This window comes from Erigeron canadensis, chromosome 6, assembly GCF_010389155.1.
Source record: "Erigeron canadensis isolate Cc75 chromosome 6, C_canadensis_v1, whole genome shotgun sequence".
Taxonomy (NCBI): Eukaryota; Viridiplantae; Streptophyta; class Magnoliopsida; order Asterales; family Asteraceae; genus Erigeron; species Erigeron canadensis.
Window position 1 is genome coordinate 30690367 of NC_057766.1, and position 72089 is coordinate 30762455.

A 72089-nucleotide genomic window follows, 5' to 3' on the forward strand; every position below is an offset into this window, starting at 1 on the left:
TCTTTCAACTGTTGTTTGTTGTGTGGTGTGGAGAGCTTCGGTTTTTTCATATCTCTCATGGAGTTGTGTTCTTGATAGCCTGTTTCACTCGGGACCTGGGACCTTTTTCTATGATCTTAGGAGTTTAGACCCCGATTTTTGTCTAGATTTTGTTATAGTGTTGTATATCTAGGCTTTCGATAGCATTTACCTTGTACTTTTTTTTTTACCTCTAGTGTTTTACTAGCTGGTCTTGTTCGTATAATATTTATATAACTTTGCCGTTCAAAAAAAAAAGCATTACATCTACTTCTGATAATTATTTGATTATCTACCAAGTGAGCTTATATATGCCATCTTAATCAAACGTATCAATTTCCCTTAAAAGAATAGATTTTTTTTCACCTCTATTTAAAAATTTCAACTTTAAATATTCTTCATAATGAATATATTTTTTAACATCTTTGTTAACTTACTCAGCAGATGGTAATATTTTAATTAGTGTCGCAATTCAAAAGATGTCAAGTTTATATAATGCTAAAATGAGTTTTTTTAGAAATAAACAATTTTTCATTGAACACTATCGCATTTACAATCAAAGTTAAGATATAAACTAATACTAAAAATTTCTCCATATAGAGAAAAAACTTTAGGTTTTTTTTTTATTTTTTGTTTTTATAAACAATTAGTAAAATTTAAAAAAAAAATCATTTTATTAGGGGGTTGTTTGAAAATCAAGATAACCAAATTTTGTAAACGAAGACAATTAGTTACCGACTAAACATTAAGGTGTATAACTACATTAGTCACCTTTTACAATCTTATCGCATACAACGTCACCTATATAAATTTATACCTATATAAATTAATAATGTTGTGACCGAGATATTTTGTTAATTTATCAATCGAGTATTAATTTACAATAATTCTCTTAATTTTGGACTACACAAATTACAACTTTATCGAGATATTAATCTATTGAGTATTAAATTATAAAGATTTAATGTAGTTTAACGTTTATTAATCTTATCTTATAACATATTAGATTAATCACATTTATTATTATTTCCTTTTATATAATTTTGATCATTATTTTACTTTGATGCGAAGAAGTACTTCAACTATTTTGAAGACTTTAAAAACGTATTGAAATGGGTAAATTTTACATATAATGTTTAACTATATCAAATCTTTTGGCATGATTTTATCTTATTTGCCTATTCACGAGTTCTAAAACTCCTAGAATGTTACGAGTATAACAGCATTGCTAATGGTTTATAAAAGAAATAATTTCTAACTTTTGAATGTTCATTTCAAATTTATTCTCAATTCCCATCAATGACATTTGTTAATATAAAAGCTTTTGAATTTACCAATAAACTAAAACATAACTGAGATATTCTTGAAACGACACGTGATGTAATCCTTGATCGACACGTGTCCTTTTAATTTATTTATTTTATTAAATTAGTTTTTTTTAATTGTATACAGATTCAACTTTTTTATTCGACTTAAAATTAAACTCTAACTCTTGACTTATTAATACAAAATATTTTATAACCTTATTTGATTGATTGTTTTCTCATTCATAAATTGTTTTCCTTTTCTTTCACGATTCTTCAACTCTTATTAATTATATTACTTATAATAAGTTATTAACATAAAGTTTTCAAAATTTTGAGTTTACAATATGAAATTATCAAAAGACTATTTGTCGTCATCCACTATGTTTACAAGTTTCGATTTTGACGTGATTCTAAAAATTTAAGGTAAATTCAATATTTTAAGTAATCATATATTATATTTTTCATTATTGTTTATTATAATTTAGCTTCGATAACCGGTTTAATTTAACCACAATTTATTTCATACTCACAGATCATGTATAAGTCATTTTCAATTTTTCTTTAAAATACAATATATATATATATAACTATCATCGTATGGATATTAAGACCAATAGTCAATATACAACGAAGTAGAAGAAAACCTAAGCGAGAGAGTTACAAACTTACAATTACAATTTACAATAGTATGTTATAGATATCATCTTCTTTATGATGTACATTACTGTCATTACATATAAATAACCTGCAATATTAAACCAATGGTAACAGTAGGTGAACACAAAAGGTGAAAAGTCGGTGAATTGTTACGGGCGTGGAGGTGATAGGTCGGTGATGTGTCAATCGGTTAAACTGATCACCGATTGCTTTTTATTCTATTTGTTTTGTTTCTAGTGAAGATAACATATATGTGGGGACCAAATAATGTTACTTTGTTTTGTTTTTAATGAAGATACATATATACTTGGTTTAGTTTCTTTTTTGATTAAATAATAGTGGGGATCAAATAATAGATGGATGGTTAAAGGAAAAAGTAAAAAATGAAAAGAATAAAAATGTAATGCTGATGTGATAAAAAAAATGTAAAATGTAGGTGAAAGAGTGAACGATTACGAATGTTCTTGTATGCAACAAACGAAAAGAATCCAATTTCTATCTATTGAAGTCCAATCATGTCTGCTCTAACAATTCAAAAAAATCTTTCATTAAAATAATAAAAGATTCTACACATTCTCGGAGAAAGAATGTAAATATTCATATTTTTCTACACCTCTTTTGTATCTTACTCACCTTCTTCTTCATCAATAAAACACCACCTTATTTCATAACAACAATCCTTACACAGAAACACACAACATGAATGTCACACTATATTTCCTAATAATAACAATCACTCTTTCCCTCCCAATATCCATTTCCCAACCCACCGGGTCAGCCCATTTACCCGAATACAAAGCTTTACTATCATTAAAATCCTTCATAACATCCGACCCACAATCCGTTTTACAATCATGGAATATATCCACTAGTCATTGCATTTGGGCTGGTGTCACGTGCGATTCTCAACGTCACGTGACTTCATTAAATCTTGCTGATTTTAATCTCACCGGGATAATTCCACATACTATCGGAAACCTTGTAAACTTGGTTAACTTCACCGTTGCCGTTAACAATTTCGCCGGAAATATCCCGCCGGAGATTTCAAACATCTCCGGTCTACGGTATCTAAACCTTTCCAACAATATTTTTAATTCCACTTTCCCGGTGGAACTTTTTAGTTTAAAAAATCTTGAAGTTCTTGATCTTTACAATAATAACTTGACCGGAAACCTTCCCGCCGGTGTACCGGAAAATTCAAACCTCCGGCATTTTCATCTGGGTGGCAACTATTTTTCTGGGTTTATCCCACCGGAATATGGGAACTTTTCAAAACTTGAATATTTGGCGGTTTCCGGCAACGAACTCACCGGAGAAATCCCGCCGGAGATTGGAAAGTTAAGTAATTTGAAATATCTTTATCTGGGTTATTACAATGTTTACTCCGGCGGCATACCGCCGGAGATTGGGAACTTAACTAGCTTGATACGTATAGATGCTGCTAGCTGTGGACTCGCCGGAGAAATTCCGGCCGAGCTCGGTAAACTTGTAAATCTTGATACACTTTTTCTACAAATTAATGGGCTATCTGGGTATTTGAAAAATGAACTTGGGAATTTAAAATCATTAAAAAGTTTAGATCTTTCAAATAATATGTTCACTGGAGAGATACCGGAATCTTTTAAAGATTTAAAAAATATAACTTTAATTAATTTATTTCGAAATAAGTTATATGGGTCTATACCGGAGTTTATAGCTGACTTGCCTGAATTAGAAGTTTTACAGTTATGGGATAATAATTTTACTGGAAATATACCGAAAAGTTTAGGTAAAAATGGGAAGTTGCAAATAGTTGATTTGAGTACAAATAAGTTGACTGGTTCATTGCCTGGTAGTTTGTGTTATGGGAATAAGCTAGAAACTTTGATTGTGTTGGAGAATTTTTTATTTGGGGAGATACCGTTGGAGTTAGGCGAATGTGAGTCGTTGAGTCGAGTTAGAATGGGGGAGAATTATCTTAATGGTTCGATACCGGAAGGGTTGTTTAGTTTGCCTAAGCTTTCACAAGTCGAGCTTCAAGATAATTTACTTATGGGTGGGTTTCCTGTGACTAGTTATGTTTCGGTTAGTCTTGGACAGGTGAGTTTGTCGAATAATGGGTTAAGTGGTCCGTTGCCTGCTAGTATTAGTAACTTTACTGGTGTTCAGAAGCTTTTGCTGGATGGTAATAACTTTACGGGGCACATTCCGGGTGAAATAGGGAAATTGCAGCAACTGTCAAAGATTGATTTTAGCCGAAATAGTTTTTCTGGGAAGATTGCACCGGAGATTAGTAGATGTAAGTTGTTGACATATGTGGATCTTAGCCAGAACCAGCTTTCCGGAGAGATTCCTACTGAAATAACAGATATGCACATTTTAAATTATTTGAATGTATCACGTAATCGTTTAGTAGGTAGCATCCCCACATCGATTGCATCAATGCAAAGCTTGACGTCTGTTGATTTTTCATATAATGATCTTTCTGGTTTGGTTCCGGGTACAGGGCAGTTTAGTTACTTTAATTACACTTCATTTGAGGGGAACCCAAAGCTATGTGGACCATATTTAGGACCATGTAATGATGCATTTGCTAATAGCACCCATCATTCACATTCAAAAGGCTCACTTTCTTCTTCTGCAAAGCTTTTGCTTGTTATTGGGCTTCTTCTCTGCTCCATTGTGTTTGCTATTGCAGCAATCATAAAGGCTCGATCTTTAAAACGAAATAGTGAAGCTCGAGCATGGAAACTCACGGCTTTCCAAAGATTAGACTTTACATGTGATAATGTTCTTGATAGTTTAAAAGAAGATAACATTATTGGAAAAGGAGGAGCCGGAACTGTTTACAAAGGGGTTATGCCAAACAATGAGCTAGTGGCTGTCAAGAGGTTAGCAGTTATGAGTCGGGGTTCAGCCCATGATCACGGGTTCAATGCCGAGATTCAGACTCTAGGGAGAATTAGACATAGGTATATAGTCAGGTTGTTGGGGTTCTGTTCAAACCATGAAACAAATCTATTGGTTTATGAGTATATGCCAAATGGGAGCTTAGGTGAAATGCTTCATGGGAAGAAAGGTGGCCATCTCTATTGGGATACAAGATATAAGATTGCCATTGAATCTGCAAAGGGACTTTGCTATCTCCATCATGATTGCTCCCCATTGATCCTTCACCGTGATGTGAAATCAAACAATATACTTTTGGATTCTAATTTTGAAGCCCATGTGGCGGATTTTGGTCTTGCTAAGTTCTTGCAAGATTCAGGCACCTCAGAATGTATGTCAGCAATTGCTGGCTCTTACGGGTATATTGCACCAGGTAAACTTATAGTCCAAGCTTCTAAAATTTGCATAAAGTTTATGTTTTTTGACATCGGCTTATGTCTTCCGAGTATGTATCTTTTTGGTTGCACAAAATACATAAACATTAAGGTTTATGCTTTTATCGTACAGGGGTTTCTTTTAGACTTCTCAAATATTTTTCTTTATTGATCAATAAAGTATCTTTTTGGTTGCAGAACATAAATACTAAAGTTGATGCCTTTTGACATGGTTTCTTTATAGATTTATCAAGATTGTATCTTTTAGATTTCAGAATATCCTTGCATAATAAAGTTTGTACTTTTGTGTTTGCTGCATGGGTTTATTCTTATATTGATCAAGAATGTATCTTTTTTGACCGCAGAATATGCATACACTCTAAAAGTTGATGAGAAGAGTGATGTGTATAGTTTTGGTGTAGTTCTGTTGGAGCTAGTGACTGGCAGGAAACCAGTGGGAGAATTTGGAGATGGCGTAGACATAGTGCAATGGGTGAGAAAGTTGACGGGTGGTAATAAAGAACATGTTTCCAAGATTGTAGATCCTAGACTCCCATATGCTCCCACACACGAGGTAATGCACATGTTCTATGTAGCAATGCTTTGTGTTGAAGAACAAGCAGTGGAACGACCGACCATGAGAGAAGTTGTCCAAATCTTAACAGAAGTTCCTAAGACTTCTGTTTGCAGACAAGGAGGAGAATCAGTTGTTGCCACTAGTGTTGCTCCAGATTCACCTCTTTTGAGATCTCCATCACCGCCACCACCGCCTCTGCCAGGCACCATGGAATCACCCATCAGTACTTCAGACAATGTCAACAACAATGAACAAAATAAGATCCGTGATCTTCTAAGCATCTGAATAAATAATGTTGAATTAGTTAGTCTTTTCGAATCTTGGTTAGTTTTCACTTGGGTTTTGCTATATGGTATGAATGTAATTTGTATATAGTAGTATTCAGTTTTGGTATTTCAACAGTGATTCCTTCCGGTTTGGTGATCTGTGTCACCGGATTAATATAAAGAAGTAACATAGTATTGTAATTGTTACATTCCTACATTTATTAGATAGTGTAAGTTTATTATGAAATCAATTTTATATAGACCATTTGAATCATCAAGCATTCTATCGAACAATAGAAGCTAGGCTGTCACTTAGGTTGGGTTCGGGTTTGCAGGTTAAAAATACTCGATCTGACGCATGTGATATTAATATCAGGTTGGAAAACTCAACTCTAACCTGTCTTCCGAACATAACCCACCATCCTGATTAAAAATGGGTACCTTACAACCCTTTTCTTGTTATTCATGTACTTGTAATCATTTTTGCTAGTATCTTGCTATTTTTTTTTTTTTTTAATAAAACGTCGGCTGTTCCAATAAATCTTAAACGATAATCAAACTTCTATTTCCAAATATGTTATTCAACCTAGAGCCAAATATTAGCATCTCAAATCTCAATCAAACCCAAATTCCCAACTACTTGATCTGTGTCAACTTATCACCATGTATAAACGAAGTACACCATAACCTTATGAACCATGTTCCTGGCTTCTAGAAATGAAATTTGTATCAGTGCATGGGCTTTTCTCAAACATACACTTCTGTCCAATTTGAGAAAATGGTAACATATTTTATGTCAATTTACTAATGCTACTTTAGCTGACAAATAACTTTTTAAAAGTTTTATTTGTTTAACATATAACCATTACACTTTTAGACAAGATTTTCTTAATTTCATCTCATTTGATGTTCATTCTTTGGATCTGGATTCTGGAGTGGTGTTGGTTTGAAAAGAAGTGCAACTGTGCAATTATGATGGTAGTAGACAAAATTAGAGTCTAAAAAAGAAGCATGTGGGCTTCTCATGTGTTACATTTTTTTCCTAAAGGAATTTCATGTGTTAACATTAAGTAAAACTATATCCCATGCTGTACTTCAATTGAAACCATATGCAGATAAAAAACAATAAAAAATTTGCGAATAGAAGGGTCTATTATAAATTAAATTATAATTATAATTATAATATTTTATAAACTTGTCACCTAAATTAGACAAAGTAAACTACTTGGAGAGTGTAAGGAAACTGCCATGGGCCCAATAATTCAACCATTAAACCAATTCTGCTGTTTTTATACTTATTGGACTCTAAGCTAACCTTTAAATTTCCCAGATTTGTGTAGCGTTACATTTCTACTAACGGGCTAAATGGATTATATATATATATATTTTATTAAAAATAGAAATAGAGAAGAAACATTTCAAATGGGTCAAACAGGTTAAATGCCATTAACCTCATTTTAAAAAAAACAAAAAAAAAAAGAAGCATAAACCTCCTAAATTGCTTTACTAAAATAAACATATTGATCATCAATATTATCATTAAAACCTAGCTTTTGTAATCATATCTAATGGATTAAGGAAAACTAGGACATAAGAATGTGCTTGGGTCCTAGACCAACCTGATTCACAACCTGTTTTGGCTAGTTACCCAACATGCCAACCCACCCATTTTACCACCTTTTTAAACTAATGATTACAAGATTTATGTATTTTCACCAATACAATGAATAAAGCTCTATTTTTATGAACGATAGTCTGTTTGCAACAGAATCATACAGGTCTAACTACTCAAAGTACACCATGTGAATATGATAAACAAAATTTAAAGACGCCTGATAGGGATATGACATCCATGACATTGAGGCCAATCGCTTGAAACTTGAGGGCGATGTCACCAACCATCTCATAGGGTCCAGGTAGCATTGTATAAGCTCCTGACTGGTTAACCACAAGACCTTCTTTGAAAACATTTTACTCTCAATAGCAGTTAATACGTACAATCTCTATATTTCTCAAGAATGACACATTACTAGTGTATAAAACCTCCTAAACCTCCTAGCATGTACCTTTTTATGGAGTTTGGAGATGGACTCAAACATACGAGAATTCGAGAAAGCATATCATCAATTTTAAGTTACCTTCTTTGTACATACTCGTTTAAGAGCTGTCTCGAGTTGTTGATCCACACTTTGAAGCTCTCGTAGGTATAAATGCTCCAGGTATTCCACTACATAATGTCTGAACTTGTTCAAGTTTAATACAAATTGTAAAAGCTGTAACATTAAGAGAAGAAAGCACAAATTGAACACAGGCAATTGCATTACAAAACTCATAACAAAAACATCATTTAGTTGCCAAAGACATGTGTACACTGTACACCAGCAATACACAGACTTTGAGAGGTGGTGATAGTAATGGGCCACCAACATCGTTAGCTCCAATCCCCGTTAATGTTGTTATCATTAGCAATTTTTTTTGATGAATCCCACCCATCGCCGTCATACCTAGACTCCGTTAGGTCTTACCATTAAGAAACCAAATATTAGTTAAAACATATACTCAAAATAATTAAAAGTGTCATATTTTGAATTTTCAAAGTCTATATTTTCTAAATTTGACTTTAAATAATTTTGTTTGTGTTAGATAATACTTCGTGAAAATTACATGAATCAGTTGTACTTTTGAAATTGTTTTCATCGGTATAATTTTCATCAAGTTTAATATAACAACAAAAAACATACTTAAGGTCAAAATTTATAAATAAAGACGTTGAAAACTCAAAATAAGACACTTTTAATGGGAGCTGGGAGTTTTACTTGATGCATGGGTCATCAGATGCTAGCTATTTGTTTTTCAATGTATTGTACTTTGTATTTTTTTTTTTTAACATTCAAATTTTTATTTATTCAAGCAAAAACTAGCGAGATGCTAGGGATTACAAGCACGGATGAAAGAATGGACTGTACTTTGAATAATACTTCAGTATTTTAACATCATTCATTCAGACAATTTCTTTTAATACCACAATTTATTGTTTTCTTTAAGCCAAGGGTTGGAATTAGGTTTATGAAGATACATGCGTAAAAAAAAAATCCACACTTATACAGTTTTATTTATCTACCTTCATATAAGTCTAGTTAATTTCAACTCAACATATTTTAATTTATTATACCACCCCTTAATGTTAAATTCCTTAATATGTTTTCATAACTCTTAATGTGTTGCTCTACAAAAAAGAAAGTTGGTCCAACCGTCGGGTCTAAACCTAATATCATACGACATACGTGAAAGAACCAGCTCAATTAAGAACAGTGGGCTTTAATGTTAATGTAAAACTTGGTTTTTGTTACTTTACTGTAACAAGATATATAAGAATTTGATTCGGAAATACGAGAAGAAATATTCTTTTGGACTATAACGCATGTACTCTCTTCTGATAATGTTTTTTAATACTCATATGTTGGAATTGTTATGTAGCTAAAATACCGTATTTTTCATGTAAATCGGCAACTAACCCTATTTTCACACTGGAAGTTTTTGTAGTTGTTTCAAAACCTTTTTAATTGGTTAATTTGGGTTTAACCCAAAACTCAACCCGAACCATTTAACCCGAAATCCAAAACCCAAATCTTTATTCGATTCGGTTTATGGGTCACATTTTATATGGCTCAAACCCGAATAACCCGACCCATATAACCCGAAACCCAAATAACCCGACCCATCAACACCCCTACTTTCCATCCAATGGCGGCAGCAGCGGCTGATGATATGATAGAACAAATTCTGAATCGATCGGATGTGAAAGATTTAATCAGATGGAAGGGCGTCTGTAAGTCATGCATGGCATTCTTTAATCTCCACTCCTTACTTTGCCGACTCTCATTTAAAACAACATGCTTACAACAACGATCGTGAACTTAACAAAAGGATCACTGGGGAAGGCATCAATTGCTGGTTTCTTAGTGAAAATAGGTTGTTTGTGGTTGGTTCTGCCAATGGTCTTGTATGCGTCTCTCCCAAAGGTTTTCAACTTTTAGTTGTCAATCCTTGCACTAGACAGGTCATGAAAATACTTGAACCCCCACCAGAGCCTCTTCCCAAGAGCGACAAAAGGTGGGATTTGGTTTGGGGATTCGGTTATGATTCATCCAACGACGACTACAAGATTGTAGTAGGCCTTGTTGTGAATATGGGACTTCTTATACGGTCCAGAACACGTTTTTATGTTTATTCGTTAAAAACATGTGTTTGGAAATTCATTGAAGAATATGACTATGCATCTGCTAGTGCAAATACTGTTTGCGGCATCTTATATGATGGGGCACTTCACTGGGATATGACCAATTCTCAAACTGAAGAGGGAGCCATTTTTTCTTTTAATTTATCTCGTGAGGAATTTACAAAGACTCAAATGCTCCATTCTGTATATCAACATATTACTTATAGCTACACCCTGGGGCTCATGGAAGGATCTCTATGCCTTTATGTTGGCTCATGGACGTCCACCGAGATATGGGTATTGAAAAGCGACAATAATAATAATAGTGGAAAACAATCTTATTGGGAATTGTTGCCGGAGAGTTATGTGATGAGTTCTCATGGAAGAATCTGATGATGATGGTGGTGATGATTACGCTATTGATGATCCACCGCGTGTTGTTTTGTGCAACACTTCTAGATATATTGTTGCCCCTACATATGTGCGGAGTCTTGTATCTCCCTATGTTTACATGGATTCTAGTTCTAAATCTGTAGATGTTTCAGTGGAAGAGAAAGCAGGTGGCATGGCAAATTAAGAAGATTAATGCGCTAATAAGGTGGTTTCTAGTTGCTGAAGCATGCAGGAAAAAGATATGGCTTTGGTGTATGACCTTTTTGCTTCTTCTTTAGAACTACAAATCTATCTTCAAATAGTTTCTAGTATCTTGTGTTTGTTGGATTTCAGTTAATCGGGTTTGATGGTTCTTTTAATCATGCTCTGAACTCTTGTTTATTATGTTTGTGATTGTAGTAGAACATTTTTATCTAATCATATGGCTTTTTCATTGTTTCGAGAATTTTTGGTTCAATTTCAGTAAAAGGTTGAGTTCTTGATGTATATCAAACTAGGGTACTTTTGAAAGTTCAACTCCCGGGCAATTGTTCCTTATCTTCTTCCAGTTTAATTACCCCCATAAATATATAGCAGTACGAATCATAATAAGGAAGGAAAATAGCAAGGGTTGGGTATTAGTGTTGGCCACGGTCTGTCTCTTTGGTTTTCACATCTAGACTTTTAAAAACGGGCCGCTTTATGAGAGAGTGTAGTAAGTTTTCTAGGGTCCAAGCTTTAGGGGGTGTTTGGGATGGCATTCCTAATCTACCCAGCTGATCCGCTGAATGGTTGTATATTCCCAAATTTGATCATTGAATTTGCATACTCATTGAAGAATAGCTGTCTGTTGTTGCTGTAGAGTTCAACTAGACTTTGTGTAGTCGAAATAATTATAGGAATTGATTAGATTCCAGAATTCCCGAATTAATCAAGTTTTGGAAGTTATAAGCGTCAAATAGTTCAGTCGAGTTCCAGTCCAGAGGTATTGTCCGACTAGCGTCTCCATTGACTGGACATAGATTCTGAAGGCTGGATACCATGTTGCGGTCCAATAACATACTATCATGAGCGATAAGTTATATAATCTGTTTACAAATGTTGCACAACTTGTTACTCCGATTGTATGTGCACCTGCATTGTTACAACCATGTAAATGGATATAAAATATCCAACTCGATATATAGTTAGAGGTGAAAAAGTCAACACTTTTATCTATGAAGGGTTGATTTGGGCAGTGTTACATCTCTACTAACAGGTTAAATGGATTAAGTTATTTTTTAAATTAAATATAAACATAAAAAATAGAGAAGAAACATGTCAAACGGGTCAAAGTTGTCCAAAGTGTGATCAAATGCCATAAACCTCATTTTTAATAGAAAAAAGGAGAGCATAAAACCTCCAAAATTGGTTTACTAAATTAAATACTACTGATCACCATCATTAACATTAAAAAAGCTTTTGTAATCATATCTGATGGACTAAGGAAAATTATAGGACATAAAAATGTGCTTGGGGCCTAGAACAACCTGAGTTAACCTGTTTTGACTAGTTACTCAACATGCTAACCCACCCATTTTAACACCTTTTGTAAATTAATGATTCAAGATCTCTGTCTTTTCACCAATATAACGAAGAGGACCTTTTAAGCTTTATCTTTATGAACGATAGTCTTAGTCTATCTGCAACAAAATCACTTGCTGAGCGCTCAATCTCTGTGTTAACCTGCACTGGGGAGACTTTCGTAATATAGCAGTGGACAAATGGCTCTTCTCATGTGTTACATTAATGTTTTCCCAAAGGAATTCTCCTGTGTTACATCAACTAGAAAATATATTCCATGTTGCGAAGGTAGATATTCGTCTATAGAAATTGTTACTTAAAATGAGAAGAAAGCACAAATTCAAAACAGGCAATTGCATTACAAAACTGATAAAGAAAACGTCATTGAATTGCAAACTATATTGAATGAACATAATAAACATAGATGGTTTTCAAAAGGCTTGTGAAAGACGTGTACACTATCAATACCAATGGGGTTAGCCTAAAATAGAGAGATTTCGAGGCCCGATTTAGGTAGTGACAGTACGGGCTAAAGATTGTGAGCTGATCCATTTTATTGTGTACATCTTATCAACTTGACGTTTTTGTATCCAACCCAAACCGACTCATTAGAATCCCTAGTTGGGCTCTTTCTTACCACAATCGGAACTCAAAGTCAAACAACCTATTCCCCATATGGCCTGTGACATGAGATACGTGATAATACGTCCATATGGGTGTAAAGTTGGGCCTGGACCAAGCTATTGCATATGACGAAGCATCTTAAATCCCACGGCCCTTTTCTAATAATGAGCACTTCATTTGTTGTCTATTCTAATTCCAGATTTAATATCTAATATTTTTGATTACCAAATGACTTTGATCTAAGCTAATAGTAATAAAAACATATATAGATGTTAACTTCGTGTAATGTCGTTATGTTATGACTTTTTACATGATATGATGCATGCAATAGATAAGGCAGAACAGAATTCAAAAGCCCAAAGATAGCATTTGGGCAACAAAGTTATTGTTTGTCAATTACTACTGGTATTCTTTTTTACTGCTGTACATATGGTTTCACAGCACAAAATTCTTTTATAAATGTAGATTATATTATATCATTAGGTTGTGGGTAATGCTCAAATTGTGCTATATATAAAATGGTATTTTGTTAGCTTTATGACTCAATTTCCAGCCGGACCTCAATGTCTCTTGCTGGTTAGGATTTGGAACTAAGCTTCAAAAAAATCTAAATGCCCGAAGAATGACTACACTATGTCGTGGTATGAAGAGGTACTCCTAAATTAGAGAAAGTAACATATAATCAAGATTTTGAAATAGATTAACAAGAGGTGTGATACGCATATATATTATGGTGGATTGAAGGATGGAATGGGACATGGTGAAAAAGAATGCCAAGCATTTCATCTTAACATAATTTCAAGAAGTTGTTGAATTGATACCAAGGATTGAAGGCCTATGATGAGAGATAAGCCCACCTTAGTAGGCAAGGATGCTTGCCATTCCCAAACCATCATATCCTTCAATGGCTCGAGTGCTAGGACCCTAGAAGAGCGAGTGGCAAGTCATCCTTGGCTACAAAAAACAGACTATTTTCTTCATCATTGGCTTTCCTCTCCATTTAATAAACTCACTCCTACCTCCATTTGATGCAGTTATTGGTATCCAAACAATTAATCACTATTTACAGGAAGCCGATGAACGAGAATCAAGTTCATCATGTCTATATCAATGTTTAGTCAAAATCTCTCAAGTTTCATCTTGTAAATATATTCACATCTATCTTATCACAGAATATATTCATTACCAAGTTTATTAGTTCAACCCGACCAGCCAACCCATTTGACGTGACTAACTATACCTTGTAGACCGATGGATCTTGAATTTAATAGAACTCGATCGTGACATTCTTTATTCTTCTTGAGAAATACATGTCTATTGCATTGTTCATAGTTAAGTGACTCAGACAATTTCCAGGTTGTGGCATAGAGAAAATATACATATATTCCCCCTTCTCTAGATTGAACTATATTTGATTATGATTCTAAAAAACCTTTGCATCAAAACAAGTCAATGCTTGGAGAATTTGATTCTAAGAGCAATTTGTGACGCCGAGGATCGAACAACTTATCCATTTAACCCTTTGAGATTCTCGAAATATATACTACAATTTTCGTTTTAAGGCTCATGCTAATATGTATGTAGGCCTTTGAGAATATATTCTACTTATTGTCAAACATCTGGAATAATGTTATATGATTTTAACTTTAACAATATATGCGCATTTACAATGGCTATATATAGAGTTAGCAAGAGTTGATAAAGAAAGCAAACGAGACTGAAGTGGTCTTAAGAAATGGAAGGGTGGTGTAAGGGGAAGTGAAGGGTTCTTTGTGGCAGCCAAGGATGACTTGCCCATGTCTGATATGTAGGGCTCTGTGTCGACGTATGTGCACATAGATGAAGTCCTCATATTGGTACAAGGCGAGTTGTCCGAGGCTGCAATGAAAGGTTCTTCATTCTCACCTTAGACCTAGTCACTTCTTTTGTTGTTTTTTCAATTCAATTCTCTTATGAATTCAGTTTTTGGACCGAAATGAAAACTTACTACAGTAATATTTTTGTTGGTCAAGATGATCGGGCCAATATTTGGTATTGTTTGTTTCTTTCTCTTTTTATCCAAAATGCACAATTAAATAGCTAGAGAATTGGACAAACATCTTCACACACATTAGAATATTATCAATCCTTTCCTTCAGCTATATGCCTATATATAACTAACTTTTCTGTAGTCATGCAATTGCAACATTTGGTATATGGTGGTGAAGTTGGAGCTAAAATTGCATACAACCCCAAAATGGCTCATTTTTTGCAGATATTTGGTATCGTTCCCTTAGTAGGCTTCCACGTGCATCTTAAAAAACATATCTATTTATCACGCTATATATATATACAAATTATTTGTACATTTATCATAAAATTCAGGGATGAGTTTTAATATGGAAAGGTATAACTTTTTTATACACGTTAAATGCAGCTCTTAGGACTGTAATTAGCATTTTCTTTGTATATTTAATCCTTTATTTAAGAAAATTTTAAATTTGCACCTAAATATTTAACCAACTTTGTCAGCCGACTCGGCGACTCGTTCCTCCACTATGAATCTTTACTAATGTTGACGGTCACATTTACGCTAATAATCAGTCTACAAGAACATTTTAATTTATTTCAAAATTCAAATAGCACAACACGTTGATAATTTATGTCAATGAGTCAATGACGACCTCTTCCCCTTTACATTACCTCTTTTTTTCTACTAACTTTATCTCTATAATCCTTATCTCTATCTCAATATAAAATATTTATTCATTTCATTTTTTCAACTTTAAGCAACTGAAAATCCTAAAATATCTCAATCACTTATTCATAATATCCTTAATAAAAATTTTTACCACTCATTTTTTTCTCTCTCCTCAAATCTCAACCACTTATTTTTCTCTCTCTTCTATAAATCATTTTAATCCTCAAATTCATTTAAAATCTTTTATCTCAAAAACCGTACATCGATAAATTATAAAAATTTTATGAATATTCTTAAAATTTCATGCTTTTTCATTAGAGATATCATTCGATATACTTTCAACGAATTTTTAAATCCGAGGGTAGAGCCCGGACGGCTAAGGCATTTAGCTATCACACTTTATGACCTATCACCTCTTATGGTCTATGACCTATCATACTCTATGACTTATCACCTCACCATCCCACCGCTGCAATGCGCGAGTACTTTGTCCGTTATTATATATGTCTTTTCCTATAGTGTATTTTTTTCTAATTTTTTTTTTATTGGTTGGTTTATTGTCATAGCTTACTTTTACTATTTGCCAACTAAATGTAATTTGTTTCTATTTAAAATAAAACTGAAAATTTAACTAAATAATTAAATATTGACGTGACAACTTTTTTTAATGTTTGATAATCGGAAATGCTTTCACCATTCATGCAACTAGCCAATATCATAGAAATCCGTAATCCGATCGACTATAAAATTCCTTTTAATTAATTGTCAATAGCAATTTGATAACTTCAAATAAGTGCGGGTAATCACGCATTATAAAAAGAACGAATTGTCAAAAGGGGGCGACTTAATTCATTTTTTCGCAATAGAAAAGGTAAGTCCAATTTCACATGAATAAAACTATAAAAGGATACCTGATCAAGTTATTCAAACAGATTAATGGGTAATCAACACGTTAACTTTTTTATTCTTTGATTATTTGTAAAAAATGATGTACTGTGGCATTCCATGTATACCTTTTACATGACTTCTTGAAAGAAAGATGTAAAGAGGAAAAAAAATCAAAATTTCCCCTAATATCCTTTCAAAAAATTAACAAATAGATAAACTTTATAAATATGTCAATAATTTGGTGTTAGGCATATAAATTATGACTATGAGAGCAAATGAGTGATACTCATGTGTTAACACTATGTTTTTAAGCTTAACAACGTAATCACATATATATCATTGCTTAATTAAAGCTGAATTCGTCTAAAAGCTTTTCTAAATACGAGTTATATGCGTACGCGATGTGATGACGATGGTGGTAGCGGCGCGGGGTGGTGATGGTGGCGGCGGTGCGATGGGTGGCAGCGGTGGTGGCGACAGGTAGTGGCGATGGCGGGTGGTTGGGGCGGCAATGGTGGTAAATGTAAGAGTAAATGATGTTAAAGGAGGCAGTGTAGTTATTTTAATGATTAATTGGTTTATGTTATAAATTATTTTATTATGAATATTATAGGTATATTTATGTGAGATTGTTTTTAAAAAAAATTAAAAAAAAAGGGATATTTTATATAGTTTAAAATTGTAATTTAAGATTTAGGAAAGGGATTCATCTTTTATATAGGAGTATAGATTAAGGATCACTTGAAATGCGTTTTTAGGTTTTCTGCCTTTATATATCGAGATAGTTAGTAACACCTTTTTAGTTGTGTTAGTAAAAAAATTGTTGTCGCAAAAATTGTAACCAAATATTTTTCGAATTAATTTTTTTTTAAAACGAAAAATAGGTTGCCATGATAAAAGTCGTGACCAAATATATTTTGAATATATCTTTTTACAAAAACGAAAAATATTTAGCCACGGTAATGTTGTGGCAAAAGTTGTTGCTAAATATTTTCTGATTATAAAAAATATCATTAAAAAAGTGTGAGCCGTGATGAGAAATTCCCCGATAAAGCTGCTAGTACCAGGTATGAGACATCGCTAGTCATCTGTTTTATTTTCATTTTCCAATTATCTTTTACGAGCATGGATCTATTATTTGTCGTGGCTAATTTTGTGACCAAAAGACTATAGAATTCGCTCATATAGCGACGACTATTTGTTGTGGTTAAATTCGTGGCCAAAACCTTTGACCGCAACATTTAGTGAACCTAGGTATGTAGATATATATTTAAACTAAACTTATATACATAGATTCGATCAATGTTCACCCAAGATGATGCTTTTGTGGACATCGAATTTTTCCGTAGATAATAAAAATGAAATAGGACATCGAATTTTTCCGTAGATAATAAAAATGAAATAGTTGATTGAATGGGACGCCGGCATGAAGAAAAGGAAAAACAATTGGGTATAGTACCAACTTCAACACAATTTCCGGGCATGTTTCATGGAATCATATGAGATGTATATCTAGTTTGTTCCCTTAAATAATTTAACATCCTTGCCATTGTTTAAACTACATGTTTTATTTTTATTTTTGTTTATAAGACTAAAACCTTAATTATATTGATGAATTTTATGACCATGCAAAATTCTAAAACTTGTACTTCAAACTGTACACATACATATATATACATAAAAATAGTCAAATAAATTATCTATATCTATTATATTATAAAGTAATTTTGATTTTCAACATTAAACTTAAAATTTCAATATTGGTTTTAATTTGAAAAATTTGTATGGATAGGAACTTTTTGAGGTTCTATGGTGTTTTTAGTTGAAAAGTTTGTTAAACTAGGAACCTAGACGTTTCAAACGCCGGACTTCCATTTTTATGTCAAGAGTAGCGTTCTAAACGCTGGACTTGTAATACGTGACAATACTTTTCACTTTTGGCTAACTTAGTTTTCACTTACGTTTTATGAAGCCCGGCGTTTGGAACGCCACTCTTACCTATAAATATACAAGTCCGGCGTTTGAAACACCAGACTTCTTATTTTTACAAAACTTTTTGTCACAAACACTAGAAACACCACAAGACTAAAAAAAATACCCATCCGTACAAATTTTTCTTTTAAGTTTTAACAATATAAACATTCCAATGCATGATGTACATACAACATAACCACATTACATCAATAACTTCTACTACTGGGTCTTTACTTTAATTCATCATTAGACTGGTTTTCAGTTCAAGAGTCCCCTATTGTGTATTTTGATGCCCCTATCTTCAAAGGCGGATCGGATCATCCCTATAACATACAAACAAAAACTCCAGATATTTGAGCCGCTGCCACCAACCACAAATCGCCGCCACGGCCACCAATTGCCACTGTCATCATGACCGTCGCTACCCTCGCGTGCCACCACCATCCATCACCGCCACTACCACCACCGTCATCGCCGTTGCCTCCACCTTTATTACTGTTGCAATGCGCGGATACTTTAATATCTTACGTATAACGATTCACAATCAATCACAAACGATTCAACTCTAAAATTTTAATCAAACCTTGTATGTAGTCTTGTAGATACTATTATATGAACAATGTTTGGCTATTGAATGCTTTTCTTTTCATTTTTATATTTCTCAAGATAGAACAGACTATCTAGTGACATTTATGAATTTGTCTTTACTTGAGTAATAGATAGCCGATGCTTTTTCAAAAAAACAAGAAAGAATGAGTCTATCCACATTACGACATACCTACCAATTCAACATAAACCCGCACACTGACCTGAAAAGACGAAGGATCTAATTATTCTCCGCAAGAAAGAATGAGTCTATCCACATTACCACATACCTACCAATTCAACATAAACCCGCACACTGACCTGAAAAGACGAAGGATCTACTTACTCTCCGTATTAGTACATATGGCTGTCTAAGATTGAATATATCAGAAAAAGGACCACACTGATAACAGTTCATCAAAATCTGTTAACATTCCGTCCGAAAAAGGACTAGATTCGTTAACAGTAGCGTTAACAATCCATCGGAAAGAGACCCACCAGACAACACCATGCAATTAAGAGGAGTGGAGACCTGAAGGATACGAGACCGACCCTGGTGAAGAATACGTCAACGATATTCAATCGGAAGAGGAAGATTATCACTATGATTACTAGCGCCGTAATGACGGTGACAGTGATATTTCATCAACCGATTCCCTTTATGGTTGGCGTTAAGTGGTTAACTCGTGTTAGTGTTTAATTTTTATTTAATGTTAATTATTATGTAATGTTTTAATTTCATGTGATGTGTTTAAAATAAATGTAATGTTTTCAAAATAAATGTTATGTTTTATGTGATGTGTTTAATTTGTGTGATATATTGAATATAATATGAAATGGTCATAGATAAATGAAGTAAAATGAGTAAAACATTTATAATAATAAGACAAAAACATACATAAAATAAGTAAAACATATAATAAAACATACATAAAAACCGAATAACATAGATAGATATCTATAACATAGATTAAAAAAACTAAAACATCTTCGATAAAATGACATCATAAATCTTGGACTTGTTCGTAGCAATCCCCACTCCGTGATGTAGATAAAATCAGGATGTGTGATACGATGCTCAGTTAAAGCAGCAACGAGAACCATCTCGTTTTCTCCTTTGTTCAAACGAGCATAGATGTGCTCGAACGTGTGAATTGAGCTACGCATCTTCCGCCATTTTCCTTGCAAACTCTCAAGTCTCCTTTGCTCGCCTCGATGATTTTCTAGATTAATAAAGACTTCCCTTACACGGCTCCAAAATGTTCTTTGTTGTTGGATCTTCTGTTATCGCAAGTCAAGCTCTCGCTAAATTCGTAGTCTCACCTTCAGTCCAAGGTCTAGCCATTTGTTGTTTGAAAGTATAAAAATTGAGAGAATAATGAAGAAAATAAGAAAAAGAGGAGATAAAATGAGGAATGATTTGTGAAATGGTAATGTATGTGTATATATAGAGTATAAACCCAATGGCCACCGTGTTGCCATTTGCGTGGCCTGCCTCCCCTTGGGGCACAGGTTCGAATCCTGCCAAACGCATGGCTGTGGAAAATCGTGTTTGGTTATTAACCCGACGCTATCCTAACACGGGGGTTATGTGGGTGCCAATAAGGCACATGGGATCAGACGGTTCCTATCAATCTACCGTTTTTTATATATAATATAAATTTAAGGATTAATAAAAAAATGTGAACATTCGAAATTCAGGAAAAAACAAATTAAGCCAAACATTCAAATTGGACGCGTTAGGAAAGGAGAGGGTCACGCGTTTTAAGAAGCCGGAACGTCCCCCGGGACCGAACTTGGGCGTTCTGGCTGATAATTTTGATAGAGAATAGGCTACCCCTTTTAGTCTAATCATAAGCTCTATATAATGAGTATTTACTAACAAATGACATTTTCCTATAACAGGACGTAGCAGGACCCATAAGAAATTATCATTGTTTGAAGAACTTGTCAACTTAATCTCTTAATTAGAAAATCTTCATTTATAAGATACTACTAAATAATTAATCGGCTTTGTTTAATATAACTTGTTCTAATTCACAACATATTATAGTTTCATACTTTCATAGTTCAAAAAAAAAAAAAAAACAATTATAAACGATTTATGAATCTTCCAATATTCAAAACCATGTAATTATTAATAGAATATATATATATATATATATATATATATAAATAAGGAGACAATCAAATAAGAACAATTTTAAAATAAGAATGGTGAGAACACCTTAAAAACATCATTTTGATGCATTAAAAGTTCATAAAACTAACATAGTGCAGAACTAATTATCTTTATTTAAGTGTTTAACAACACATTCATCCGTCAAAATCGAAATAATCATGTTTTTTGTTTTGTGCATCCATCTTGGATGCATAATCATCAAAATGATGCATTCAACAAAAAACGTAATTTTTTCGATTTTGATGAATCAATGTGTTGTTAAACACTTAAATAATGATAATTAGTTATGCACTATGTTAGTTTTATAGACTTTTAATGCATCAAAATGATGTTTTTAAGGTGTTATCACCATTCTTATTTTAAAACTGTTTTTATTTGATTGTCCCCGTATATATATATATATATATATATATAGAGGAAAGTTATTTTGAGAACCATAAAAAAAAAGAACGCGAGAACTAATCTGGGCCCACATCTCATCTCCTTTTTTCTCTCTCATCACTTTCATCAAAATTTTTCAAAACGTTTTATCTCACAAACCGTGCATCATTAGACGAAAAAAAACCATGGGTAGTCTTAAAATTTCGTCCTCTTTCATTAGAGATGCGACTTGATATACTTTTGACAAATTTTTAAATTTCGAAATTTTTTTTTTTTTTCGAATTTTTTTTTTACCTGCACATGTGTAGGATTATCGCTAAAAAAAAAATTAAAAAAAAATCGAAATTTAAAAGTTTGTCAAAAGTATATCAAGTCGCATCTCTAATGAAAGAGCACGAAATTTTAAGACTACCAATGCTTTTTTTTTCGTTTAACGATATACTGTTTGTGAGATAAAACCATTTGAATGGATTGGGTGAAAATGAGGAGAGAGAAAATTAAATATCATCAAGATCAAAATCAATGACCAAGATTGGTTTTCGCGTTCTTTTTTTTTATGGTTCTCAAAATAACCCACCCATATATATATATATTAGAAGGATTTTTAGCACCGTAAGTTAGGATATTTAATCATTTCCATCATAATGGTACAACAAAAACGTATTTATAAATATAAAAATAAAAATAAAATGCATTTGTATGTATCTGAATTTTTCAAAGATTTTGCATTATATAAGGACGTGATGGTTACATATTTTTCCAATTTTCATGCGACTTCATTACTACCTTTACGTACACTTTCTCTGTATCTGTATCTATCTCTATATCTATATATATTTCAAAAAATCTCTTTCACTCAAAAGACTTCTTGATATCCCATCAAATGCGCCACCGTCATCTCCAATAAAACCCATGGCCGCCGGAACCACCGCCATCAACCACCGTCAAAAACCCAAAGTTTGTTTCTCATTCGCCGCGTATTCCAAAACTCTAATCTCCCATCTCCACCACCATTCCACCATCCCCATCGCCGCCGGCCTAACGGAAACCGAACTAACCACCATTGAATCCACTTTCAGCTTCACATTCCCACCGGACCTCCGTTCTATTCTCCGGGAAGGCCTTCCGATCGGCCAAGGCTTTCCGAATTGGCGATCATCTTCCCTTCAACAGCTTGATATTTTAATCAATTTGCCTATTTTGGGATTATGTAAAGAAATCCACCGGAAAAAATTCTGGTACCGCCGGTGGGGTCTCCGGCCAGTTGATAATGATAAGGCTGTTGAATTGGCAAAAGGGTATTTGAAAAAGATTCCGGTTCTTGTTCCGGTTTACCGGAATTGCTACGTTTCTTGTTCCCCTGTTTTGGCGGGAAACCCGGTATTTTATGTAAATGGGGTTGATGTGAAATTGTGTAGTTATGATGTTATTGGGTTTTTTGAAAAGATTGAAAATTTATCGGATACATCTGAGTTAAAAGACTTGATTTTTTCGGGTAATTTGAAACAGGAAAACGAATTATTTTGTTTTCCTGTTTTTGAAAAGAATGAAAGTAGTAATAATAATGGGGTGGTGAAGAAGGTGAAGGGGACAAAATTGGGTGACTTTTTGAGCTCTCCGGTTTGGGCGGCAACGGAGGCGAGAAAGGTGGAGTTTTGGTCGGATTTGATGGAGCTCCGCCGTGTACGGTGGTGGTGTGATGGTGAGATTGAGTTGGGGAGGTGTTTAGAGGATGTAAGATTGAAGTTAAGAAATGGGGGGTGGGATGAAGACGATGTGGGTGAAATGATGATGGAAATGGACGGTGGAGATCAGGATATGGTGATGATGACGTCATTTCCCGATGACGGTGGATTTAGGTGGCGTGTGAGGGAATTATCAATGAGGTTATTGAGTGGTGGATGGAGTAAGGTAGATGTGGTGGAGTTGCTTGGTTGTTTGACTGAAATTGAAAAGGTTGAAGATCGGACGGTGGAGATTGAAAATGGTGGGGATTGGTTGTTTGACTTTCAACACATGAGTTACAGTTGTGTTGATGATAGTCAATGTGATAGTGCAAGTTTAAGGCCGGTGTTGGAAATACATGCAATTAAAAATACTTCTATTTCAATAGTGGTGTAGCCGTGTATATTTGTTAAAAGTGCATTTATGTGTAGTCAATTCTTGTTGTTTTTTTCATGAGAATACTTTCACTAGTATTTTTGCTTTGGATTAGCAAAATGACATTCTTTATAATCAATTGATATGATATGAATAAAATATTTATTTGTCTCTATTCATCTCTATACGTTCGGGATAAAATTGAAGTATACAATTCTCGTATATTTATTGGTACAAATATCATAATCAGCAGTGAAGATAACAATTTCATTATGAACTAATTGACATAAAGATAATTGACATCCTTTGGTTTTGGAAGGAAATAAAGATGGCGTCGCAACCTCCATGACTCCTGTTAGCTCAAATGAGTGTGCACTTTACATTCACCAACTCAAGTTTTAACTATTACATACTATAAATTTCTTGATTTCAATTAATTCACAATCGCATAAAATGGCTCGATGACAGTAAAAATCAAAAACATTGTATCACAGAAATATAAATACATTGATAGAGTAGTAGTTTTTATAACATTAAGAGAATTAAAGGAGAACGCTAAGAATATGGTATTAAAAGTCCTGGTGTTTTTAGTTCGTATGTATTTTATCATGTTATGCTTACTAGAGAAGATTTGTTATTAATGGTCAAAACTCTTTAAACATGATCATTGTTTAACAAATAGATTGGATTAGAGTATTAGACATATTTTGAAAGAATTTTAAATAACAAGAATATGTGTTGAAATAATGTGGTGGATTTGAAAGAAATTAGCATCTAGATTCTAACCCATATAAGAAGTTGGCAGTGTGAAATGGATTTTCGAGTGGGTAAATAGATGGAGTAGACTAAAGTTCCATCAGATAACACTTTCACAAATCAAATAAAATAAGTTTTTATCTTCACCCATGACCCATGGCAATATGGCATAAGCAGCTATCGAATATGATCTCACTTTCTCGTTCGATTTATCCTATGCGTTAATTTGTACCCACATATTTTTACTAACCACGCCTAGACAATTTTCGTGTATTATACTCCCTCCGTCCCAATTTAATTATCCACGTTTGACTGTCAAAGTTTTTCTATCACAACTTTGACCAGTAATATAAGTAATAGGACTTGAAGAATTGAGAAAGAAAAAGAGACAATTTATTAATGAGAAATGATCAATCAAATAAGTTTATAATATATTTTTTTATTAATAGGTTAAGAGTTAGAGTTTATGTCTAAGTCTAATAAGAAAATTGAATTTATATATAAATAAAAAAACTAATTTAATAAAATAAATAAATTAAAAAGTCACATGTCTATCATGGATTATCCTGTTTTAGTTTATTTGTAAATACTAGAATAAGATTTTGTAAATTTAGTTTTTTTCTTTCTTATAAAACTAAAAATAGTAGTTATAAATAAATAGCCGATTATTGAATGTTTTCTGTTATATAGCACGGGCCTTAGTTAGTGGTTCGTTATTGGGCCTTTAAAGGGCCACGTAAAGTACTAGTAGTAGTGAACAGATATCCTCTCATCGGAAGAAAAATCAGTTGAGAAAAAAAAAAAAAAAACCAAGAGAAAGAGATGGCGTCGGCGATTGTGAGATCCAGTATTGGAAGAGCTCTCCGCGGTGGGCCGCGCGTGAATCCCACGAGATCATTCTCCTCCGGTGCATCCGTTGAAGAAGAAGCTCGTATGATCTATCTATCCATCCCTTCCTTTTTCTTATTTAATATTTCTTTTATCATATTATTCCAGATTCATTTTATTTTATTATTTGTATGAGACCTAATATATAATAATAATATAAGATTTATTAATACATTTAGGACTTTCATTATTTCATTTCAATATATTATCTATATATATACAGATATACAGATATATCTACGAAATGAATTGTATATATGATATCTGTGTTTGTGTTTGTGTGTGTGTGTTTTATACGAGGTAACCAGCTACCTTAACATTAATAAATTGATAATTTTTTTAATTTTATTATATATGTTAAATAGGTGAGGCATCTAAATGGGAGAAAATAACATATGTCGGAATCGTCGCATGCTCGGTTCTTGCTTTTGTTAACCTTTCCAAGGGTCATCCTCATTTCGATGAACCCCCTGTAAGCCTCCTTATCTTATTTGTCGTATAATCTTATCATTACGTTTTATCTATGTATATGTATAAGTACAAATTTGTTTACATATAGAATATCGTCAAATTAGCTGCAAATCGCTATGTGATACGTGTTTTTATTGCAATATAGCGCTATGTATGTTTATGTTATCGTCTATTTTGTGCAGGCGTATCCATACTTGCACATTCGTAACAAGGAGTTTCCATGGGGTAAGCTTTTTTGACTACCTATGCAATTCGAGATCGATGGTTTTGTCCCAAATCATCAATGTCGTTTCAATGTATTCAAAACGTGAAAGGTTATTGTTATGTATGATTGAATTTTTAAAATCAGACAAAGCAACGGCCTAATCTGCCAACATTAGATTTAGAGCTCTTAGCTGGTGTGGCTCTTGCTAGAAAAGGTTAAGATAGATGTTGGTCCAACCTGAGTTCAAAATTTAGAATATTAGAACCTGTTGTTACCCTTTTGATTGTCCATGGTGCTACAGAACAAATAGGAGATAGCTGAGTATAATGGTGATTCGGTTATGTATACTTAGGTAATGAAAACTTTTTGGGTTGCTTATAAGCATGATTTATAAAACTGTGATAGAATTATTTATTTAGGGGGTAGACAATACCTTTCTCATGGTCGTGAAGTGGACAATGATATTGATCATAAGACGTACAAACCTAACCATTTATCAAAATTATGCTATTAACATAGGAATAGATAGCTTCTTTATTCCAAATTAATTTATCTTAGACATCCCTTTGAGCATCTAACTGCAGGTCTAAATAGTAAAACACTAAAACACAAGTTGTAATTACGTAACTCAGGTTAAGGATGCAAACTTGTGATGAAAAGTAAAGATGTAGGCATGTAGCTTTTGTGTTACATGTTCATTAAAAAACTTCAGTGTCTATTACTTTTCCAGTCCACATGACATGGTTGTTAAAACACCTTTGCTTGCAATTAAGAGTGTTTAAAAATGTTTATAAATAGGTTTAGTACTGATTAACAGTCAGTTCACCTAACAAAGTGATTGCCGTGAGGATTATAAACATGTGATTTTCCAAATATTTTCTGAAAGTGATGAAAGCGTACTTCAGTTTTAGCTGTACTCTTGAAGCAATATTCTTAATAATTAGATTACTTTTTAAACATAGATAATCTACGAGGCTGTATATAATGAGTACCAAGTTTTGTTAAGAAGTTCTGGGCAAGTATTTCCTTTGTTATATCAAACTGTCATACAAGTTACACACTGCTGTGTGGTACTTTGTTGTCAAACGTTGTCTAAGGCAATGTAAAAAAAACCGATTTACCTAGAGAACATTACTATTTGCTATCTACTAATTAATGGTGGTAACATATTTTGTTGTACATATAATAGTTAACTTGTACAGGGTCATTGGCTTATGATGAAGTTGGAGGTGGCAAGATGGGTAGGTCCGCTGGGTAATGTGTTGAAATGGCCTGGGTCTGGTTGGGTAGACATGCCGTCAACACACTATAACCATGTTCTGTAAATAGTCAATGTGTTAATTATGATTGCTAAAAGAATATTGTCACATTAGCAATCCAAATCTTTGAATACGACAGTTTAGGAGGCTGTAGTGCTCCATGAAGAAAAAATAGGCAATCTGCAACCCATTTGACCCGTTCTTTGTAGCCAACCTATTGGATCCATTAGAAATAAAATTAGCCTTTACCTAATATGAATAGAGCATAATTGTTTGCGTAGTTTGTGTTGTCTGCTTTGGAAAGATGGTGATATAGGCACATTTTTTCTTTACTTTTGTTGCATGGATACTATTTTTCACTTGTCGACCAATCTAACTTTTCTTACATTATGATGCATATTTTGATAAACAAAATGTTCAAAGTATTTCTTAGCATTCATTAATTTTGACTCATTAGAAATAAATTTAACCTTTCCTAATATGAATAGAGCATAATTGTTTGCGTAGTTTGTGTTGTCTTATTTGGAAAGATGGTGATATAGGCACATTTTTTCTTACTTTTGTTGCATGGATACTATTTTTCACTTGTCGACCAATCTAACTTTTCATACATTATGATGCATATTTTGATAACATAATGTTCAAAGTATTTCTTAGCATTCATTAATTTTGACTTCATTGATCTTTGATGTTACTTTCTCAGGACCTGATGGCCTTTTTGAAGTCAAGGAACACCACTAAAGTCCCATTTGACAATTTGGACGTCATTCAGAATAACGATTTGCGTGTTTCCGTTTCATTTAGTTTAAATTTGTTATTTTGCTGTCTGGATCTCGTTAAGGTGGTACTTGTATTTTACTTTGCAAGGGATTGTTTCTTGTTTCTTTGCCTCTGACGGGCAAATAAGAGCTTGTGAATACCAATTGATTCATCACTGATAACTTGTTCGTATACAAGTCATTATCAAGTCGTCATCCTTAGGTTTTTCATTATGAACTGACCAATGTTCTTGCAAAATTTCTAAAAATGTCTCGAGTATAAAAGAACAAAGAATTATTAAACAGCTCTAAAATGTTGCTGTAAAAACTATCATCAGCCTTTTCTTCTAGAACTTAATGCGTTAACACAATAATTTTGGTACTTGTAATTCTAATTGCATCTCAATACTCTTCTTTCTGGCAAATAATTTTACTTAAGTAAAATTAAGGCAATATTAAGATTTTCTTAAGTTGAAACTAATAGGTAATATATTGAATCTATTTACAAAGAGGAGATTTAATTTTTTTGGAGGTGGCTAGATAAGTATTTTAGAAATGGTTATAACTTATAAGATACTCTAATTACATAAGGTTGCTTATATGTGAGTTAAAAACAACTGGTTGCAATTAAAAAGAAGAAAAAAACCTCAAATGATACACAACAATTCACTCCATTAAAAGTGAAAGAACACCAAAGAATGAAAATGGGCAGGAAAAAAGTACTACAAACGATATGAGTCTACTCTGTAGCTGCATCATCATGGCTTATGCTTCCTCCTGTTTCACCCTCAGGCAATGTTCCTAGGTCTGTAAGAGCATCCTTCTCTTCTTCTAGTACCGACACATCATCATTCGAGATTTGCTCCTTGTCCTGTCCTTCTATATCACTATCATCCTTTACTGAGCTTGTCGTCTCAGATTCAAAGGATGGTGCCGAATATGAATCTGGGATTGTATTGTCTTCCACACTTTCCTTTTCTTTCTCTACATTCTCAATTTCGTCTCTTACACTCTGATCATGATCCTCTGATGAACTTGAGATTTCTACCTCTTTCTGATGGGGACTCACTGCCTCAGTTTTCTGTGTAACCGCAACTTTGTTTTGCTCGTTGCTCTTGTCTTTGTTCACCTTTCCTTTGTTCTCTTCAGCACCATCACTTTGTTTATGCTCTTTCTTATCAATTTTGTGCACTTTCATCTCCTTCTTTCCACCCTCATCTTTCTTTTTGCCCTCTTTGCTTACATTAAATTTCCTGTTTTCTTTTTTATTCTCCTTATTTCCTTGTTCTTGTTCTCCACTCTTTTCGCCTGCCTTTTCTTCTTTTGTCGCCTCTTTCTTACTGCCACGATCCTCCCTATTCTTACCTTCACGTTCAATTTGAATTTTTTCATTCTTAAACCGTTCATTCCCCCTTTTTTTCTTCTTTACATCACCATCGTCATTTTCTTCGCTCTCATCATGATCATCTACACGCTCGTTCTCCCCAACTTCCTCGTGTTCCCTATCCTCACTCTCTTCACTTTCCATATGATGACCAATCTCTTCATCTTCTTTTTCATCTGACTCACGTTCTTCGGTTTCCTTCCCATCATTTACGTTGTCTGTTTCCTTCACTTTGGGACGAAGACCTTTCCTCCCTAGAGTAACATCCCTTAGCTTGCTGACATTATTCGTTGTGACCGATACTTTCTTGTCATCAGAATGATGGACTTGGTAAAGCAGCCATATGCTCACACCAAGCAACAAAGATATCTGCACAACATACTTTACTTTCACCCCTTTGTTACGCCCGTTGTTACGTGGTGACTGCCTAAACATGATTAATGTGGTCTCAAGGCCAACAAGAACCAAACCGAGCCACCTTTAATTCACTTCAATTTAATTATATTTCTGCAAGTATATTAACCAAAAACCTTATCAAAATCTATATAAAGCATATTAAGTGAATCTGATTATCACGATAGCAAAGAAAAATCACGAGTCAGCTGAAATTAATAAATCTAAGCTTATAATTAAATAGATTGTATGTATATATCACAAACATTGATCGAACTAAACACAATGTGACCTTAATTAATACAAGATTACATTCTTAATATCTATCATTTTAATGAAATACATGTTAAAATCCATGCATTGTGATTTTACAAGCAATCGTGACTGTCGGTTATTCATAAATCCAAATATATATTCAATATCCATCATATATAGAAATCGATCAAAAAGCAAACTTAAATAAGAAGATTTGATCTAATGAGAAAATTACCAACAATATTGAAATGGGGTGTGTCAAGAAATTAATGCATCATGCACGCTCATTAAAAATCGATCCGATTTTTGGAAGCTTGTTGGTCATAGTTTGTGTTTTTGTGTCATGTGTGTATAATTGTGTATATTATGGCCAATAGGGGTTAGAAGGCTCGTTGTATTCCTATCAGGTTCAAGTCTTGACAGAGGATATTTTCGAGTAGTTTGGTTATGTATTGAGTTTGATAGACATTCGAAATAGTTTAAGAGTGATAATAGAATACTTTGTCGCTAGCTTTGGTTTTTAAAATCATTTTGGATAAAGTTTAATTAACAATTTACTTACTTTTTTAATTACAAGATAGATTATGTATCATGTAAAATATTAGAGTAACATATGAGGGCTGGCAATTGGCATTCCATGACAAACCTCAAAGGATGATATCTTATGCTTCACTTTCAACTAATCTTCGTTACTTTATTTTTCATTCTTTAATTTTGTTGGCATTCCATCCATACATTTTCATATTTTCTTGATTTTTTAACTATACTTCTAATCCTTCCGTTCCATAATAATTGTTCAATTTTGACTTGTCAAATTTTTTTCTTTCGACTTTGACCATAAATATTTTTGTTTTATGTTATCTGGTTGTTGATGAAAATTATATCAATGAAATAGGTTATATGTTCGCGTTCTTTTCAACAACGTTGTTCTTGTATTGATGATAATAGATTATATGTTAGTGTACCTTCATACAATATTGATATCTTCGCGTTCTTTCTTATTCTTGCAAAAGTTTATGAGAAAGGAAAGATGTATAAATATTATTGGAAGGTTTTCATTATAAATATTTTCCAAATTATATTATGTCACTTCTTAACTAATTTCGAATAGCTAATGCTAATCTTTTAAAAGTTAGCTAATTTCCAAATTTAGTTGTTGTAGGGGTCCGATAGCCTACATTTATAATTGCACAAACAATAGTACATACCACTTTACATCCTATTTTCTGTGAGACAAGAACCCATCTTAATGATCTTATGGTCTTTCTACTCTTTTTAAGCAATGTGACGTGTATATCTGCATTTCGTTTCTGATGAAAAAGCTCTTTTAATTTTTTGTTGAAGGACAATATATACTGTATTAAAAATAACTAACTACTAGCAAGAATTTACAAGGCGTCTCCCAATTCAAACATTTTCCTTCTCTCTTTTTTATTGTTGTATCAGTAGTGTCATATTATTTATTTTTTCTATTTTTTATTCTTAATATACACCATTGCCAACCATATATTTTCTTACATTTTCTTTAAATTATTTATTAATTATATCATAAAAGAAACAAATCTTTTAATTATTATTATTGGTTGAAAATCTGCTTGACCATACCCTAACTTTTCTCCTTCGTTCTCCACATGACAAAAAAACCCCAGAAAACGCCCCAGGATGCTTTTATCCCAATCAATCGTTTCCTCAACTACATGTCGAGATAACTTTTCGTTGGGAGGGGCCTAACAAGCCTCGTATATAAAGCACGCCAAAAACTTTTGGCTACCCGGGGTTGTTCCCCCACTTCAATGTGAATAAATCCGTCGTGGTATACCAGTGTAATTTACTTAATCAGATATATTATCTATGGCTAAAAAAATATGCAATTTACACTTAATAATTGCATTTTTTTTATCCGTGTAATAATATAGGGATTTTTATCTTGAAATGTAACAAACTTTGGACAAATGTTTATAGTGTAAAATAACTAAAGTTGTGTTCATTGTATGTAATCATCTTTAAATTATGTGTATTGTATGTAAAAATGCATATGTGACAACCATATGTAGCTGCCACTTGTTAGTTTTTTATTGGTAGGATACATTTTTTTACATACAATACACATAATTTAAAGATGATTACATACAATGAACACAACTTTAGTTATTTCACACTATAGACATTCGTCAAAGGTTTGTTACATTTCAAGATACTTATCCAAATAATATATTGTATAAAGTTATAGAAAATCATATACATTTGAATCCTTTATCTTCTTAAAATCAAACCAATCCTTGTTTCCACCTTTGTTTCACAAATATACTGTATGTGCAGTTAACTGCATTAAACATTTTCCCATTTAAGTATATATCTCTCATGCATGTCGATAATCAAGGTGGAAGGTTGAAGTTTAAATGAATTTGTTATCTCTATTAAATATGCACCAAATTTCAGTACCAATAATACAATGTAAACAATGATTAGTAAAAGCCAAAATAGGTTGACATAAAGTTAAAGTAACTGTGTCGAGTTGATATGAAACTTTGCCTTATAATTATTGGGTCCCGTATGGTTTAGTAATGTCCCACAATGTAAAATCAAGGTAACAATCAACCCTAAATTTAATATGTACGTAGCACGTAGTACTTATTAAGGAACTGTGTGAGATAATTACCGGAAGCTTAGAATTAACGAAAGCATGCCGCTATATATTTTCTTGACCTTATGGAAAATCTAAATTTGGTTGTATCCTTTTCTAGCATTTCTCTTGATGTAATCTTCTGTTCCGGTATCTTGTCGGAGTCTAGTATTATAGACGTACATATTACAGCATTAAAGATTGAACTTTCTCTCATAATATATATATTCTTAAACTTAGATGGTGAATAGTGATTATATTTATTATTTAACGAGTAGATCATTTATTTATACATATAAAGGTTATTACCGGCTATGTTTATCTCATAATAAATTAATGGGTTTGCTAAATACATGGGCGGACTTTTAATATGAAAAGTACAAGTTTTTTTATGCACGTTAAATACAGCCTTAATTATATATGTCACGTTATTGTTTTACTCCGTCTTTAGGCAGATTGGTAAAGTATAATTTATGAAAAAAATGTCACCTTATTTTAATTTTTCCATCAATAATGTGTTTTTGACATGCCATAAATAAAGGTTTGTTGGTAGGCCCGTTCACTGCTAAGGTATCGTAATTTCAACTAGAAACGAAATTCAGCTAGATCTATTACTGGACAGTTTTTCGATTAGAAGGACAATGAAAAGTATATTTAATAGGGATTTAACAGAACAATGAATATGACGGCAAGGACAATTTCAGGTTTAATTATTACATATATTGAATTTCCAAACCTAAAGGCTATTTATGTATGTTGTATGTATATGTATATAAATAAAGGAGCATTATCAGATATATTATTGTTAAACGTCGACCGATGTTGGACAACGTTAGGTTTTACCATTCCTATCAGTTTTACCTGTATGATCGTGTCGGACACCTCTAATTCAAACATGGTGGACGGAGGCCGAGGACTTGAAAGCCACATATTCTGAACACCCTAAAGTGGTTGCAGACCGACGCCGGACAATCTCAGACCTCATACCAAGAGTTTTACTGACTTGTATTACCATAGCATCTATCAAACTAGACTTTTATTTTAAATTCAAATTTACATTTATTACAATCGAACTTTCATGGAATGCTAGACCAGGTATCAACGCAATGGTGATAGCGGCAACGGTGGTAACAATGGTGTGGTGGTGGCTGCAGGGGTGATGGTGGCAGCGGTTGCGGCGAGTAATGTAAGCTATTGATGTAAAGGTTATTGATGTAACAGGAGTAATTTATTTATTTTAAGAATTAAGAGATGAATGTTATAAATTAATTTCATTATAGGTATAATTATAAGTATATCAACTAGAGTTTTTAATATAATGAATAGAAGGATGCGCAAATTCGGTAGTTTAATTGCTTTTAGGGAGGAGAGGGGTGTGTTTGCAAAAAGTTGGTAAACTTACAAAGTTCATTTTAAGATTTAATTTTAGTGAATAACAAACTCCTCACAAGGAATAAGTTACCAAAAACACATAACATTGAAAGCATTACATTTTAAACCTAAATGAATGGAAAGTAACCAACAGATCAAATATAATCTAGTTTGATGCAAAACTATAAGTTGAAGTTACTGACCAAATAGGAGTAAGGCCTATCTGTCTTAACTTGTAACGGTCTTGCAAAGTAATAGACATCCTATACGTTGAATCAAAAACACAAAGACGTATCAGAAAATCAACATTCAATGGATATATATGGGAGATAATTTCAGTGTTTTCGTACAAACTGTGCACACAAAATGCATTCATCATTTAGGCACACAATAAGTGTACACAATGTTCGAATAGTCATTCATATACACCAACAAAAAAAAAATACTTACGCAGCATGTTTAACATCACAATGTATGGTCATTCATATGTTAATCTATGTTATCTTATCTATCTTTTATTGTTCTATGACCCATTCAGCAACCCCCATTATGTGATTTAAATCCTTTGTGTAAAAATATTTCTACTTTTTATCCTACAGTAGATAATGGAATTCTTTTCATTATGATTTCAGCTCATCTTTGTATCCATCACTTTCCAATTTGGCTGTTAAAATAAAGGGGAGGGAAAAGAAAGGATTTATGAAAGGGTCCCATCCCTGTAGAGATATAGAATTATGAGTCCCGACACACAGCTCTAGTGATCCAAAATATATGCCTATATATACATCCTTCTATATACAACATGATCACACGAAACACTCACCCAAAATGACATATTCGTCGATACGATTTTGTAACCACATTGTCTTGACAACTGTCCTAATTGGGTTAGTGACATTGACCCATGTGGCAAACACCAAACCGGCTACATTCTTGCAGGATTTTCATGTAACATGGTCGGATTCTCATATCAAGCAACTCGATGGTGGAAGGGCCATTCAACTTCTCCTTGACCAAAATTCAGGTTTAGCTACATTCCACCTTTCATTTTAATGTTACTGAGTTTTTCGCCTCGTTGATATGATTTTGTGATACAGGTTGTGGTTTTGCTTCAAAAAGCAAATATCTGTTTGGACATGTAAGCATGAAGATAAAACTTATTCCAGGCGATTCTGCAGGCACTGTAACCGCCTTTTATGTAAGATTCTTACATCTTTAACAAAAAAAATATGACAAAAAACTTGCTATATATGAGAGCTTTTTTCCATAAAAACATGGTTTTCATGGCAGATGAATTCAGATACTAATGAAATTCGTGATGAGCTGGATTTTGAGTTCTTGGGGAACCGAACAGGGCAGCCATACTCGGTTCAGACCAATGTATATGCTCATGGGAAAGGTGATAGGGAACAAAGAATAAACCTGTGGTTCGACCCTGCTGCTGACTTCCATACTTACTCTATACTGTGGAACCATCAACATGTGGTGTAAGTTGCATAACTTATGGCTAAAATCCAATAATTCAATTGAGTTATAAGTAAAGTAATTAATAAGATCATGTATATGTAAAGGTTTTATGTGGATGAAGTCCCTATCAGAGTATACAAAAATAATGAGGCTAAAGGAATTCCATTCCCAAAAATGCAACCAATGGGAGTGTACTCAACATTGTGGGAAGCAGATGATTGGGCAACAAGGGGTGGGCTTGAAAAAATAGATTGGAATAAAGCACCCTTTTATGCATACTACAAAGACTTTGACATTGAAGGCTGCACCATCCCCGGTCCAGCTACGTGTACCTCTAGCCCATCCAATTGGTGGGAGGGTACCACCTATCAATCCCTGGACTCTATTGCTGCGCACCGTTATAGATGGGTCCGTGTGAACCACATGGTTTATGACTATTGTACAGACAAACGCCGGAATCCCATTACACCACCAGAATGTATGGCCGGAATTTAAAATCCTTTTGCATCAAAGGAATTGAAAGCGTAAGGAAAGTAAATTATGCATTGAAAAAAACTGGTGTGACTATAATTGCGGCATCTTGAAGGACAAAATTAATGTATGGGTCATAATTGTGAAAAGAAAATGTGATATGGGTACTATATGCTTCTTTTATGTGAATAAAGGCTTTTACTTTTCCCCATTCCTATAACTTTATGCAAATTTTGGGTCTAACAGCTCAAATAATTTTGAAAAGGTTTTAAGATTAATACATTTTCCACAATGATTAATATTTGATAGGCTTGATGATCTCTTCTCTTTGGCTAAGGCAAATTTTTACCCGTGAAATGCCCCTCCACTATTTCTACTTTAGTGCAAAAAGCATAATTTTGGGTAAGAATAAAATCTATCCAGGGTTTAAAAAAAATTATACATGCTGCTGACCTCAATATCTTGATTTCATGAAATGAGAACTGTAAGCAGAAAATGATCTATTTTCTTGTGCCGATTTTGACTGCAACTGGCTCCGAGCAATATGGACAATTCCCAAATAAAACATCAAATGACCTGGCATTATAAGAACCATGCACAACATTAACTTAAGTCAGTGATGATGTTGACCAAATGGAACAGATGAATTTAGATGATATATGAGTAGTAATTACATACTGCCTTGTTGTAGTGATGGAACGCAACCAATCCTCAAGGCAAACACTGTGAAAAGCCTTGCTGCAGGTACTATTTTCACAGGTATAATCTGTTCTGCCTCCACTTTTAGATCCAAGTTCGTCATCTATGATACAAAACACCATGTCAGCTGACAGAAGTTTATGCAAGAAAAAGGATTGAAAGGCACCAAAACATACCTGTTGGGAGAAATTGTGAATAGCAGATTCCACATTCTATTTGCTGATCATTTTTCTCAACACCCGGAGGTCCGGGAAGTTGAAACTCCAACAAGTTTGCTAGATTTTCAGCAAATACTTTGTCTTTTGTCCTAAAATAACATACAGAACAAGCAGAGGCGGATTCAGGAAATTGGATCATTGATGGCAAAAAAGAATTTGGCTTAAAAATTTGAAGGCATTAGGAAACAAAAGCATGATGATATACATAAACATGATATTCCTACATTAAAAAGTTCTTGGTCTTCAGGGGGAGTTTCCCCCAATGTTTATATATTGGATCTGCTAATGAGAACAAGCATTTAAAACCAGAGTTTTGGACTTGTTCAAAGATACAGAAGTGTAAGATTAATTAGAAAAGATGATGACATGCTTAATCAAATTTCAAAATAGTTTGATATCAATCCATACTAAATTCTTATATAATCTACATGCTGGAAGTCTTTGATGGCATTCTTGATAGTTTTAAGAGCTCCTGAGGTGAAGATCCTGGTCTATTCTTCTTCAAGCCTTTTATCTGATAGGGATGAGAGGCCTGGACTTACTTATAGCTAACTCTCTAAACAAAGTCATGACTCGTGTTTCATGATCTATACTAAGCTGCTGAAGTTAAACTTGGGTGAGAAAAGATTAATTTTCTTATTATCATTTTTTCCTATGTTGATAGAATACTTCCTAAGGCTTCATGTAATGGGTTGAAGTAGCATGTCCATCTCTAAATGATAGCATTGGTTGCAAATTTATTGATATAGCAGACAGTACTACACTACTACCTCTTAAACACTACTACGACTTGGTCAGACAAGCTGGACCAAAATCAACATCCCGGACTGTAGTTAAGAATTATTAATTTGGCTATGGATCTTTGACAGGTAAAGTATGAAATATAAGCTTGAAATGAAAAGGACCAAACCGGTTACATGTGTTAAAAGCTGCAGAAATTCTTAAAAGCGTATATCCAATGCATAAAACCCCTCAACAAATTTATTCAAAAAACAAATGAAAATTATATATCAAATAATCTAACTTTTGTATTCATATTTGACAGACTACATTATTAAACAAGGTACAACAAAGTTTGAATAAAAAGTATCTCGGGTCAACCCAGTCTGACATGTATTGACCGTAAAAAATAGATCTCTTTTGACATCTTTTCCAGACTGCTCCACCTGATCATTTAGCCAACACTAGTAATGGGACAAGTACTTAGTTACGTTAACAGTTTATTCTCATAACAATGTGTTTGTCAATCTACTTTACATAATTAATAAGTTATATGTATTTGCTTTATTTTAAATACGTATAAGTACTGTGTAGAAAAAAATCTGGTCTTTGAAGAGAGATACAAGCAAAAGACTAAATTCACAAATTGGATTTGGATTTTGACACTCAAAGATGCGAACACTGATTTAGCAAAAAAAAAAAAAAAGAGACTAAGGATAGGAGTGAGAAACAAATCTATAACACATTGTATGGGAACATGTCGAATATATGTTAGTTACTTCACAATTTAGGGAGAAGTCATGACTTGGATTAATTAGAGAAATAGAAAAACAGTATGTAGAAAAGAGTGTTGAAGAATACCATTTCTTCCGATTCCTCTGCCATTTATCCCTTAGTAAGTTTATCTTTTCATCTGAGCCCATAAAACGACACCTGCCAGAACATAAACATATATCCATATAAAAAAAATAAGAGTTAACAAAAGTAACTATTGCAAGTAGTATCCTAGATATCACTCATACATACTCCGGTAAAGATCCTGGCTCGTTGACATGTATAAATAATATGATAGAGCAATCATGCCCTGAAAAAGGAAAATGCAAAGAGATAAATCACTTCTCACACTAAAGGAGGAGCCGATGGACTTTATCAGGCATATCAAGTTACCAATGTTGATATGGCGGATTGATGTGCCACGATGCAACTGTGCTGAATCACAAACCAACAGAGTTTGGTCAATATCTTCCACTATGGACCAAAATAGTTGAAACTTCTCCAGATGCTGCATCAACCAAGACATCACATCTTTCACCACAGGATAATCAAACTTTGATATATCTAGGATAACATACTACAAGACCAATGTACCTGTCTAAATTGCTTTACAACATCCTTAAGTCTTGAATTCGTTGACCATTCCAAATTGAACAAGTAAGGCACGTCCTGATGAACGGATTAAACTTTTAGTCATGATATAACATTGTTTGGAGTACAGAAAACAAAAAAGGTTGTAGATGAGTAACAGCTGAAACTGATGGTGGGCAATTTGGATAAGATTTATCCAACATAATCTCTAGCACATGAACTCGTTCCTTCTTGTCACTTGAAGAAAAAACAAAAAAAAAAATCCCTTCTTTATGCCAAAGACTAAGTAATATAATGTTTAAAAAAACTGCAAATGCTATTAAAGAGAAAGAAGCTAAACAGCAATTTATGAAGACTAAAGGATCTTACACAACACGAAACGTAACAAATGACAAATCTTCGGCCAACTTTACCAAATGTTCCCATCCTATCTCTTCAATCTACAATAAGAATCAACAACGTGCAATCAAAAAAGGTACTAAAATTCCAAGACATCATCTTTATCCATGAAGGTAACAACATATACAAATCCAATTCACGACAATGAATAACCGCAATACCAGCTCACCTCAGAGTAAACCGCACGGGCAAAAGATGATGACATGGCCAAGTTTGGAGGACATTTATCGACCTCGCTACTTTTCAACTATACCAAACAATGAACTCATTGACTGACACATTGAAAACAACCCACATGTCAATTTGCTTACTTTAAACTAACAAATGATATAATTCTTACCGAATCGATATTCATAATACTTTCAAAAACAATGAGATCAAAACTTCAACAAATACTGCAAAAGAAACAAACTTTAATATAATGTAACTAACTCTGAAGCATGCAAAATATGGAATTATGCTATATTGATAGATAGATAGATAGATATATGATTTATAACTAAGTCTAGAAACTCGAAAACAATGGCATTACAAATCAAGTGTATTTAATACTGTAGTAAAAAAGAAAGCATTAATCTTGAATAATGGGTTTCAAATGCAGTAATTAAGGAAGCTGACATTTCATCAAACACTTGATGTGCATTCTCAAATGCTAACATTGATTCTACTGGCGTATTGTCTACTTGAAGGAAATCTTTGGAACACGGAACTTACACTAATACAGCGCTGCATTCACGAAGAAGAAGTCTTGTGGAAGATGAAGAAATGAATTAGAATTACTTATTTTTTTTGTGTTTATTTTAAGGGCCCAAACAACAAATGATTTCTAGTGGCTAATGTGAAAAAAATTTGTAAACATTTGTGTAAGGTTTTTTACTCGTGTAAATTTACTATGTTATAGAAATTTGTAAAATTTTTTTAACCTAAGGGAAGATTTAATTTTCTATACTTGTTAAGAAATTAACTCTTTATACGTAGTATTATTCTTTTATTTTATATAATTGTAAGGTATATGTACAATATCACGGTGACGATGACGATAACGGGTTGAATGATATAATGAATGCTATAGTGAGGGTATTTTAAAAGACAAATGATGTAGATTAACTTATTAAAGAATAAATATGACGCGACCCGAAAACGTCATTGAAAAAAATGAGTCACGGTTAATAAAAGGGATGTGGAAAGTGAGATGTAATGAATGGAAAGCCAAAAAAATTGACCAAACACACAAGCATATGACAACTATGACTCAAGTGTCGACAAGAAGATGGTAAATTGAAAACTCAACTAAACTATTTTATTTTTTGAAATGTGCTTTGTTAATTTTATGAAAAGGAGTTTTGATGATTAATTTTAAATCTAAAACAATTTTAAAATGCAAATGACAACTAAAAAGCAAAGAAACAAGTAAAACAAATAAAATAAACAAGCGATCAAATATCAACATATATGTTCAGTAAGACATATATTCTCCTTTCATGCAATGATCATGGTTGATTCAAATATACAATGAAACCGGGTTGGCAAATGACAACTTGTGGAACTTGACTTCTCATGAGTATATAGCGTAAGCCAAAATTTACATTTGCTACCTAGACGGTTTTTTTAATAACAAACAATAAATATTGATTCACTTGATTTAACAAAATTAAGTATTGCGGTCACAAGTATTACCCAACTTTGCTAAATAATCTTTTAAAAATGACTCATGTTTGGTTGATTCAATATCATGAGTTTTGTGTCCTCTTTTCGTAGTCAAAACAACGACAATAGTACATGTACACACTTAATGGTTGTATATCTAATAATATCACATACGATTAGTCGAAAAGACAACTTTAACGAATCATAGTCAAACTTAGCATTCAGTTTTCGCGTTCACTATTTCCCGATGAACAATAGCCAAAACAATTATTCATCAACAAGTATGTTTAAATCAATTGGTCAATCGTAAATGATACTCACCCATAATCTTAATCACTAGTACATATAAGGAGGATAAAGCTGAGATAATTAATATATATACTCGAAAACACAAGTAGTCAAGTACAATTATGAGTAGTACTGTATTTGACATACCACTAATAATTAAGCAGATAATTGACCTTGACTCTAAAAAAAAAAGGGGGAAGGGCTGTGCATGGGTGATTAATTAATTAAGCCAAAAACTCCACATATAACAGTGTATATATATACACAGTACTTGACTACATATAGTATCTTTTTACTAATTAGCAAGCTGCTGAGGAACTAGTGAAAGGATTAAGCAAATGATGAGGTTTAGCAGCAGCAGCCATAGCAAAAGGGCCATTGGTTGAAGTAGCAGAAGTTATGTTTCCGGTCCGTTCACACGACGAGCGGATCACACATGGTGAGGGTGGCCGCAGCTGGTGGCTGCATGTACAAGCTGCTGGGTTGGCATGGTGCGATACTACTTTTTGTGCTTTCAGTGCTTGAACCTCTTGCCGGAGTCTTTTGTTCTCGTCCGTTAGTGTCTTACAACGTCGCTTTAAGTTCTCGCAATCAACTTCAGTTTGCTTCAGTTTTGTCCTTGATCAGTAATTAATTAATTAGATCAATTACAATTACGACAATTAATTTTGTGCGTAAGTAGTCTTCACGGTTTGAAACATAGATATATATATTTATAAGTTTGTTGGAATCGATAAACTATCTGATTTAACAAAAACAGATAACTTATCGTTCCCTAATTACAACCGTAATTAATTATCTGATTTTGTTTAAAAATAAGTTTGTCCATGAAACTAAAATCACCAATTAATTATTAGCTAAATATTGATCTGTTTGAGTTTTTTTTTTTTTTTTTGAGAGATATAACTAATAAAGAAGAATTTTAAAAAAAGACTATATATGTTATTTACAAACACACATATATATATACCTGGCCCTCCTATTTTGGAACCAAACTTCAACTTGTCTAGGCCTTAACTTTAGGTCTTTTGCAAGCTCTTGCTTTTGTTTCTGCTAAATTTCAACACCAACCATACATATGTATATATATATATATGTTAGTTTTATTTTTTTTAAAACAATAGGATTGACATGGAGTAGTATATATAACTGACAAAATAAAAAAAGCTTACAAGGTTTAAGGTGGTATCAAGTTTGAAGGCTTTCTCTAGTAATCCAGATTGAACTTTGGTCAACCTTAGTTTCTTTCTAGCATTCATGACACCACCGTCTAATTCATCATATTCTTGATGATCACAATCTTCACCACTAGTAGTCATGTTCTCTAAACCTCTCTCTGATTCATCACTTGCAACCTCTCTCTCCCTCTTCACACTAACATTAGAGATTGATGAACCGACACTACCCGCACCACCACGTGAATAACCGGAGATTGCCAACGTTAGAGACGGTTCAAGAGGGCAATAATCGAAACTCGGGGTAGGTTTATTATTGGCAGCTTTCATTGTCTTTACTACTGACATGGATGGAGTTGAATTTAGTTGTAACTCGAGTACAATTTCGGTGTCGGCTAATAAACCATGGAAGCCCATTTGAATCTTTAGATAATAGAAGGAACAAATGAAGATATATGGATGAAAAGAATAGATCGATGTAGGGGAACAAAGTATATATGTTGAATACAAAAATGGCCAATAATATAATATGAAGGGTGGAAAATGGGGAGAATATATATAAGACATATATAGTTTGGTGGTTATTATTATTATATATTATGTGAAATTTTCATTTGAAAATTAAAATTTTTATGAAAATTAAAAAATTGATCAAAATACACTGTAATCTAAAAAACATTATGTCAAGTTTTAAATCACATTGTGTTTTTAATAGTGTGTGAAAATCAGAAAATTGTTCAAACACACTGTGACATAAACTTAACACAATATGTTTTCTATAAATAAATAAATAAAAATGCATTGTGTTAAATTCATATCACAGTGTGTTTTTGTCAGTTTTCTAGTTTTCCCCATAATTATAGTTTTCAAATAAGCACAACCCTTATTATTATAACGAATATGGCGTGGGTGGGAAAAAAGTGCATATACTTATTGAATTAATAATTAGATAATGATAAATCAACCTAATTGTTATGCCTAAAGATATGTCTAATAGTAAAATGATGACATGTGAAAAAATCAAGGGGCAAGATTAGAAAAGATAATTAGTGGAATCCACATGTCAAATTTTTAAGGTTTTAAGTTGATTTTTAATTAGGCATATGAGTTAAGTTGATTAATCATTTTCCTTAATAATTATATAGTAAATTAATGTAATCTTAAAAAAATTACAAAAATTCCTGTAACTTTAAGTTCTTAATATAACCATTTCTTGAACAACTACATGTCTACATATATATACATACCTTACCGCTACCATAAAATATGAAGATGTAACAAACAATAAAGCATACCTCTATTTCCAGATTTATATATGCAAATAATAAATTGAAGCTAATCATCAGAATCTAGTGGTAATATATATTACTCGTAAATCGAAACAAAATTAATTAATTAACTTGACTAGTTATTATTGACCATGTGTCCATGCATGTTGCTGATGACCCACACGGAAAAAGGTCACCCTGGCCTGGTCCAGAAGATCCAAGAGCAGACCTGCTAACGACTCGCAAGGATGCATGGCTAACATAATCACTTAATTATTTACATGATCTAACAATATATGTATAGTACTTTACGATAATTTAAACCAAGTTCTTTCTCAATGATGTTAATTAATATTAAGAATTATTTGTTACTTACAAAAAATATATATTGGTTAACAAATACTCCGTAAAAACTAGTCATTTTATATTTAAGTGATAACTTGATAATAATTTAAGAACCAAAATTAAGGTGGCGAAATCAGATTGGCGATTCATTAGAAGCCAAAAACTTAGCTGAAATGGAAAGTTAGATGAGGTGGCAGGGGACCAACTTATATGATTAATTGTATGAACTTTCGTACATATAATAAAGGCCATGTCCAATAATATTACATTGTCGGCTCATATGTATGTTCTAGTCATCACAAAGTTAGGTCATTGATTTCTTTAACATTGTTTGTTTTCTTATAGATACTATATATAGATTTTAACTTATATCGCTTTTAGACTTTAGCTATATCGAATGTACCCCACCAAGTATATATCGAATGGGAAGTGATATTTGTACCACATAATTTGATTAATTTTATCACATTATACAAGTATTACAACACACTGTACAAATAGTTGATGCATAATTGTGGTAAACTAATCAATTAATGTGTTACAAATATCACTTCCCATATCGAATTACCATATTGATGATGTTTAGCATCAGTTTCAGTTTTAAGATTTAACAGTTTTCGATTTTGGTACCATATAGCTAGTTCGATACCAGTTTGGTACTGCTACTACCGGACTAAAAACTGAAAAGAATTGCTATTAGACATAAGTTTGCTATTTGGGGACGATGTAGAGCAATTTGGTTCTGTTTCAAAAGTACGCGTTTTGGTTCCACACCAACAGTACATTAATGAGACTATTCAGGCAGAGTTTGATGGTACCTTTTTTGACATTCATGCTCGCGAGACAATGTCTTGGATTCCTTCATTTGGTTCTTCTTATCAGGTTTCTGACCCAGACTCTGATAAAGACGAACATTCTATTAATGGTGATGAATGCGCTTTTCAAGACGTGGGTGATGATGCAAATGTAGAGGGTTTTAATGATGATACAAATATAGAGGGGTTTAATGACGATGCAAATGAGAAGGGTTCTATCAACAATTGTTTCAAAACTCCATATATTAATGAAACGCCTCTAGACAAGCAAAATATCCTCAACAAGGGGGTGGACGACGACTTGGTTTCAATAGATAAAATCTTGAACAAGTATGTTCCAACTTCAGACGATAACAAAACACATTCTGATACAACTTCAGGTTTCAATGTAGAGGTCCACCATCCCCCTGGTTTCACGCCACATACCTCTGATTGCAATATCCCAAAACCTCAACAACAATCATCGGAAAGTGTGGAGGTAGAACAGGTGAAAGGAATGGGAAACAATATAGGAGTCTACATTAAGGATTCAGAAGACAACATTCACAAACTTCTTATTAGGGGTCGAGACAAAAATGGTCAGACATGAATATTTTGTCCATCAATATTTGTGGAAGCGGGAGTCGTGGTAAAAGTAAGTCTCTTCGTTCTATCTTAAACAAACATAAAATAAATTTTCTTGGAATCCAGGAAACTCGAATGGCTCAGCCCGATTTACTTAGACTTGCGGCGTTGTGGGGTAATCAAGGTTTCAATTTCGCAAAATCGCTATCTATAGGTCGCTCAGGTGGGATAGTTTCTTTATGGGATCCCGAATCATTTGTTTCTAAGTCTTCATTTTGCTTCCCTAACGTTGTGATTGTGGAAGGTGTTTGGAAGGTATCGGGTTTTCATTGTTTTATGACAAATGTGTACGCTCCCCAAGAAGAGAATGATAAACTCGACTTGTGGAACCTCATTTCACATTTTAAGTTGGATCACCCAGGGTATTATGTTATCTTTGGTGACTTCAATTCGGTTTGTGCTGAAAGTGAAAGATTCGGAACAGGTTTCTCTCAGTTAAATGCGGAAAACTTTAACTCCTTTATTAGAAATGCTGAGTTAACAGATTTTCCTATGGGTGGATATCAATTTACTCGTTTTTCTTCCAACGGTACCAAGGCAAGCAAGCTAGACAGGTTTCTTTTATCGCCTAACATCTCACAAATTCTACCAGATCTCGAGGCCATCGTTTTAGATGATGTTATTTCAGACCATCGACCAATTCTTCTCCGTCGATTGGTTAGGGATTTCGGTCCCACTTATTTCAAAACTTACAACTCTTGGTTGCGAGACGCCTTTTTTGATCAGTGTGTCAGAAATTCTTGGTCTACCACTGCGTACTCTACTGGAAGTAACATGGTTAAGTTCAAAGATAAATGTAAAAAGCTTAAACAGGATATCAAGGTTTGGAAATCTACTCTCATCAGTTACTCACATCAGCGGAAAGAAGCCTTGGAGGAGATCAACAATAATTTAGATCAACAATGTGGCAATATTATTAATAGTAGTGTTGTAGAGGGTCGGCGCACCTTTTTGCTTAATCATATTAGAGAACTTGAACACCGTGAAAATCTTGATATCCAACAAAAAGCTAAAGTCAATTGGGCAATTGAAGGTGACAAAAATTCAAAGTATTTCCATTCGGTTGTGAATTGGAGGCGCAAACTGAATTCTATCAGGGGAATTAGAGTAAACGGTTCATGGCTAGACGACCCTATAAGCATTAAGGAATCATTTTTTAACTTCTATTCTAAAAAGTTCAAACGTTTCGATGGTGTTAAGTTTTCTATTGATAGAAGTGGATATGCGTCCTTGTCACATGAGCAAGTGTTGTATCTCGATTCTCCCATCTCTTTGGAGGAGATAAAGGCGGCAGTGTGGGACTGTGGGTCTGAGAAGGCTCCTGACCCTGACGGATTCTCCTTCGTTTTTGTCAAACATTATTGGGACCTTATTAGTGGTGATGTTTTTGAAGCTGTGTCGGACTTTATCAATAGTACTTTTCAGGCAGGCTGTAACTCTTCATTTGTCTCTTTGATCCCCAAAGTTGATTCTCCCCTTTTGATTTCAGATTATCGGCCTATCAGTTTGGTGGGAACGTTGTATAAAATTATAGCAAAGATCTTAGCTAGTCGTATGTCAAAGATCATTCAGCATATTATCTCTCTTACCCAGTCTGCTTTTGTGAAGAATCGTCAAATTCTCGATGGCCCTTTAATGCTTAATGAGGTGATAGACTGGTACAAGAGAAAAAACAAGAAACTTCTTCTTTTTAAAATCGACTTTGAAAAGGCATATGACTCGTTATCTTGGAATTTTCTCTTTAAAGTTATGGAGGCTATGGGATTTAGTCAGAAATGGATTGGTTGGATAAATGGTTGTTTATCATCGGCTCGCATGTAACACCCCACCGTTGGCGGAAACATGAGGTGTCATGAAAAGTACAACACGACATGGAATTACATAGATACTGCTAAATGAAATAGAATATAATAAATATATTCCCAAAAGTATGAGTTCAAGTCATGACAGTGCTAAAATAGCTTATTACAACCAAGCTCAAAAAGAAATAATCCAAGGCATGTAGCCTTAAAGTCTGACAATTAATAAGGAGCACTAATCTCCAAAGTCCAGCCTAGTATAGCAGTCTTTATCCCTGATTAGCCTGAGCACCTGAAAAGTATACTAAAACGTGTCAACACAAAGGTTGGTGAGTTCGTAGGTTTTAGTCAAAAAGTCTAGTCATAGATAAAAGTTATTTGTCGATTCTTTTAAGTCTAAACAAGCATTTGTTCAATATAAGCGAGCAGAGTTACGCCATATTATGTCCCAAGTCTCAATGACTCATGTCTCAATGCCTCAAAGTCTCAATGTCTCAAAGTCCGGCCTTACGGTACCTGCCTTAGTCCAAGTCTCCAACACACACAATAAGCACATCCAATAAACACGTCATAAAGCACGGCAAATAAACACATTATCACACACATATAAGCAAGATTCAAGAACGTCAAATGACACATGTAACTCTATACGCACAGGCTCAATATTGAACATAAACAGAAATCGACAAAACTGTTTGAAAATAAGTATACTTTCCACCCCAAAACTTGTAAAAAGAGGGGCTACGAAACTCACCTGAAAAATGTTATGAAAGTATAACGGACGAGCACGACAAGCACAATCAAAGTCCACGACAATCAACACCTACCAATAATACATGACAAGTCACAATGACAGTCTTTGGTCTTAAGTCTTAGCCTGTTAGAAATGCCTTTGAGTGCACATGTCTTTATTTAACTTCTAAAACGACGTTTGACAAATTTCGAATAAACCGAACAAGAGTCTGGATTTGACAACAAAGTCCTTTATTAAGTTCAAACACATTATTATATCAATACAACCTCATTTGAAATCATTTTATAGTTCAAAATAAGTTTTACTCGAATTTACTGAAAACTAGACAAAACCGGAGATTTTAACCAAAAAGCTTACGAAACCAAAACGAGTGGAGGTTGAGTTCAACCTAATGGTTGAACTCGACCAACTAAAGCCTAAATATGTTATTTTAAAATCTTTTATTCATGTGTTAGCCAATTGGACCAAAACTACACCTTTTGAGAAAACTAGTCAAGTTTAAGAACCGAAAAGCACGTATGGACACGATAGGCTAATGAAATCATGAGTAGGGAAGTGGTTGAACTCGACCATGGCAGGTTTAGTTCGACCTGGACAGATGTAAAAATGATTCTTCTAAGTCTTAAAGGTCCGAGAGTTAAAACAAGTCATTTCGGGTCAAACTAGGAACCTTACGAGCCGTTTAAGTGACAAAAGTCAACAGAGGGTCAACCTAGACCACCAGAGGTCGAGCTAGACCAGGTAGAGGTCGATCTTGACCTTCCTAGGTCGAGCTAGACCAGCCTAGGTCGAGCTAGAACTGGCCGGGTTCGGATTCATACGCGATTTGAGCAAAACGTACGATTTTGACGCGATTTTGTTAAAATAATGAAATCTAAGGATAGCCAATTCATACCCATGAGTCTTGATTGCACAAAAGTGTCACAAATCAGTACAAAAAGGGTTAAGTTCGACCAATTTCATACATCATGTGATCGACAATTGCACAACCTTAATCTTGGATACGGAATCGACTAGTTTTAGAGTCTTTTAGCCAAGTAAATGATATCTTCAATTCTTGTAGTTGCACAAAATCCAAATTACATGAGTGCATAATGTATCAAATCAAAGCCTTAATCAAGGTTCAATTCGTTTCTTACACACAAATGTAACCGAAATTGAACAATCAACGACATGATTCGCTTAGCTTTTGATAAGAACCGAAAGAGTAAACATATATATATATATATATATACATATAAAAACGAATCGGAGAGATTAAGAACAGGACTTACACAAGTTTTTGATGAAGAGAATGATAATATTCACTTGTTTCTTGATAAAAGATCGAAGCCTTGATTGATTGAAAGCGTTTGGAACCGAAATCGAGAGAATGATTTAAGAGAAGATTTGAAAGACAAACTCTTTTCTCTTCTCGTCTATGAAATCTGAATTTTTTGTGAAGAAAGGGTGTTTTTCAAATAAAACCTTAGAGAAAAATCTTATGTGTGTAAACCCTTTTGATGGAATGAAAGATCAAGTTTATATAGGCATGTATATGGTTGAATTCAACCATAGTCGAACTCAACCAGGTCTAACTCGACCAAGTCGACCTCAACCAGGTCGAGCTCGACCCATATCTGTAAACTAGACTCTTTTACGAAAACGTGGCCGCTTGAATCGTCAAAAACGGAGTTACGGTTTGAAAGTTATGACCAAAACAAAATCAATACGTTTTTCTGTTGTCGATTCGTTTAATTAATTAAAACGACGCCATATACGGCAAAGGTAAATGCTATCCGTTGATTCGCTTAATGTTTTGAAAGTTCATTTTAACTTTATTTGGCATTTCTATGAGGCAACTAGTCTTCCTCAATCATTTGCTCCAAGTCTTAAAAAGTTAAAGGCACTAGTACTCAATAAACATGTCTTGTCTTATTCATACTCTAATCCATATAGCCACACGTCTAAAGACTTAAATTGATAGTTAATGACCTTCTACAAACGGAAAAGTATAGTCAAAAGAACGCTCAGGTGACGGTTGTCACATCGCACTTCTATTCTCATCAACGGCAGTCCTACGAAGGAGTTTGATATTCAGAGGGGGCTCAGACAAGGCGACCCTATGGCACCATTTTTATTTATTATCGCTTTGGAGGGATTTAATACTGCATTGAACAGACTTGTTAACAATGGTTTTCTCTCTTGTGCTTTGATTGAAGGTATCTCAATCTCTCATCTATTTTATGCGGATGATGCAATAATATTATGTGACTGGTCTTCCTTAAATCTGGATGTCATTTGTACGGCCCTCAAAACTCTCTATCTGGTTTTGGGTTTAAGAATTAATAACAACAAATCGTCCATCATTGGGGTGAATGTATTACAAGAAGATGTTGATTCAATGGCTGCAATGTTTGGGTGTAAAGTTGAATCCTTACCAATGAACTACCTTGGTATTCCTGTCGGTGAAAGAATGACGAGAATTAATGGGTGGAGACCCATTATAGATAAGTTTAATAAACGACTTTCTAGGTGGAATGCGAGCCTTCTCTCTATTGGAGGACGAGTCACTCTCCTTACTTCTGTTCTTGGTTCACTTGGTACCTATTATTGTTCTCTGTTTAAAATGCCTCGTTCTGTGATCAACAAACTCGAATCAATTCGAATGAATTTTTTTTGGGGCGACAACAAAGATAATAAGAAGATGGCTTGGGTCAAATGGACAACAGTTTTATCCAGCAAAACAGTTGGAGGCCTCGGTTTTGGTAGCTTAGAGGCACTAAACCTTGCACTTATCTATAAGTGGAGATGGCGTGCCCGTGCTCATCCAGAGCTTCCTTGGGTTAAACTCGTTAGTGTTATTCATGGTCCTACTGTGTGGGATGATTTCAAGTGTGAGGGTAACGGCATGTGGGCTCAACTTTGTAAAACATTCACTCATGTTCATGAGCTTACTTCTGTTTCTCGTGATATTATTAGAAAACAAGTCCGTAATGGTTCCAACACAAGTTTTTGGACAGACCCTTGGCTTGATGGTGACATTCTTGCAGTTCGGTTTCCTCGTCTTTTTGCTTTAGAAACAAATAAAGGTTGCAACATTTCTAGTAAACGTGTTGGCCTGGACTGGTTGTGGTCTTGGAGAAGAATGGTGAGGTCAGGAAGAGAACAAGAAGAATTTGATGCTTTGTTAACAGTGGTTGGCGATTTTCAGTTGTCTTCAGGTAGCGATATTTGGGTATGGAATTATCGTGGAGAAAAACTTTTTCAAGTTTCAAATTTCCGCCATGCTCTAGATACTTTCATACTACCTGCTCTTAATTCTTCTACTGTTTGGAACTCTTGGATTCCTAAGAAGGTTAACATCTTTTCATGGCGATTACTTCGTGATTGTCTTCCTTCTCGAATTAACTTGGCTTTACGTGGGATCCCGTACATGCCCTTGGTCTGCCCCATATGCTTTTCGGGTCTAGATATGATCGTTCATACCTTCCTCTATTGCAAGACTGCTCGCAAAACGAGGGCATACCTTACTTCTTGGTTGCAGCTTGATATTCCTCCATGCAACCCCACTGAGTTGTCTTCTTGGGTTGAGACTCTACATTGTGCCTCTCCCTACAAGAAGGTCATTCATGGTATCCTCTCAGTTTGGTGGTGGTTACTATGGAAGAACAGAAACGAAGCGGCATTCTCATCCAAGCACGAAACTAGCGAGACCATTTTCCAATCTACTTTCTCGCTTTCATTTTTATGGTTATCATCTCGTTGTAATAAATTTAGCTTTGTGTGGCCAATGTGGCAAATTAGTCCATCTTATTTGATGTAATATCCCCCATCTTCGGCACCTTGCCGAAGTTTATATCTATACTCCCTATATAAACAAACTACCCCCTACTCAAATTAAACATTCTACCTTTAAATTCCTTATTTTACCCTAATAATTTACACTTTCTCAAACACTTTATTCCTGAACTTCCTAAAATACCCTTTAAGAAATCTTATGCATCTACATATCTATCATTCATTTTTTGAAATAGAGATGTTTGTGCGTTTAGGTAATGGATATTGTGGTATGTTGATATTTACAAGTTGTTCACTATGTACATGTAGATTGAAATGAGTTTTTTTTTTCAACTTTATTTTAATCTTTATAACGCTGGTTTGATAAGGGTTAGTTGATGTAAAAGACAAGATCTCAGTTTAATTTCTATATTCGATTAAAATTATTAGCCGCATCACGTGTATTTCTATTCAATACAGCCCATTATTTTTTGTTCATGATACCCCACATTTAACCGTCTTTCTTTTTCCACATGTGTCGCTGTAACGCGCAGATATCCCTCTAGTTGAATAATAAACTTGCTGTTAAAAAAAAAGTTTATTGCTTAATTTATTTTCATGTATTGAATATTGGAATTAGTCTAATAGTTGATCGATTAATACGGTTAGTGGGAGTCAATATTATTATTGGGAGTAGCGTACGACGTGTTAAGTATGAGTGGTACTTTATGTTATTGGCCTATATATATGGCATTTTGTTTACTCAGTTTAAGCAATCAAAAATTTAGTGAGAAAACTCTTCAAGTGTGTGTGAGTGTTTATATAATTCTGATTCAACAATTAGCTCATAAATGAAGGTAAAAATTGATATGATGAAGGTCTATATAATACATTAATACTCATTATTGGCTTATACACATGTGTAAGCTCTAATGTTTTGAGTACGCCAATTACCTAATGAGATAACAAAAAACGTATCGAGATGAACAACTAGAGCCGAACTTGTTCTTTAACAAGTGATAATAGATACGGAGTACTAATTTGAAACGAAACTAGCTAGATCTCTGGTACTTGGTTGGGCAAAATTAAAGGTTAGTTAGAGAATGTGTTATTATTATATTTCTCTACAATATAAACTTTTATAAAGGAAACCTTTTATAAAGGAAGTGATATTTGTACCAATTCTTTTTATTGTCGTACACAATTGTGCATTATTGGGTTATATAATCAGCTATACAACTTATACATTATAATACGTTTATAAAAAATGGTGATACGAATGTCATTTCTCTTTCATATATCGGAACCTATCCTAACTCGCTCATTCACTTTGCGAAATTTATTAGAGACTCGGGTTATTAGTATCTTACTCATTGTTTTATCAAAAAAAAACATGCTTTTACTTTTAAACTTTACGTTTTTTACGTTATTGTGTTTAATTGGAAAATATAATGATAGTGTATAGAAAATAAATAAAGGAGTGACGTTGACAAAACATGTATGAAGTATTTTAGTTTAAGACTAGTGTCGCTGATATACAAAACCGATAAACAAACAAAAAAAATATTTGTTGGAAAATACCTCAAAAACATAAAAAGAGTTAGCATGTGAACTAAAGGTTTGACTTTTATTCAGGTAGGTCAAAATGTTATGATTATTAAAATGAAGAATCGACGTTTGTTGAATGATTTTAATTTTAAATTTTTTAGTTGTGTTTTTTCCCACTTCGAATAGTTTTCTTCCAATTGAGAGGTGGCACCCACAAATGATTTGTTTGGCTGGAGACTAGATTGGATGATTGACGAGTATGGTATGTATAAGTTTGGCAATAATTGTAGATTTTGGTCCAGGATTCATATAATCATAAGATTTTTCCTTTCTTTTTTATTTTTCTTGATGTGATCTAAAAAATAATATTAATTTTCACTTTTGTTGTAATCGTATTCCCTTTCATTCCTTTGAACATTCACGCATAACTTTCTTTTAGATCATTTTCTAATTCAATATTTTATTTCAAAGTATAACAAAATAAAAAGGAATTCAAAATCGGAAAAATTTCTACCAAAAAAGATAAGTTCTGATGCAGGCCCAAGCCCAAGCATCAATAATCAGGCTCGCAAAAAATTTCTATACGTATTTTATGGACATTAGAAGAATCTATTATTAATAAGTAGTATAGATAACATAATAAATAATTTTCCAAAAAATTTTAAAAATTCTTTTTTTCTTTCAATATATCAATAACTATTAATTATTACTTCTAATGTGAATATTTTCACAACGAGCTCTACATATACAGTAACAGTATTTAATTATGAAAGTTGACTGGGTAGCTGACCCTGTTAGTCTGTTCTTGCAAGATGGGTCTATCTAAGATTTCCTCCGCTTAATGGTTAACCATTTGCTACCAATGGAGAATTACTTGGGCGAAACCTATTCTCAGGGTGTGACAGGCGGTGTGTACAGGGCTCGGGTACATATTCACCGCGACATGTTGATCCGCGATTACTAGCGATTCCAACTTCATATAATACTACTTGAATTAACAATTTAAAAATGCTTTCCATGTATAGGAACTTAATTATCAACATGTCGATTTGCATATATCAATGGTGTTACAATCTTTCTTTTCAAGATGTTTTTGGTGCAGTTTGCAAGTTCGAAGTTTGCTCTCTGTCTATTTAACAAAAAACTCCAATTGGTAGCATCAAATGCTAAAAAGAAATTTTCATCTAAGCTCACTTAACATAGTTGTAGGTCAAAGGACAAAGCAAAATCTTGGCAAAAGATATTGCAGCTTTTGTCTTCAAGTCTGTCGACCTAGCTAGGCATTGCAATAGATGCATGCACGTATCCATACAAAATTAATCTTTGTAAATATGTCGACGTTCATGTATAGTAGGATACATATGGTTCTTTAACTCTTTTATACTTTTCGATATATATATATTTATATATATATATATATGGGGAAGGGAATATGAGTCTGTTATGCACTTAAGTTGGGTGAAAAACCACTCACATACCTTTTTTTAAACCATAAAAATCATGGGGGGCCAAACATTTATTCAAAATATTAAAATATTGGTATGTGAAAGGTTTTTCACTCAAATTGGGTGCATAACAGCTCCATACTCACTTTTTTCACATATATATATATATATAAACAATTAGAGGGGCTTGTGTCAAAATTACAACCTTAATATTGTTTAAAAGTATGTTTTACTTGCACACTTCCAAGATTATGCAGGTTTAAAGAAGAAAGACATGTTGCTCAATCTACAAGGACCAGTTATGAAACTTCAGAAGTTTGGGATGTTTTTGACAAAGTGAAAGAAGATGAAGGTTATAGATGAAAGATTGGAGATTGTTACCAAACTGAAAGATTGGGTTTCAGTCGATGTTTGATCATACTAGCTAATAAACCCGGGTTTAACTCGGGTATTTTAACTAAAACTTTTAAAAGCAAAAAAATTATATAAAAAAAATCATATGTAATTTTTGTTATTGACATATTATAACTTGGTTTGAAGATATTAAATTGACTAACATAATTTATATATACAAGGTTTGATGTCCGCGCGTTGCGACGGTTAAACAATGATAATAATACAAAACAGTGGGGGAATCGATATGCGTGTCTGTAAATAGGAAGGAGAGAAAGAAGTGACTGTGTGTTAGATCTTGTTTAGAGATATATAGAATTAGAGGTAACGTGTGAATTAGGGGTAATATGAGGATATTGAATAGATTGTTGAATTTCTAAAATAAGGAGTCCAATATATTTTATAAGGGATTATAGATATATGGGTACCTATTGCATTAACAAAACATAAAAATATTTTTAAATAAAAATAGAAATTTAAAATAAGTATTTAATGAATAATTTATCTTTAAAAATATTCAATATTAAATATGATATCATCAATAAAATAAAATTTTTTGAAAAAAAATATAAACATACCACTAAAAATAGTTTTGTGAGACAATTTTCTTTTATTATATATAAAGATTTTTTACACACACATTATTTTTCTCTCATAATATTCAATTCATATTTCGTATTATTTGATCTTCTAGATCAAATTTATTCTTATAATTTCTGTAATCAATTGTAAACAACTTTTAATAATAATCATAACAATAATAAGGCTTTAATCGAGCCTATTGGTTAATTAAAAGATTAACTTGCTTTTGTTTAGCTTGTTATCCCATTCTTTTTATGTTTTTTTAAGCAAAAGTCAAAAGCAACTATATATCATTGATAATATCACAAAAACAGTTAAATAGATTGACAACTTTATCATTGTATTTGGATAATAATGTTTGTTCTAAGCTTATATTAAAAATCAAATTAATATTTCATATCTTAAAAAATTAAAATTAAATTTGACATTGTATCAATAAATTTATGGATCATAAAAGTTTAGTTTAAGCTTTCCCTTTTTAATCTTTATACGACTTAAGACCTCGAGTCATCCTTAAGGGTCAAGTGCTTTTGATTTGTGTTGCAAATATAACCAAAATGAGTGGCTCCTTTGGGGACATCCAATAAAATTGAAACAATGCAGAGAAATGAGTGGTCACGTTTGGGTTAATTGGAGAGAGAGAATAAAATGCAAAGTTTCATTCATTTTATGGAAGGCGTTAGGACCTAAGTTTCTACCATCATTAATTTATATATCGAATGACTTCTCATTGAGAAAAAGAATACGCATAATGAAAAATCATAATATAATAAAAGATTTGATCATAACATTTATAAGATCCGCTAACATATCTAATAAATATTTATTAATAGCAATACCACATTAATTTGTCGTTTGTGCATTGCATGATTTCCATTATTGTGATTATTTTTTGTTATTGATGTTACGTTGCTATGTATTTTTAGAACTTTGGCATATGAAATTGACATTTTTGAAGGACAAATCACAACCACATCCAAAAAACTACAGTGTCAAATATATATATTTATTTTGTGTCAAGATTGAATGAAAGTTTATAATATATTATTAGTTGGAAATCATAAAGGAAAAAAAATGTGTAAAAAGCAAGGAAAATATCGAAGGAATAAAAAACAAACAGGGTGTAACGTAGCGAAATATGAGCGGTGAACCAAAAATAAAACGACGTAAACACGAAATTTATAAAATGAAATTTTTCAATATAATAGTTCGAAACGAAAAAGTAAAAAAAAAATATATGGAAAAATCCGAAGGAAAAACCCAAGTAGGATGTCACGTTGCAAAAGACGAATGATGGAACTGTGTCATGGAAATCAAAAAGAAAAAAAATATGCACCCTTGGAACTAAAAACATGTATTATATGGAATGGACAGAAAACTGAAGTAAAACAAAAACAACTTTATTAATTAAAACCTTAGAGATGCCATACAATACAACCCTTGGAACTAAAAACAAAGCGACATAACTAAACTGAACTAAGCTAGCTAGACGCCCCCGGCAGCGACTACTTTTTGTCACCGCCACCACCATCATTTGTTGAAGCACCGACAGGTGGAAATGGCGGCGTCGGCGCCGGATTCACGTTCACATGCTTCACACATATATTGTTGGTCCCCTCCTTGGTTTGGTTGTCCGCGTTAACATCTCGTCCTTTGGACCTCTGGATGGTAGAGGCCTTGTCTTTCGGGTTAGTCATGATCAATAGCTAGAGAATTACTCATAAGAGATAAGATGGGGAGAGATGAATAGTGTAGTAGTATGTACGTGTATTTACAGAGAGATCATATAAATTTTTTTATAAAGTAAAAAAAAATTGTAAGGTTGATATATGGTATGTCAAAAGAAATGATTGATGATTTTTGGAAACGGTGGATTGAAATATATTGGTATGAACGACTTCTCGAAGAGAGATCGACTTTAGTTAACATCCCCTTTTATGCATATTACTTTTATACTTTGTCTCAAACTACATAAATATCCTTGTTAATTTTAAACTAAAATCATATAAGTTTGTATGCACATATATACATAATGTTCAAAGAAATATACTCACAATTTGAGTTGAAGTTTTTATATAAAGGAAACATATTACTATTCGTTTGTTAAGTTGTTATGCTTTGTAAAAGTGTTAACTTTTTAAAACAATACTTATAGAGAAAAGTAAGAAAGGATACATTAGTTAGTTTTTGTAAAAAGATTCAAAAGACAATAGACGAAACAAATTTAAAATTATATTAGTAATAACATATATTTTTATTTGGTTATGGTTATAATTTTATAAGTTTAGGATACTAAAAGACCTTGTTAACCAAATTTAATATATTATATTAAACCTTTAATAATTCAATGTATTTGAACAATTAGTTAACCAAATTAAGAGTATTAAAATGCATTTTTTGCATTTAAATATCGGAAAATGTTAAGTGGACTTTACTTATCAAAAGTAAAAAAAATATTAAAAAATCCTAAGGAAAAATCCGAGTGGATGTCACGTTGCGAAAGTCGAATGATGGAACTGTGTCATGAAAATCAGAAAGAAAAAAAAATGTGCAAGAAAGCAAGGAAACCAAAAATTTTAAAAAAAAAACGATTGAATGAAAGTTTGTAATATGTTAATTGAACACCATAAAGGAAAAAAAAACTATGTAAAAAGCAAAGAAAATAACCGAAGGAAAAAAAAACAAGCGGGGCGCCACATGGCAAAATCTGAGCGTTGGACAAAAAATAAAACGACGTAAACACGAAAGTTGAATGAAAGTTTTCAATAAAATAGCTCGAGACAAAAAAGTAAAAGAAAATTATGAAAAAACAAAGAAAATAACCCGAATAAAAACCCAAGTAGGGTGTGACATGGCTAAAGTCGAATGATGGAACGGTCTCATGGAAACCAAGAAGGAAAAATAATAAGCAAGGAACCAAGGAAAACATAAGAAAAAAAAACCTGAAAGGATTAAGTTGTGATGAATTGAAATCCGAAATACGGAACCAGGTGCGGCGTGGTCAAATCAAAACTCGGCACGTCGTCAAGTTACTATTCATTTCTCCTTTTAAGAAAAAAGATAATTATATAAGGATGTAATAACGTTTTGATGATATTTTCTAACCATCTCATTCTAGTCAAAAATCTTTTAATAAACCACATTAATACTCAAACTAAACATAAATTTGTGATTTACAACTAAATTTTTCCATATACAACAGATACAAATATTTTAATGCATGTATAACCTTTTAAGACATTGATTAGTGTATATGATAATGAAAGTCCAAAGTTTGCAAGAATATGTAATTAACAACTAATGTAAATTACTGAAGAATAAATAACAGAAAAGTAAATAAGTTTAATCATATGTATTATTGATTAAACAGTAAATACATGGCCGATTTAAAGAAGAAAGAAAAGAGAAAACAGTGTTAAGTTTTTGACACACTAAAAACTTAACAATTATACAATGATGTAAAACACGCACTAAGTGCAAATGTGGAACACACCAATATGAATGAGGCTAGGAGATATGTCCATTTAAATAGACATTCCCATATCGTTTCTAAGTCGTTTTAAGCTTAATTATGTGCAAATTACATGTATATTCGATGCTTTGATGGTATTGTTAGTGGTTGCAGGCTTAGAACAGGTGAAATGGTTAGAAACGGCTTTCGGATGACTAAAAGATGCATTAGGATGGTTCATGGACGTGTACGAGTGAAGACAGAATGAAAATTGCAAGTTTTGGCAGAAAACAGAGCTGGTGCGTCGCACCTGGAAGGTTGGTGCGGAATATATTTTGATCAGAAAGTTGGAAGATGTGAGAAAACAGGGAGGTGTAGCGCACCAACCCTGTGGTGCGTCGCATATCGGGCAGAGGTATTTTTGGAAACAAGGTCAGGTGCGCCGCACCTGAAGCTTGGTGTGTCGCACCTGTAGGTCGGTTTGTGAAGACTTTTTGTAAACTCTATAAATACAAGACCAAAACCCTCCCATTCGAGATACATTCACTTCCAGTCGATTTTAGGGTTTCTTAAGGCACTTTTTAGCAGCTTTTACGTTCTCCAAGTTCTAGGAGTTGCTCAAGAGATTCAAGGCATTCAAACATCGATTTTCTTAGCTTTTCATTCTCTTTCGTATTTTGGTACAAGATGTTTACTCTTTCTTTTACTATTTGTGATTTATTTATGATTATGTCTAGCTAAATAACTTCATCATCCACTGAGATAAAGTGACACAATGAATATGGTTGCATAATCTTTTGAATTCAGGTTGATTGTTAAACGTTTTGTCGTAATCTTAATTTTTGAGTTCTTGTGTTCTTATCTATTGATTCGTTGATAGTGTATGAATGATCTAGAGGTATCTAGGTTTAGGAGTGCATTGTTCTAGTTAATTGGGTACAATTAATAAGTGTTGACTTGTGGTAACAAGACAATAAACGACAATAAATAATAGAATTCAAAGAGTTAACGGTTTGGTAAAATCGATAGACAAGATTGTTTACAATAACAATACAAATTCGTCAATCTAGTAGGTCTTGATAGGGAAGGTGGTCACCGGAAATTAGGGGTCGAAAGATTGGTAATGGGTCGGATAGGGTAATAAGCTAGGTGCGCAACTAGTGAGTTCTTTGTTCTACCTCGTTATAAAATCAACAAGTTGAATTGGTTTTAACATAGATGCAACCTAAATAATGTGTGTCGTGGAGTCGAGGTGGATGATCTTTTAATTCTATTTGATATTAGACAATTCTCTTTTCGATAAATTCTTCGGAATTTCTAACTCTCTCAATCAACTAACTTTTTCAACATAAAATCAAGACGACGTGGTGTCTTTAAAAACCAAAATCTTTTTAACTACTTAAAACTCGTTAGCTCTTTATAGTCTCCGAGGAACGAACCTTTACTTGCTTTAATCTATATTGCATACGGACGGGTCCACTACCCGATTGTGTGTAGTATTCGATTCGGAGTATTTTTAAGGATTTTAATTTAACTAGATTTTCACGCATCACTAGGTCAAGTGATGCCTTTTATAGAGTGGGAGAAGACATCACATGACAACCCAATAGATGTTGATACATGAAGGTTGTCAACCATCTATTGGTGTGCAAGACTATTCTGCACAAATCTTTTTCTCATCTTGTTTGTTTCCAAAACGGTCATGGAAGAGAAACACCTTAGTACCATTTTGGTACAAGGTCACATGTTTTCATTCTGCTTTATCAACACGTGTCATTGAGGACCGCTCTTCTTATCTTCATCTCCCCGCCTATATTTGACTTACAAATCCAGGAGGTGAGTCATTGAACTTATCCTTTAAACTTTGAATATATTATGATGATTGTTGCTGACAAAGTTCAGCGTTGAGTCACCTCAGCGAATCCATGACTCAACAGATAAAAACTTATTATGGATTTTTCATTACTCTTTACTAGTTAATAGTTAATGAAAACTACAATACAAAACCAATATATATATATATAAAATAAGAGTGGACAAGTTCAAAGCCTACTTAGCCACTAGTAGTCTAGTAGTGTCCACACGTTAGGCCGTTTGGGTGCTTTTGCAATTGCAAACATGTAAAAAACAATTTGGGCTTAACGCAATAATTCCCAGGCGTTAAACAGCCCATAAATGATTGAAGCACTCTTAATGATAGTATTGTACTGAGCCCATTTCACTTAATTTGGTAAGACCCAAATTTTTGATAGCCTACATAGTTACATTCTATATCTTTGTTTCTAAGATGATACACGATATAAATTCCGAATTCGAATCGGTTAAACTCATTTCCATATAACCGTGCCTATGCTAAATGTACCAGGTCGAGATGGTTCAGCTAACATGTATCAAAGAACAAGTTATTATGAAAGTTAACATATTATTTACTCTTTTTTTTTTAAATAAAAAAATGAAATATGTTTTGATTTTAAGAATTAATGAAACTCTTCTTTTGAACGGCAAACTTCCATCATATAAACCCCTAAAACTTGAAGCTAGAACGAAAGTAGCATGAAGCAGGAACAACATACAACCAAAACAAAATTACAAATTACATTAGAAAAGTTTTCCACTCTAAGCAATTTGTGATCTAAAGGAAGCTCAAGACTTGATCTCTCCCATAATTTCTTGAATCTTGCATTGTAAGTCCCAGAAATTATAAATGTTACGTGCCCTCCAAAGTCCAAATATACCAACAAGCCGCCACAATAATAGTTTGAACAATATGAACCTTAAGGGGGGAACTAGAAATGTGCTTATGGTACGCATTAAAGAAACTAGTTTGTTAATTTCTCGTCAATTAAAAGAGAGAACATTTAAATTGATACGTAGTAACTCCTTATGTGCTTATGTGGCGATACAAATGTTTGATACCCAGACTAATGACATGATACAATAATACTCTTTCTTCTATAAACAAAATCTAGTAAATTTGTTACATATTATACGAAGAATGGTATATATATTTGTTTCTACTTTAATTGCTTAATTCTAATAATTAAAAAAATTTGAAGTTAAAAGAATGATATATTCTGAAGACAAAATTGCCATCATATGTTTAAACTTCATCTTCTTGACATATATTTATTTTTATTTCACTTTCATATGTCTTATTCGTTCAATTGAAAGAAAGGACATAGGTTGTAATGGTTATAATTGTGTAATGTTTTTATATCTATAGTTTTGTAGAAAAAAAAATACAAGTTGATCTTAAAGCCATTTGACTTCTAATCAACCCATATGACACGAAACCAACCCGCAAATTGGCCCACTTGTGTAACCTATATATTAATCAAGCTCACATGGGTTGGGTCCCAATTAGTAGGTTGCGAATGATGATTCCAAGGTTAAAGCTACTATAGATGATAAAGAAGTTGACTAATCTAAGGGTAGCTTGAAAGTGGATATTCTTCTATAATTACCATGAAATTTTTGTAAAGTAATATTTTCTTTTATTTGGTTTGCAATATTTTACGCATTATAAATAAAAGTTGGATATTTGCATTTTTGTTCATTCATTGCATCTATATAGAAAAAAAAATGTTTCGTAAACTTTTAAGTATAGTTTTATTGTTTTTAACCTGGTCAATGACCGGGTGTTGATCTAGTTGTTTAATGTTTTTATATTTATAATTTTGTAGAAAAAAAATCATAAGTTGACCTTAAAGCCATTTGACTTGCAATCAACCCATATGACTCCAAAGTATCCCCAAATTGACCCACTTATGTAACCTATGTATCAATCAAGCACACATGGGTTGGGTCACAATTAGTAGGTTGCGAATGATGATTAAAACTTATAACCTGAAATTTTTAGTGGTTCGGATTATGATTGAAATCTTTCAACCCATTAACCACAAATCCAAACCCGTCAGTTCAAACCTGTCCGGATTGAACCCAAATGTATCATCGATTAAGGAACAAGGACAATATTAATTTCTTTGACAGACAAATAAGGGACCAAATACTATTTGCTTGGTGGACCTATCTAGTAAATTAATGGTATGGGTGATACAAATGAGCCAAAATGTCATATTCAATTTGTCCAATCTTGTCCTCAAGAAACTTATGCATCAAACGGACCAAACTTACAAGTTTGCCTCTTCATTTCATCAAGGATATCCTAGCAAATGCCACAAAATGATAATGTAGAAACGAAAATGCAACGAATGTACTTCAGGTGAACATATTATTTAGTTATCATATGTAGTGTATATATATTTTTTATAAAGTAGGGAGTATTCATACTTATAATTCACAGCTTAATTATTCACTATGACACTATATAAGCTAGTTTAATACTTGAATCTATATGTAACCTCTTAATTATTTGATGTGTTGTCTCAAATACCACAAAGACCAAGCCGTACGTATGCAGTTATTTTAATTTGTTAATCCATATTATTGTCTTACATTCAAATTTATTGAAGTTTTAAGACTTCAGTTCTCAGTAATGCAAACTTCTAATTACAAGGTTGGTAGGAAATTTTTAACATGAAAACTCTTTTTTCATGAATATGCTTTATATATATATATATAATTATTAAAAGAGTAGTAATTCAAGCCTTTTAAAGACATTTTCAAAATCAAACTTATACTAAAAAGTTGCCACATAGGATTTTACCTTACATAGCATCTCGATAATTTTTCTACAATATTTATATATTAAGTATTAAATAAAAACTCTATATATACAAAGTTATAAATTAAAAAACCAAATCCCATATATTAAGAAAAAACCCGTATACTAGAAATAAAAACATTGCATCCAATTGTTATTATTATATTTCATATTCCGTATAAAAATAATAATACATTTATATGAATATTATAAATCTTGACAGTATATATATTATTTTGATCTAAATAAATCTAAACATAAAATATATATCAAATATCTCTTAGCAACTTCATTTGATTTTTTTTCGTCCTTTTTGAGAAATCCGTCCAACACAATGACTTCTAATCGGTCCACAACAATGTGAAATCTTTACATGGTGATAATTTAATGTAATATCTTGATTGCTATCTATATTTTTTTAAACTTTTGATAAGTAAAATGACTCTTTATTATCAAAAATGAGTTACTATCTTCATATGGATTGGTTTCTAACTCTTTTGGATATATCCTTAATTATGATCGACTTTGAGCTTTTAATTGATGTTTGGTTTGTTGATGCGCGATATGCAGGTTCGTTTCTTTTATAGGTAGTGATTTGTTTTAAAAAAAGACACGAGTTAACAGTTGTTCTTATCCAATACGATGCTAGGAGCAAATACGCAGACACAAGATACCGTCAACCTTGCTCAAACTAATCCTCACGATCCATATAGGAAAGCAATCAATTAAACATTCGCACATCGTGCGGGTAAAAAAACCTAGTATATATATATATATATTCAATCAATAAATTATCCAAGTTGCTCTATATATCTTTTGAAAACAATGGAAGACGATATTGTGTCATAACATGAGATTACATAAACATAACTTTGTTGTCAAGGTTTGATAAGATGTTAGTCTGTGCAAGTGTTTTAATCCGGTTCCCTTTCATTTACATGTACATCACATGCTTTTGCATGGGATATTTCGACATTTTCATGCGTCATGTGATCATGTCCTCATTTGCCATGTATATTTCATGTTGGTACATCTTTTGAAAAGAATCCTATCCCTAGCTAATATTAATAATCATTATCATTATTTAATTGTTACATGAGTAGATCGACTCCATGTGTTATACATTTCTTCAAGCCACAAATAATATTGATATGGCCGGGCTTCTATCTATCTCATTCTCCCGAAGACATCCCAAAAAGGAGCGACCCGGCCATAGCGATTGGGGCAACAAGTCGCCTCTTTGATGAAGAGGTGTCTTTTCAAAAAATCGGTCATAATGATTCATTCACCCGTACAATGAACCACGCCTATGATCCAATGTTAAGTTTATTAAAGGAATAAACATACATGACTCCCAAAATAAATCTAGTATTTATCTGGCCGGCCAGGACTCGTGGGAATTAAATTAAATTGAAAATTTGAAACATAATTAAAGGAATCAAATTAAGCTTCCACTGCAGACTCGCCACCAAAGTTAAGTACGTAAGAAGTAATTAACTTGATATGATCCACACTTGGTATATATATACAGAGGTTGTACGTACCAAAGTGGGGGCAAGAGGGCCGGGGATACTGAACGCCCGCCTCAAAATTGAAATTTTACCATGGATTTTTAAAAGTTTACTGTATATTTTTAGATTTTGTCTTCTTTTGGGTTTGTTTTGCATGAAATTTTTAATTTTTTCTATCTCTTAAATTGCTTTCTAGTACCATCTTTGTATATACACTAGATTTTTATCCCGCGAAAAACGCGGGTGAGTTTTTAAAAATCGATTTTAGTAAATTGATACAAAATTATATTTCAGAGAATAAAATAATTAGTTTAAAAGTTTAATATATTAGATAAAAACCAAGTACTAAAACATACTAATAACATAATTAGTAAATAGGGTAAAAAATGTATATTTATCATCAATATAACTATATAGATTTTTAACCCGCGAAAAACGCGGGTTAATTTAAATAAAATGGTTTATATTTGGTTTGTTATTAATTAACTAAATGTAAGAACAAATAACCCCAAAAATTCCAAATCCGTTATTAGTTAATAAACCATATTATAAATGGTTAAAAAAGGGAGACTCGTACTTTCTATGCAACATACTTTAGATTTCATTTTATGGATGCATGCTATTATGTGGATTTCCTTGGAAAATATCTGGATTTGTTCGTAAAAGATACAAGTCAGGATCCCAGATTTTTTGCTTCTCATTTGGGCACAGCTGAATCAGCATGTGTGTATTCCCCATCAGAAACATATTTGCAAACCATCTATGCTCTCGTGTAGCTTTTAAATTATCTACTACTTCACAGTTTCCCTATGACAATTCCGAATATTTAGCAACAGAACTCGGCTTTAAATACTCGCCACTGACCCCGTTCACTTGTGGGTGCAGTGCCACATAACGTGTAGTTGGTGCCCCCAGAAAATCAAAATTCAAGAACCTTGAAAATGAGTCATTTCCTACAAAATATATCCGGTTTAGTATGTAAAGATCAAGCGATCCAATGCTAACAATAAATAATTGCAGGGGACACCTACGTGCAATGATCTTCTGGTGCCTTGATTCATCACTTATCTTGTCAAATTTGACTTCTTTGACTGCAAACTAATGACCCATATATGACAAGTTATATATTCTCCTTTTTTGTGTTCACATAAGGTATTCTTCATCATCTCGAGTAAAAGATTTGTTTACTGTATATTTTTAGATTTTGTCTTCTTTTGGGTTTGTTTTGCAAGAAGTTTTTAATTTTTTCATTTCTTAAATTGCTTTCTAGTACCGTCTTTGTATATACATATACCCAATTATTTTATTAGACATACACATTAAATTCTGTGAGATATACGCATTGTATCTTGTGAGACGTACGCATTGTATCTTGTGAGAGTGACTGTTACCAATATCTAATCTGTTATTGTACATAATCTTCATATATATCTGCATTTAGAAAATTAAGGATTTAAAGCTAGCGTATGGTTCATAAGTTTGACCAAATGAAAATTGACCATTGTTTAGGTCAAAAACTTTATGCTTTGTTGTCGGGAGAGCAAGTAAGAAAAACACGAGTCATTGCCTTCCTTCGGAAGCAAAAGGTAGATCCGAATTCGTTGACTTTTTCATGCAAAGTTTGTTGACTTTTCCTGTTTTGTCATTTACTCCGTAATAAATTTGTACACTTAATTAATTTGGTTCGTTGACAATGGTTTACAAATTGTCTTCATAAATATCAAAATAATAATAATAATAGTTAAATAATTGTAATATAATAATACATTTCATCCATTTTGGTCATTAATTTTCAATTAGGAATAAGTTGACCACGTACACAAACATAGGTGCTCGGTAAGAATTTTTGGTGAAATATCTTTGTCATTGTTCAAGTAAGTAAGTCAAACGTTCCCTTTGATAATAATAAGATTATATATATAGTATACTCGTAAATCGTAACTATTTCTTTTACTCTAAGTGATGAAAATAGTACAACTGGCGGATATAAGATCGAACCTTACCTATCCACGATAAATTACTTTTCAAATAAGATCCATCTTGAATTTAAATAATACGAGGAACTAAATAAGATTGTGGAAGCGTGGAACGACCTTAATTTCATGGGCGTGGCGGTCACGCTGAAGTCACCACACGGCCTATCACGTACACCGAAAAAAAAAAGAGAATGGATAGGACCATGTTGGTATGGCTGTAATGTTATTCGTTCGTTTAAGAATTGACCATAAACGATTTGTTGATCGAACATTCAGTGTTTTTTTTTATGTAAGATCGAAATCTAGAATGATCATTAGAGAACCGCAACAACATTTTGACTACCACGTACATAGAATATATATATATTAATATATATGCTATCCGTGCTAAATAATTAAGCACAAGACCTAAAATACCGTTAAAGTAAAAAAATAAAATGTTTGACAGGTGCTGGTAGAATTCCACGTAGTCTGTTAGCCGCATAAGCATATACTTCCCAACAAATTCAATTTAATTTATATAATACGAGGGATAGTGTCCGTGTGTGCGGCGGTGAGAAGGTGACGATGATATATAGGTCAAGTCATAAAGCATGATAGCCAAAATGCCTTAACCGTTAGGGCTCTGTCTTCGGATTTAAAAATTAGTCAAAAGTATATCGAATATCACATCTCTAATGAATTAGCATAAAATTTTAAGAACACCCATACTATTTTTATAATTTATCGATTTACAGTTTTTGAGATAAAAGATGTTGAATGAATTAGAGGAATAAAATGATTTATGGAGAATAGAGAAAAAAATGAGTGGTTGAGATTTGAGGAGAGGGAAAAATAAATAGTTGAGATTTAAAGGTATTATAGGTATATTAGGTAGAGATGTTTAAATTAAGAGAAAATGTTACAAATAGTCCCTCTGGTTTGTCAAATTCGCATTTTGCCCCTTATGCTTTTTTTCGGTTGCAAATGATCCCTTGAGTTTTCATTTTCGTTGACAGAAGTCCCTGACACTAACTTCTGTTAATTTTGGCCGTTAAATCCACCATGTGCATTTCATGTGAGGGTATCATCGTCCTTTTAACAACCTTAGGGACTATTTGTGATAATATTTATTTAATTTATACTTTGCATCAATATATATATATATATATATATATATATATATATATATGTGAGGGTATAATCGTCCTTGTTTTTTTTTGGGGGGGTTTAATTATCTGGTAAGAAAAGATAGAAATTTGATGGAGATATTGATAAATACATGTGTGTATATATTATATATATATATATATATTGATGCAGAGTATAAATTAAATAAATATTATCACAAATAGTCCCTAAGGTTGTTAAAAGGACGATTATACCCTCACATGAAATGCATATGGCGGATTTAACGGCTAAAATTAACAGAAGTTAGTGTTAGGGACTTCTGGCAACGAAAATTAAAACTCAAAGGACCATTTGCAACGGAAAAAAAACACAGGGGACAAAATGCGAATATGACAAACCAGAGGGACCATTTGTGACATTTTCTCTTAAATTAATGAATAGATAAGAAAGGTAATTTAGGTAATTGAATTACTTAATTGAGATTTGAAAAAATGGAAAAATGCTTTATAAGATAGTATTAGATATGTCATGATCTGAATTGACCAACATATATAACAAGCTTAATACTTGGTCGGTGACCGGGTTAATAGCTTAACTTATATATGTATCACACTACATTAAATTATACGTCTTATAATATATCAAGATAAAGTTTAGTATGAAATCGAAGATAATGTTAAAACAACTCTTAACACTTCGAGTTTGATATGCGTATTCATTATATCGATACTCGACCCGGCCTGAAATTTAACCTGAAATCGACCAATACATAAATTAAAAGTTCTCAAGGTTCTTACAAAAAAATTAGTTTTCAAAATAAGGGTCCCCTCTATCTCCAAATCTCCACTCCTTTATAAAGCAAAATGACACTTTTTATTTTTATTAATTTATGTCTTTAAATTACCAAAATTGCCTTTGATATTTATTTTAATAACTAACAATTTAAGCCTTATTTTTTAAATATTTCACTATCACCTTTACATCAATCTACACCATTTGAGACTTGACACCGCCTCCACCAGAAATAATATCGTCACCGACAATACTAGACCGTCGTGCCCACTACCGCCGCCGCATTATGCGAGTACCATGCTCATATATATAAAAGAAGAACCTTAATTTCATAATGGACAAGTTTAGACCCTAAAATGAAACTCAACTTATATTTAAAACCATCAAATCAATATGTTGATGTCATATATCTTTTATAACTTTTTTAGATTTAATTTCAAATACATTAATTTAAATATGATCATTAGTTATGGAAAGTGATTTCCTACATTCTATAATTATTGGAAGTAATTAATTTAATATATGTGTGTGTATATATATACTAGCGTTGTACCCGCGCAATGCAGCGGAGAATAAGAAAAAAACGCCGGTGGTTTGTGGGGCGGTGGCGATAAAAAAGAAAAAAATAAGCCGGCGGCAGTGGATGGTGGTTTGATGGTAGTTTTTGGGGCGGTGGTGGATGGTGTTTATGGGGAGAGAAAATCAGAGAAGGGGGGAGGGAGAGAAAATCGGAAATCGGATGAACGTATGTATGTGTAATGAGCGTGATGGAGAAAAAATAGGATAATGTAAATTAGGAGGACATAAAAGACATTTTAAAGGTAGATGTATTAAAATGGGTGGATTAGTTTGCTTATTAATGAAGTATAGATATATATGTGTATGTGTGCAAAGTAATTCTAAACTTTGTATTATTTCTTAACATCACTTTTTTTGTTTTTTTTTTTAAATTTTTGTCATCAAATTATGATTTATATAAATGTTTTATCATAAAATGTACTAAATATCAGTTATAGCTATAAGTATTTAATTTTACATCGTTAATATCTTATGATATTTAAATATAAGATATTTTTGATTTGTATATAGTGTCTATAATTATAAAAATAATAACATCACTGTTTTTTAACATATTTTATTTGATGTTGTTAAATTAAAATTATATAAATATAATATGAAGATTAGGTATTTGGATAATTGATCAGTAGAATCATTGTTCCCTTTGTTTATATATATATATATATATATATATATATCATGCAATTATTGTTTTTACATATATTTTCACTCATTAAATTATATGTAAAAAAATGTAGCATTATTGTTTTTCAATACTTTTTATGTACAATTTGTCAATAGAATATACCATAAAATATCATTATTTTATTAGTTATATAAGTTTAACCACGTATTACGCTGGATATAATCTAGTACTATCGAAAAAAACAAACCACCATTTTTTTCCCTTGAAAATTCTACTTCAAAAAAACCAAAAGTGTCATTCTCCTTTATTCATTAATTTAAACATCTCCATCTAATATATCTAAAATACCCTTAATGAAATAATTTACAGTATAGATCCCCCAACACTTAAAATAACTACAATACTATATCACCTTTAACATCAACTACTCTTGCATTCACCAACATCGTCGCCCCAATTACCGTTCTCACTGTCGTCCTCACTGTCACCCCCACCACCGTCACCCCCACCACCTCTACCATCACTAGCCCCACCACCATCGCATTGCACGATCTTAAGTCTAGGTTATTAAGTTAAAACAATTAAGTTTATTCAAATTAGCTTTATCATATGTACAAACCAACATTTCAACATCTATTTTTAATTTTATATTTATGTTTAAAGAATTTTACATATAAAACTTAAATAATTTATAATTTATATTGACAATAAGTATAATTGACTTACTATATATGTTACACAAATATTTATATATAACAATAAACACATTAATAATTAATAATAATAATAATAATAATAATTATACTCATAAAAATCTAATTTAATAAAGAAAACAAAAATAAATGTAACAAATTTTTCCAAAAACACTAAGCCATCAAGAACATAAAAAGCACCAAATAGAATTCATTATGAGAAAATCGATCTAAATTTCGAAAATTTAACTTTTAAAGGTTGACAGTTAATTTGGATGAACAAGATTGGAAGTTAATTTTATTTTCAATGTTTAGGATTAGGAGTTGATTTGATTTTTTTTTTTTTATTTCAACTTTACCGGTAATAAAATTAAAAGTCAAAATTTCCAAATTAAGATTGATTATCTCATAATGATTTTTATTTGGTGTTTTTTATGTTCTTGCTACAAAACTCAAGTCATAATTGTGGCTTTTGAAAAAATTTGTTACATTTATTTTTGTTTTCTTTATTAAGTTATTTTTTTATGAGTATTAATAATACTTATATATAATTGACTTACCAAATATGTTACACAAATATTTACATACAACAATAAACACATTAATAATAATTATTAATAATAATAATAATAATAATAATAATAATAATAATAATAACTAAAATATTCATAAAAATAACTTAGTAAAGGAAACAAAAATAAATGTAACAAATCTTTTCAAAAGCCACAGTTATGACTTGAGTTTTGCTAGTAAGAATCAAACTAAATTTGGAAATTTTGACTTTTAATTTTACTTTTAAAATTTTTTTTGTAATTTGGATGGTTAAAATTGGAAGTTAATCTTATTTTCTA

General features: G+C 32.8%; 7 protein-coding genes and 1 pseudogene across 7 annotated transcripts; 5 read left to right on the plus strand and 3 right to left on the minus strand.

Moving 5' to 3' along the window:
- Positions 1-2557: 2557 nt before the first annotated feature.
- LOC122605632 (leucine-rich repeat receptor-like serine/threonine-protein kinase BAM1) lies at positions 2558-6374 on the plus strand. Its single transcript, XM_043778589.1, has 2 exons — positions 2558-5283; positions 5650-6374. Exons 1-2 carry the CDS (start codon positions 2682-2684, stop codon positions 6144-6146), a joined length of 3099 nt encoding a protein of 1032 aa, XP_043634524.1. The 5' UTR covers positions 2558-2681; the 3' UTR covers positions 6147-6374.
- A 3816-nt stretch (positions 6375-10190) lies between these two features.
- On the plus strand, positions 10191-10739 carry LOC122604688 (F-box/kelch-repeat protein At3g06240-like). Its single transcript, XM_043777558.1, has one exon. It carries the CDS (start codon positions 10191-10193, stop codon positions 10737-10739), a length of 549 nt encoding a protein of 182 aa, XP_043633493.1.
- Positions 10740-22398: 11659 nt separating this feature from the next.
- On the plus strand, positions 22399-23769 carry LOC122606223. Its single transcript, XM_043779185.1, has one exon. The coding sequence runs from the start codon at positions 22508-22510 to the stop codon at positions 23714-23716; it is 1209 nt and encodes a 402-aa protein (XP_043635120.1). The 5' UTR covers positions 22399-22507; the 3' UTR covers positions 23717-23769.
- A 1440-nt stretch (positions 23770-25209) lies between these two features.
- Positions 25210-28208, plus strand: LOC122603856 (cytochrome c oxidase subunit 6a, mitochondrial-like). The gene is made up of 4 exons (XM_043776686.1): positions 25210-25382; positions 25705-25811; positions 25993-26035; positions 27978-28208. Exons 1-4 carry the CDS (start codon positions 25274-25276, stop codon positions 28013-28015), a joined length of 297 nt encoding a protein of 98 aa, XP_043632621.1. The 5' UTR covers positions 25210-25273; the 3' UTR covers positions 28016-28208.
- Positions 28209-28632: 424 nt separating this feature from the next.
- On the minus strand, positions 28633-29851 carry LOC122606255 (myb-like protein X). The gene has a single exon (XM_043779219.1). The coding sequence runs from the start codon at positions 29849-29851 to the stop codon at positions 28772-28774; it is 1080 nt and encodes a 359-aa protein (XP_043635154.1). The 3' UTR covers positions 28633-28771.
- A 4965-nt stretch (positions 29852-34816) lies between these two features.
- Positions 34817-40215, minus strand: LOC122602979 (E3 ubiquitin-protein ligase FANCL). The gene is made up of 13 exons (XM_043775593.1): positions 40112-40215; positions 39738-39792; positions 39567-39644; positions 39368-39438; positions 39157-39235; positions 39002-39076; positions 38801-38915; positions 38660-38717; positions 38495-38566; positions 36872-37002; positions 36675-36798; positions 36450-36572; positions 34817-35522 (listed from the first exon to the last, which is right to left on the minus strand). The coding sequence occupies exons 2-12, from the start codon at positions 39750-39752 to the stop codon at positions 36497-36499; spliced, it is 894 nt and encodes a 297-aa protein (XP_043631528.1). The 5' UTR covers positions 39753-39792; positions 40112-40215; the 3' UTR covers positions 34817-35522; positions 36450-36496.
- LOC122602980 (probable xyloglucan endotransglucosylase/hydrolase protein 6) lies at positions 34856-36207 on the plus strand. Its single transcript, XM_043775594.1, has 4 exons — positions 34856-35082; positions 35156-35256; positions 35349-35545; positions 35630-36207. The coding sequence occupies exons 1-4, from the start codon at positions 34887-34889 to the stop codon at positions 36018-36020; spliced, it is 885 nt and encodes a 294-aa protein (XP_043631529.1). The 5' UTR covers positions 34856-34886; the 3' UTR covers positions 36021-36207.
- A 1175-nt stretch (positions 40216-41390) lies between the features above and the next one.
- On the minus strand, positions 41391-43030 carry LOC122605642 (annotated as a pseudogene).
- Positions 43031-72089: the final 29059 nt, after the last annotated feature.

Excerpts from the sequence above, each read along its gene's own strand:
- LOC122602979 (XM_043775593.1), bottom strand. Across the intron at positions 39,077-39,156 it reads GCCCACCATCAGTTTCAGCT|GACGTGCCTTACTTGTTCAA; the intron begins GTTACTCATCTA and ends TCCGTTCATCAG. Across the intron at positions 37,003-38,494 it reads CAGAGGAATCGGAAGAAATG|GACAAAAGACAAAGTATTTG; the intron begins GTATTCTTCAAC and ends ATGTTATTTTAG.
- LOC122602980 (XM_043775594.1), top strand. The coding sequence starts at position 34,887 with ATGACATATTCGTCGATACGATTTTGTAACCACATTGTCTTGACAACT. Across the intron at positions 35,083-35,155 it reads TCTCCTTGACCAAAATTCAG|GTTGTGGTTTTGCTTCAAAA; the intron begins GTTTAGCTACAT and ends TTTGTGATACAG. Across the intron at positions 35,257-35,348 it reads GCACTGTAACCGCCTTTTAT|ATGAATTCAGATACTAATGA; the intron begins GTAAGATTCTTA and ends TTTTCATGGCAG.
- LOC122603856 (XM_043776686.1), top strand. The coding sequence starts at position 25,274 with ATGGCGTCGGCGATTGTGAGATCCAGTATTGGAAGAGCTCTCCGCGGT. Across the intron at positions 25,812-25,992 it reads CTCATTTCGATGAACCCCCT|GCGTATCCATACTTGCACAT; the intron begins GTAAGCCTCCTT and ends TATTTTGTGCAG. Across the intron at positions 26,036-27,977 it reads TAACAAGGAGTTTCCATGGG|GACCTGATGGCCTTTTTGAA; the intron begins GTAAGCTTTTTT and ends TTACTTTCTCAG.
- LOC122604688 (XM_043777558.1), top strand. The coding sequence starts at position 10,191 with ATGAAAATACTTGAACCCCCACCAGAGCCTCTTCCCAAGAGCGACAAA.
- LOC122606223 (XM_043779185.1), top strand. The coding sequence starts at position 22,508 with ATGGCCGCCGGAACCACCGCCATCAACCACCGTCAAAAACCCAAAGTT.
- LOC122606255 (XM_043779219.1), bottom strand. The coding sequence starts at position 29,851 with ATGTTTAGGCAGTCACCACGTAACAACGGGCGTAACAAAGGGGTGAAA.
- LOC122605632 (XM_043778589.1), top strand. The coding sequence starts at position 2,682 with ATGAATGTCACACTATATTTCCTAATAATAACAATCACTCTTTCCCTC. Across the intron at positions 5,284-5,649 it reads TTACGGGTATATTGCACCAG|AATATGCATACACTCTAAAA; the intron begins GTAAACTTATAG and ends TTTTGACCGCAG.